Here is a 70664-nt window from a genome sequence, read left to right on the forward strand (position 1 = left end):
TGGTTGGAGAAAGTTCGTAAAACTGAGGACTTGGAGAACCCAAAAACAAAACAGTCAAAGCAAGGTATGAATTGATGGGGTCTTAATTTATTTCGCAAGCATGTTGGTCTATTTTTAAAGCATTAAAATGGACTATTAAGCTTATTTATCAAAAAGGGCAAAATGGTCATAAAATTGGCTGAAAGAACCAAATCTAAGCAAAATGAAAAGATAGAGGACTAAAATTAATATTATCAAATTTGAAAGACCAAAATGATTTTAAGATATAAATAGATGACTATTCGGATCTTTTTCCCGTGTGTATATAAAGAAAGAGGAGTTGTGAGAGTTTTTTTTTTGTGTGTGTGTTCGAGAAAGAGGGTTGTTGTGAGAGAGATGTGAAAGTGTGTATGTGTGTGTGTGTGTATAAACCAAAAAGAGTTGTGAGCATATTTGTGTATGTGTGTGAGAGAGAGAGAGAGTGTGTGTGTGTGTGTGAGTGAGGAAATGGTGGTTTCTTTTAGTTTTTTTGTTATTTTAATTTACGGGTTGAACTTATTAAAATTCTGATTAAACCCATTGTCAACCCATATCCAACTCATACAAAATATAATTTTATTTAACTTCAATCCATAAAAATTCATTTTAAAATATAAACAATCTAATCCAACCCAAAACTAGTTGAGTTGGGTTGAACTCATGAACCTTAATCCATTTTGCCCTTCCTAATCAAACCTATGAAGAATAATAAATCTTCAATGGTGTAAATTTTTAAAAAGAATAGTCTGTCTCTTAAACCTATATGTTGGTCTGAAAACAAAATTATTTGAGTCTTATTTTATGTTTTGAGTGGATTTATCAAGAGAGAAACACTTTTAGTTTTTCGAACATACAATTTGTAATAATTTGAATACCATCATTTTTTTTTAAATCTCGCAATCCTCTTTAATTGTGTTAAATTAAAGAATAAATAAGCAACTCCAGAAAAGAAATAACATAACATTTATTGGTACGGACATACTTTCACGTCTTAATACATGACATGAAATATTGACATCATTTATTACAAGGGACAAGTTTCTCGTCACACTTTAAGTGTCCCAAATTTGAAGCAACAAGAAACTTGCCGCACTATTTATTGACACACACATTACATAGAAACCACAATTAGTATCCACAAACAACTTATTAATTGGACCTTATTTTAACTTGGACCAATTTTTTTCGAATCCAAACTAATACGTGTGAAGTAGTGAGGATTCGATCATCCATTTGTTTTAACCAAGCCCAGGCACCGAGGTAACGATGCCTTTCTCATCCACGTAAACGATTACTCGTTCGCATCTGAGCGCACGATCTGGTATTCCCGGTGGAACAAGAAGAACAGTGACTAAAGAGTTCTCTTTCTCAATCGTCTTTGCTGCGATCTCTCCACACACCCCAACTAACTCAGGCCACGAGCTCTTACCTGCATGGACCAAAGAATTAGGATAAATACATTGAGTTAGACCCTGATTAGGTCTAATTATACAAATATTTCATGTCTTCGTAAAATTATAAATATACCTTTTAGAGTTGTAATTTTATTTATAGGTCTACTCCCCCATAAAGAGCATAATGTGATATGTACCCTAAAAAAAATTGTATAGAGGCAGTCGATGAAATTTACCAGGTATAATTGAGCTGCATGAAGTCATCTTTAGCTTTTGCTCCTTCTTTGCTCTTGTTGTAATCTTTGATTGAGTAAATGTCTGTGTGGTTTCTAAGAGTTCTGCAGAATGGGGTATTTATAGGAGAATTCTTGTAGTTGTGTTTGTGTTTTCATTCTCGAGGGTAATGAGATTGGTGGGTCAGGTGGGGTTAGGTTGTCTTTACTTTTTTCCTCCTATAAGTTTAACATCAAGAAACCATTTAATTTTAAAAATTTAATTAGCCCCATAATGTTATCTAACACAATTTTATTCCAAAAAACCAATCTTATGGGAAAATCACATTTTTATTTTCCTATATTATGATCTTTTTTAATTTTCTGTTATTATTAATTTTCTCACATTACATCTTATAAATTAAAAAATAATTCAAATTTGGTCCTCGCATGACTTTTTCATCCAATAATTAAAAAAAAAATCATGCTGGTAACAGGTTTGTTTTGGGGGAGAATCGAACATGTGAGGGGCTCTTTAAATTTATGTAAGTAAATAAAATAAATATATTTATATATTATATATAACAAAATAAAATAAATTAAAGAATATATAAAAACTACCATAGCATCACCATACTGAAAAAGCATTCAATTACAAACATAAACCTAACAATGATGGGCAAAAAATACTGCCCAACACCTATCATCTATCTAGCCGATAAAATAGATTATAATATCATATTGATTGAAAACATAGTCATTTCATGCACATAGAGGGAAATAAAACTAAACTATTAGACCAAAATTTACACAGTTAATAGTAATATATATTAATAATATTAAATTATCACTTATTTTTCTACCGTTATTTTTTTATAATGGATATATTACCCTTTTTTATTTTGAAATATCAAAAGTGTAAAAAACCTATTGATTTGTGGTCTAGATTTCATGAACATACCTGAAAAACTGGGTCCTCATTACTCTTATCTGTGTTGTACAATTATTGTGCAGAGAAGTCTTTTTCTTAGAGACAGACGTGTGAAAAATGTGTTGATTTTCCGAAAACAAATCCTGAAATTAGGGACCATATTCGTTTGTGTTTTTGCGAAAATGTGGACCCTTTTTTCTGATTCGCTAGGGTCAGCATTGAGTGATAGCTTTCAAGGACCACTCGGATTTAGAAACGTGCAATTTGAATTAATTGTCCAACACAAACTAGTAAACGAATTTGAGAGGGACTAGTTGAATTTTACCTCTAATGAAAATATCAGCAATATGCTTCTACATAAATAATATGTATAGGGACAGTCGTCGCTTCATTTGATCTGGTGACAGCTATCGTCCCCTTTAATCTAGCATCATCACAAGGGTGCCTATGATCTTCAAGCGGGTAGCCGAATCTCACTATTTCACAAGTATTAGTTTGCATAAATATAAATTTGGTGCAAAGTAAAATAATATCAAATTTATAAATTGTTTGTGGATTCTAATAATGTTTCTCTATTGTTGATCTTATTAACTTTTTAATGTTTAGAGGGTTTGCATTATTTTGTATTATTTTTGTTTGTTTCTTATTTAGGAGTTGTACGTGTAGAACTATATATTTAGAGGTGAATATATTTTTTACGTAGCTACGAAACATATTAAATTCATAATTTTACACATATTTCTATCATTGAACATTAGTATATACAATTATATTTTTAAAAGAAAAATGAAAGTAATTATTTTAAAATTATTTAATTCTATTATTTGCAATTCAAATAAAATTCTAATCCTTAAAACTGAAATTTTTCTGGAATTAAATCAAAAGTGTAAAAAAAACTATTTATTTGTGGTCTAGAATTCATGAAGGCCATACCTGAAAAACTGGGTCCTCAATCCTCATTACTCTTATCTATGTTGGTACAATTATTGTGCAGATAGAGACAGACGTGTGAAAAATGTGTTGATTTTCGGAGAAAAAATCTTGAAATTAGGGGCCATATTCATTAAATTCGCATGCAAAGAATTTTGTGTTTTTGCCAAAATGTGGACCCTTTTTCCGGATTTGTTAAGGTCAGGAACCACTCGGATTTATAACGTGCAATTTGAATTAATTGTGCAACACAACCTAGTACGGGCATTTAAGAGGAACTTGTTGAATTTTCCAACAAATGAGGAGTTATTTTGTGCGGGTTAGATGTGATCAATTAGAAATAACAATTGGATAATCTTACAAATGAAGGGTCACAATTTGAAATTTTTTAAAATTTATAAATATATAATAATGATAAAAGAAACAGAAAATAGATCAAAATATTTTAAAGATCAAAGGTCCATATTTTATAATCTTTTTTATCTTTATATTTATATAATATACAAAAAAAATATATAAATAATAAATATAATATATTCTACATAAATAATATGTACTCACCCAGAAGACTAGGGGCCGGCCATCGCCCCCTTTGACCTGGAGACGGCTATCGTCCCCTTTAGTCTAGCATCATCATAAGGGTGTCTATGATCTTCAAAGGTTAAAATAAACGAATAGTCGAATCTCACTACTTCACAAGTATTAGTTTGGATAAAAATAAATTTGGTGCAAATCAAAATAATGTCAAATTAATAAGTTGTTTGTGGATTCTAATAATTGTAATGTTTACTTTTCCATAATTGTAATATGGATTAAAGTTACTTTTCCATTAAAATGAAAATGTTCATGCCAATAATTGTCATGTTATTCCTTTTCTTTAGTTGTTTTAGTTATTCTAAATTTTATTTTTCTCGCTACACAATAAAAACATTTAGTGACAAATAAGTGATCATGTTTAAATATAGACTTAAATATATTTTTTATTCCGTAATTTCAACATTTCGATATTTTTTGCCCTTTAATTTTTTAGGGTTGTAAAATTAATAGTCCTATAATTTTTTTACATATTTGGTGATTTTGTCCTTCCGGTATCGGATTTTGTAAAAGTTATCGAATAAATCATGTGCACCTAGCGATTTTGACATTTTTATCCTTTACTATTCTAAGAATTGCAAAAAGATTCTGTAACTTTTGGAGATTTGCAATTTTAGTCTTTTCGATGCCCGATTTTGCAGAAATTGTAGGAACAAATGATGTGCCATATCATTTTTTTCATGTTTATAAATCGATGTGGTCCTTTAAAGCTATCACTCAAGTTTTGCCGACCATAACATATCAGAAAAAAGGGTCCACATTTTCGCAAAAACACAAAAATTCTTTGCATGCCAAGTTAGTGAATATGGTCCCTAATTTCAAGATTTGTTTGTCAAATAACACACATTTTTCATACCTCTGTCACTGAGAAAAAGATTTCTCATGCACAGTATTTTTCATAAGTTTGTTTTTCTTTTTGTTTTCTTCGTGTGTGCGTGAGAGGATGATGTTAGTTTGAAGCGCGGTCATCTTGGTTGTTTCACGCATTGTGTTGATAGCCTTTTGCAACAGTTTTCGCTAGCGTGACCAGTTAATGTCTGGCATCGGGTCGCATCCATGGATGCATCCTCTTGCCGATGTTGGACAGTACCTTTAGCCTGTCGTTGCTATGTTTATGTATACACTTGAATGCTTTTTTGGTGGAGTGTTGTCGTGGTGGCTGCTGTGTTTTTGTTTATATATTTTTTATTATAAAAAATAATTTAATAGCTATAAGAAAATTTGAAGTAAAATTAGTGTCAAGCTAATTATCAAGTTATTTAATATATATTTGAACAATTTGTTGATAAATTCGTTAGGAAGTAAATTTCTTGTTAATAATGTAGATTAACAGAAAGAATTTTATTTGTTAATTAGATCAGGCTCATTTTTTTCATCACTATTCATCCATTTTCTTGTAGTTGTTCATAATTTATTTACTTTATTTAGTAATATATAATATATAATTTTTACATAAATTATAAGAAACGGCCCTTACATGTAACATGTTGGATTCTCCCGCAAAACCAACCTGCTAGTGTTCAAGTGACTTCTTCATTAATTATTGGACGGAATAGTTAAGTGATGAGCAAATTAAAAAAAAAAAATAACTTATGAAATATATTGTTAGAAAGTCATAATAAATCGAACTAGATTTAAAAAAAAATAAATTGCATAAAACCCCCTCTAGATTTAAAAATTTAGTAAAAATTCTCTGTATTAAGAAAATAAGCAAAATAAACCCTGTATTTTTAAAAATTGTGCAAACTTTTCCCTTTCGTTAATTGTTTAACAACGTTAAATTTTCTACAAAATTACTCGTTATACCATTATAATGATAGCCTTTGATCTTACTAGTAAAAAAATTAAAGGTCCAAATCTGAAATAACTTAAAAATATACTATATATATACAATCATGCACAATATATATATATATATATATAATAGAGTCGGCAGCCGCGCATCACCACCCAAAGGCGTGCCCCTGTCTCCCTCTCATTTAGGTGGCCGCCGTTGCTCAGATCCAAGGCGACGATCGCCCAAATGAGAGGACGGCATTGCCCTCAGTTTGGGCGATGGCGGTCGTCCACTTCTTTGGGCCACCGCTGTCGCCCAAATTTAGGGCGATGGGAGCAGTGGCCGCCGGCAACGAGGACAGGGGTAAAAATTTATTTAATTTTTTAAAAATAAAATAGAATAAAATAATTAAAATATGTAAGTATATATTAAAATATATAATCTATATATAATTAAAATAATTAACTTATACTTATATAAATATTTAAAAAGTTGAAATAATTATTTAATATTTATATTTTATATAAAGGAGAGTCAGTTTTTTGCTGTATTCTAGATAACATGATTTTTTTTGTCTATAAATATCACACAGGGGCTAATTAAAAATTTTCAAAGTTAAACTTAAGAGTAGAAAAGTAAAGACAACCTAATCCCACCTGGCCCACCAATCTCATTACCCTCAAGAATGAAAACACAATCACAACTACAAGAATTCTCCTATAAATACCCCATTTTGCAGAACTCTTAGAAACCACACAGACATTTACTCAACAAAGATTACAACAAGAGCAAAGAAGGAGCAAAAGCTAAGGATGACTTCATGCAGCTCAATTATACCTGGTAAATTTCATTGACTGCCTCGATACAATTTCTTTTAGGGTACATATCAAATTTTGCTCTTTATGGGGGAGTAGACCTATAAATAAAATTATAATTTTAAAAGGTGTATTTGTGATTTTACGAATACATGAAATATTTGTATAATTAGACCCTATCGGGGTACTGAAATGAAAATGTTTTTGAGTTAATTGCAAACATGTTTCCACCTTGGTCTTTATTGAGGAGTATACTTATAAATAAAATTACAATTTTAACGTATGGTGTATTCATAATTTTACAAACGTACGAGCTATATGTATAATTAAACCTAATTTGGGTGTGATTCAATGTAGTTATCCTAATTCATTGGTATGTGCAGGTAAGAACTCGTGGCCTGAGTTAGTTGGGGTGTGTGGAGAAATCGCAGTAAAAACGATCGAAAAAGAGAACCCTTTAGTCACTGCTGTTCTTGTTCCACCAGCGGCTCCAACTTTTGATTTGAGATGTGAACGAGTATTTGTTTTCGTTGATAAAAAAGGCATCGTGATATGGGTGCCTACTCTCGGTTAAAACAAATAGATGGTCGAATCCTCACTATTTCACACATAATAGTTTGGATTCAAATAAATTTGGTGGAAATTAAAGTGATGTCCAATTATTACTAAGTTATTTGTGGATGCTAGTAATATTTTCTATGTAACATGTGTGTAATAAATAATGCTGCAAGTTTCATGTTTGTTCAAATTGGGACACCAAAAATATGATGAGAAACTTGTCGCTTGTAATAAATGGTGTCAACATTTCACCTCATGTATTAATGTTTAAAAGTATGCTATTATTAATAAGTGTCATGTTATTCCTTTTCTGTAGTTGTTTAGTTATTCTTAATTTTATTTTTGTTGCTACAAAGTTAAAGAGGTTAGCGATAAATAAAAAAAAAATGAGCATTAAAATTATTACTAATTGTGCATGTTAAGTAGCAAGAATTTTTATTTTGCAACAATAGTTATTTGCATTTTTGAAAAATGGTGACTTTTTTGGAAAAAAATATTACTAGAAATAATTAATGACAAAAAATTATACATAATATTATCACTTTACAAATTTTTTAAATTTAAAAAAATTAGAACACGATACAATTCTAACACAATTATACATAACATATATATATACACACACTATAATCAACCAATAACTAGAAAAATTAGCAAGGAGAGTAAATTTATTAGTGATTAGCAACGAATTTAGCAAGGGATAAGCATTTTAAAATTTTATAGTTTCAAATTAACGTTGGAGAAGAAATATTTTGTTGCCAATATTTGAAAGAAATTTTCTTGTTGCGATCATCACGATCATATGGCCGTTCCTATACACACGTTATTTGTAATATTTTTGTAACGGATTGACCGTGCTTACGTCATTGAGGGATAATAAAAAATACAATTATTTTGTAATGGCCATAACCGTTACAAAAGCCGTTATAAAATCTATGTGTGCCTAAAATTGTTATATTTTGTAGGCCGTTACTAATTTGCTATATTTTGTAATGGTTTTTTGGTGAAATAAGTAGCCATTACAAAGGCAGTGGCAAACATCGTTGGAAAACAAACAAAAAGACGCTGTCACAAAAATCGTAACATTAGAAACAATTTTTTTGTATTAACTGTACAAATTCTGTTACCAAATAACGGCCATCTTAGGAGTTCCAAAAAGAATTTATATATTCATTTCATTTTATTTGTTGTAGAAATTCTTATACTAACTACACACACTCTCAACACTCTGTTTTCGTGCATATAATTTGATTAGCTTGTAGATTTTGGACCATCAACTAGTGCTAATTATCACTGAAGTTGGTTGACCATGTAACAGAGACTAATTTAAACTTTATTGAGTTTAATTAAATTAATGTAGTTCACTTATTTTAGTTTTATAATTTTTTATTAATCTTATATCATATTAATTATATGTATTCTTCTAAATTGTGTAGTGTAAATAGGTCGTCAAATTAGAAAATTAATTAGATATGTATATTTATGTGTGAATACAGTGATATATGTATCATCATGTTATGAGAATTGAGGAGATAGATGTATAATAAGAACCTCCCAGGGGGGGCAGGTTTTACACCGGAGTTTGAGGATGCGCTTAAAACTTTCGTAGAATGGGCAAAGGATCAACGTGAACATATGGATGGAGACAAAATTAGGTGCCCTTGTAGAAAATACAAAACACAAAGTTCAGAACACCTGACGATGTCAGTTATCACTTGTGTATGCAAGGATTTATGCCAGAATCTTATAATTGTACTTTCTCATGGTGAGGATAGGGTGTAGGAGTACTTTGAGGCTGTGACTGTCGCTCCAGTGCCAGAGGAACAAACCCCAGTGCCCATGTCGAGGATAATTATTTACATTGGGTGATGAACAACATATGGATTGAGCGTAGAGGATGATTTTTTATGTAGTCGAGCAGAGTTATTTTCTTCTTCTCACAATGGTGCACCTAATGATGGTACGAAGTCCTGCTCTGTTGATGCCGATCCTAATTCATATTATTATAGCAGTGGCCCCTATGATTATGAGTCAGGGTTGGCAAACCGTTACAATGTAGTGCATGCTACCAACCAGCCATTGTAGAACGGTTGCACCAAATCTTAATTAACATCTGTTGCTGAGTTATTGGATGTCAAGGTGGACGGCCATATTTCTAAGCAATCATATGATCAAATATCTCAATGGACTAATAAAATATTGCCCCAGGGTCACATCCTGCTAAGAGATTACTGCAGCACGAAGAAATTGATAAAGGATTTGGGTTTACCCGTTGAGAAGATCGATGTATGTAAAAAGCTGCATGTTGTACTGGAGGGACGATGTTGATTTGGAATACTGCAAGTTTTTGTGAAGACGCTAGGTACAAGCCTTCGATTACTTTTTTTTATATTTGTATAAATACAATTAATAAATATTATTTATATTTTGTTCATTAAATTAAAATTATTTTCTTGTTATATTATATATTTTTTATATAATATTTCACATGTAACAAATTCAACTATATATTTATAACTAAAATTTTAGTAATTTATTATTACAAAAATAAATATTATAATAATATAAATAAAAATAAATAATATAAAAATTATTTTAAGTTTGTAAGGACTTTTGTAACGATTTTTGGAATAACAATTGCTACCATATAACCAAAAAAGCAGTTCCAAAGATATACCAAAGCGTGCTAGCACTTTTCAAACAACAAAAACAAGGAAAAAAAACCTAAACGAAGGCCGGTACAAAACTAAAATCCAACGTTCAAAACAGGAGCCTCAAAGACCGTTACAACAAGTACTGAAAGAATTATAACAAAGAGAGTAACAAAAACCATTACAACATAATGCAAGGTCGTTAATTCAAAAGACCATTCCAATATTAATGCACTTATAACTATATTTGTTAGAGTGGCCGTTCCAATATTAAATATATCAAATTCACTTTGACAGTTCCAAAAATAGCTCCAAACTCATTTTTTGCATTTGGTCAAGTGTTGTAACGGCTTAGACGTTTGTTACAGCGTTGGTTACAATCTTATATAGTGCATTTAAGGGTCTCAATGGCATGTTCTTTAGCAAAAGAGTGACAAGCAACAGCATATAATTACTATCATACTACCAAACTCCCTCACATAATAGGGCGGTTTATATGACAGTTATAACAGTTAACTTGAAGCAAAACCCTCATCTTCGCCCTTTCTCCCATCCCAACAACACATTCCATTTCTTGGAACTTTTCCCACATTACACGATTAATCTGCAATCCAAACTTTCAAGATCAACAGTTGATAATCTTGGAATATCTGCAAATGGGAAGGCCATTCTTGACGGAATTCGATCAGCCAAGCCCTGAATACCTGATGTGCAAGTCTTGCAAAACCCCTATTGCCTTACCAGAAGAATTCCACTGCTTTTACCCAGTAAATTAATGTCTCCTACCTCTGTCTCTTTTCCAATATTCAAGACTTCCACAATATTATTTCTGTTGCATGATCTTGAAACATTCAGCATCAGCTGTTCTTGAGGGATTTAATTCTTTGTCTTATTAATTATAGAATTCATGATTGATACTTTGTTTCTGAGGAATTTTAATTCTTGGTGTAGATGTGTGTTATGTTCTGCATGCAACTTAATAAAATGCTTCATTTTTATCGATGGGTTTCGCCTGCGCGCAGGGCCAGGCAGAGGGAGTTGAGGGCATTGTCTTCCAAGACCGTAAGATGTAAGATCTTGTTGCCGTATACGTATTATACATAAACCTGAAGTTGAGAACACGATGAAGCCTCAACGACTCAATACTTTTGCGCTTCAAGCAAACGTTTAACCATCTGATTCATGTACACATACAGCATCAACGTGCAAGTCGACAAAGCTGTTCATCATTGGCAGGTCGGTCCTCACACAGTTGCGGATACCAACTGCGTAGGATGTGGTGATAATTTGGGCTGGAAATATGTAAGATTCTAATTATTGTTGCCCCCCTCTTCAAGGCTTAGTCTCCATTGACTAGTTTTCATGTTTCGTTGTTGACGTGCTGTGTTTTGCAGATTGAAATTGGCGGTGAGACTCTGGTTCTCGAAAAAGGAATGGTGCACTTAAGGAGGTAATTAAGCCAAGAACTATGCGGACAGCAGATTGACTTAGCATGATCATGAGTGTCTCCTTGCAATTTTCTTCTGTTTTTTTGGAATTTATTGACAGGGAAAAGGTGCAGAGGCGACATGGCGATCAGATTATAAATGGAGATGCAAGAGAAGTTGTACAAATTCACACATAATTCAGGCTGCACAAAAATTCTTGATACACTTTTTACTTCAATGATAAACACTCATTTCGCGGTTGTGTCGTTTCATGACAATACAAGTGCTGTAGGCATATAGATCCTTCCTTCATTAGATCAGACTTCATTAGTTGCTCAATCACATGCAATTCTCTTGTTGTGCAAATTCTGTCAGGCCTATCTTGCTTTTCTGATCGTGGCTATGTATCGTGTTTCACCCTGCTTTTTTTCTTTTTCAGGATTTAAGAATTTGAAACTGGATTTATCACTTGGATCTTGTTGGGAATTTACTAGGATGTTCATAATATTGAGCCTGTAATCACGAATTAGACACTGTAATTTGTTGCGCCTTTGTCGAACGACTTGATTTCTGTTTTGAGCACTGTGAATATTCTTTAACTCGAGGAGCTCGTAGAAAATTCCTTATCTTAATTCTTCTTCTTCTCTGACTTTCTTCTTCAATCTCTTCTTTTGTGTGTGTTTTGAATGATCTCCAGAGACCCATTTATATAATTGTCAAAAAAAGTAGAATTGTGATATACTTAACACCTTTTTGGCATGACAAGATTAGTCAATTTGACATTATCTTTTTAATATTTGTATTTTCTCAAATTGCTTGTCTTGATTCGATTCGAACATATATGCAGTTGTTCCACGTGGTGCCGCTTAATTGGTTCATTTCTTTGACTGCAAAGCATTGATTTGATGACCTAGTATTTAGTAAAATATCAATTAATAAATTTGTGGTTGAATTTAATTGTAATTATCTCAAGTTATAACAATTGCAATAAACATGAGACCATATAATCACAAATTAACCCTAACTTTTGTCCATCTAAATATATACAAAAATTAAATTTATTACATCACACCCAATCCTCAATTTTATTGGCCATTACTCTAGTCCTAATCCTATGCCATAAAGTAAAAATGGTCTTGACACTTTGCATTTGATACCATTACATTATCTTTTTATAATGTCAATAGTACCATTCAATTGATCAAGTAGTTCTTTTACATGTCAAATTGTTAAAACAATGATAAACTTTAATTTACTGGAATAAATTACGAGCATAGATAAAATAATAATATTAACAAAAGGGATAAGCTGCACTCCCTTGAGTTTTGGTGTAATTATACATAAATCCCTTATGGTTTGAGAAATTATATTTAGCATCCATGAGGTTTGTTTCCGTCTAACAAATAAGTTCCTCCGTTAGTTAAAATTCACAAAAAAAAACGACTAACGAAGGGACTTATTTGTTAGACGAATATAAATTTCAAGTGTGTTAAATATAATTTTTCAAACTACAGATAATTTATATAATTACTCAAAATTTCAAGAAGGAGTGTAATTATTCTTTAAATAAAATTATGTGCCCAAGTATTGGATGCATGTATTTAGATCCTTGCCAATTATTCCCCCCTGCCATATTGTAGGATTTGTCTGCGTGGGGCTCTTTTTGGGATCACCAGAACGGATGCATTTGGTTCTGTCTGACGCATTGTGCAGGAGTCCCCTGGAGCTCACATTTTGATGGACTGTGCACCAGTTATGGCGGACGTCACCCGGGATCCACCGTGCTCTGTCAGGAAGTTTCCACCTTGTTGGCGCTGTTTTGCCTTCTTGCTTCTCGTTCTACTGCAACTGCCATTTCTCCATCGACATTCCTTTGACTTCGATTAATTTATACACTTATACAAGGTCAGCCTATGTATTTGATTAGAAAAACTATTGAGTCGTTTTCTTTCCCCATTTCCATGTCTTTGATTCCACCTTCTCTGAATGATTCTCCATTTCACTTTCAATTCTTCTCTTTGATAAGCAGAAGCCCTAAGGGAAAGAAACGTTCTTCTTCTTTTTTTCCTCAGTATCATTTGGTCTCGAAATAATTATCAGATAATTCTGGAAAAAATAATTAGTATGGAAACGTTTCTCAATATGCGCAGGGACAAGCTTCTCAATATCGAACCTCAGGAGCTCAAATTTCTCTGTAAGTTTCTATTAATCTCGATTGTTTATAGTTTTATGTTTTCTTTTATTGTGATTTACTTTATTTTTTCAATTTGTTCAGGTATCGATTTCGTCATGTTCTGTTTTTCTTTGGTTATTGGGCTTTTATGTATTTTACCTTTTCTCTGGTATATTTGATTTGAGTAGTTGAGCTGAGGAAAAAAGCATCATGTACAATTCGGTTGAATAATTACTCCAGAAATCCTGTTGCTTTTAAGGTAAATTTATCCTTTTGTTCTGTGTATTATGAAGACTGTCATTCATGTATGTACATACAGTAGTCAAATTCTTTGATTTCTGTTTAGGTTATGACCACAAATCCGCAGAAGTACTCTGCTCGACCCAATATTGGAATTGTTTTGCCCAGATCAAGTTGTGATGTTACAGGTACTCAAGAAATAAATTTGTTTGTGGGCTATACATTATCAATTTACTTTTGCAAAGTTGTGAAATATTATTAAGATATTCTATATTTTAATTCGAACATTTTGAATCCCCATGATTGGGATGGTGCACTAGTACTTCTAAATCAAAGAGTATTAGTACTAAACACTGCTCAATTATTATGGATCAAGTTCAAATACTAATACATATCCATAGTGGTCATATGCTAAGTATTCATCGAGTACTGTACCAAGTCAACCATATACATGTTCTTGGTTGATCATTTATCATGCTATTCCTTTTCAATGTTCTCCCAATCAATGGGTTGGTATGTTCTACAATTTTATAAAGATCAATTCTGGAGCTGAATATTTAATTGATAATTTGTATTCTCAATAAGAAAATGGCAGCAGTTGACAATAGATGTTTGGTCATGTAGACGCTCAATGTTATAGATGCTTTGTCTTCATTAAGTTTTTATGAGATCTAATCAGTACTTTTACGTTCAAATCATAGTCATCTTTATTATTTTTAGATTTACCTCAACAAATTTTGGCAATACCATTTACTAAAACTTATTATATCTACATGTTTTTCTCCCTTTTTTATTTGAAAAGATGCATAATTTTGTTAATAAATATCAAAGTTTCAATAATAATATTCAGTTATTTCTATAAATTTTCATAGTTTTATGAAATTAAAATTGAAATTTTTTTATGTAGGACAAGTAAACTAATTAACTAATTATGCTAAACTCTAAAGATTTTTAAAGGAAATATTCATTGAATGATTAAAGGTATTGAATGCTGAATTTTGCCCATGTATTTATATGCTTACAATCAAAGAGCCATAATCTAATAAAGCAATAAAATTTAACTTGAAAAGAGATCAAATATGTAAGAAATTCTAATCATTATAATTCCTACTTAATATTCGAACTACTATATTCTTCTGTAGCCTATTCTGGACCTGAATTTGTGCATACCACTAATATTCAGGGAAACAACATTTTTCTTGTTCATCAACTTTCTGAGGAGCATCAAGCCAATACTCAGTACCATTGCTTAGTCATTACCTTTTTTTCTGTTAATAACCTTGCCTTTTTCACCATACAATGTATTATGTCTGTTGTCAATACATTCTACAAGTTGGCCTCATTGCAGTTTCCTCAAAAAGTTGTGTATTTTCCACTAAGCTTCCCATTAACCTTCATACTTCTGTTTTCCTCCTGAACTATCAGCTAAAACCATTGGGTTCAACTTGTGTCTCTCAGTAACTATTCCTGCATCTTCCATTTCATTTAGAAAATATACATCTTCCTCTTGGTTTGTCATAATCACGGTGATTTTTTTCTTACAACAATGACCTCACAGTAATAGCAAAGGCCTCTTTTCTTGCCCTCATCTCTTGCAAACTATTAAGTGTTCCCTTGGGGGCAAATGGTGTAACAGTTGTAAAGTTTCTCGGTTACAGACTGGAACTTGGAGAAGAGTTACTTTATTTCCTTTTGGTGCTGATGTAGTTCCTCATTAAGGTTGGTGGCTTGTAGTAAAAGGTTAGCAGCCTGGGTCTTCTTGGTGGTGATATCCTCACCTCTTCATTAGCCAAATCTGTGTCTTGTTATATTTTGGGGCTTGAAGATGGATATAAATGACTTAATCTCCTCCTGAAACCACTAACAAGACTTGCTAAGACTGAATATAAGGATTAGTTCATTAATTCGTGTACATATAACTTTGGCTGTTTGATAAGTTCACCAATAATATTCTCCACTTGAAGTTCCTAAACCTTGAATATGTGCCTCACAGAATTGCTCCCAGGAATAATCCTTTCCCAGTTTCCCTAATACAAAGCTTGGACCCATGAGCCAGGCTTTTCCTTTGAAACGATTGCAATAAGTTTACTTTGTGCCAATAAGGTAATAGCACTGAGAATTTGAAAGTACTTACACTTACTACACTTCGATATCCATGCTCAAGGATAACATTAAATTTAGGGGCTCGACTTTAGGAAGTGGATGTACAGAAGTAAAGAAACTGCTGATCAAACTTGATATCGTGGTAGATGGATATGGAAGTGGTCGGGGGACCAAGAGCAACTGCTCTTTCTTCAAGTATGCACTCATTTCTATCATGGAAGCTCACTTGCTCATCTTTCCCTGTGAATTCCAGTATTAAGGCTTCTCTAGTGGTCTGTGAGTGACATACTTTGGACTGAAATCTATAATCTCCTTAAACATATGCTCCATAATTGTTCCCAACTGAAGCTCATCATGAAATGCCTTATTCATCTTCCAATTAGCCTCAGCCTCACTGTTCTCTGCATTGCTAGTACCAAAAGGTTTGGAATCATAGGAGCATTGGGCAGATTGGCACTAGAATTGCTTATTTTTACTTGAATAAGTTTCATATCTGATACTAATTGATTTGATGTTATGCTGTCTACCATTTCTATCTTGCTGCATCAGTGATTAAACTGTTTCTTATGAATTTTCATCTGCGTTTTTTTTCTTTTTTTCTTGTAGTAACTATGGGCGCTCCAAAGGAGATCCCTCCTAACATGGAATGTAAGGACAAGTTTGTGATTAAGAGTGTTGTTACGAGTCCTGGTGCCACTGTAGAAGCCACTCGGCGACTGGTAACTGTATAACTAAACTATTTTGCTTCATAACCATGTGTTAGCATGCTTCGAAGATGTTTATGCAAAATGTTCTCCTCTTTCACAACAATGTATGGATTTTGATAGGAATTTCTGGTGATTTTACCCCTCCATGTGATTGTGACCAATCCCTTCTGAATTATTTCACTTGAAATACACCAAAAAGTAGTTAAATACACTTGCACAATTACAATACCCCCTTCGAGTACCCAAAAGCAATCCACTTTGCCATTTGGTAAATTGATAACTTTTTTCGTAGTAAATGAAGCTAATAGTAATGACTGCAATGGCTATTCATGAAGTTGAACATTTGTTTTTTCTAGCATCACAACTGCAGTTGGAGCATAATACCCTTGTTGTACATAGGCCAATGAATGGGGAAACAATACACTATTCGTATCCAAAAATGACTTTATATCCATAACCATATCTACTCAATGGGTAAGACCCTACCCTATACCAAACTCTATGAAATTAAGGCAGTTGGAGAGTAAGGTCTAATACCGTAAAATACCTATTGGTGTCAGTATGTCTAAGGCCGTAAAATCTCTATTTACCCCCAATAACTTAAAATAATTGAACTTGTAAGTTTATAAGAAAACTACCAACTAGATTCATTTAATATCTAAACATTCTTGATTTTCTATAATTATTCTGGCATATATTTTATTTATATTTATTACATATTGATATTTTTACTAATTAGCCAAAGTTTTTCATCTTTGTTTCCCTAGTAACCCTAATTTAACTTTCTTATTCAATTAATTAAAACTTAACTTAATAGTTTACAAAATGAAAAGATACAAACAAAATTTAAATTAGTTGAACCCGATCAATATGTGGAACGATAAAATCTATTTGAATTTAAATTGTGAAAAATTCGTCAAATTAAAGTTGCATGCAAATTCAAATGGATAAGAATTTTAAGTGAAAATGAAATATATGTTTCGCAATTAATTAATATTGGCTCAGAATTTGGACAAAGTCAAGATCAATTATAGTCAATTTGCAAATGTTGTAAATTCGATTAATGATTTTTTTTTTAATCTCAACAACTCATGAAATGTTGTTAATTAGTTAATTAGTTGCATATTTTGAAATCAGTAAACACATGAGAATTGCTTCATTTGTTGTAAGAAATTATATTTTTTAAAACCTATTTAAGAAAAAAAGTATACAAAGGAGAAAACACAAAAAATAACGATTAAGATCCAAACCCTACCTGACCTTTTTGGATATAACTTGGTAAGACGGAATGAGTTTTTCTCATGTAGGATGAAGAGTATGGCATGAAGAAATTTTTTGTGAGTACTTATTGGTTATGGGCCTAGATAGGATAATACCCGTCCATTCACAAGTATAGTTCCAAGTGTTACATATAGAGTTTGTTATCATATTTGCTACTGCATTTTGTATGAATGATTAAGGATTAACATATTGAACAAAGTCTTTCTTTCTTGCAGTTCAATGAAAGAGGGCTTTTGGTTGAAGAATGCAAATTGAGAGTGCTCTACATTTCTCCATTGATCAGGCAATCATCAAATTTTGAGAGATCTGAAGCAGATTCTTTACGAAATGCAACTTGGCAAAGAGGAAACTCAAATGATTATGAGGTCTTTTACTTCTTTGAAACTTCTTTTCATTAATTTGCTCAATTATTTTTATGCAAAGGTATAGTATCTGTAGTTAAAAAATAATCACTAATTCCAAATCTTAGAAGTTGATATTCCTAGAAGAATTCTAAAAATTCGACGTCCAAGTCTCCAACTCGCTATTTGTATGAGTAGTACAATAGCTTGAGTTAGTTTTGTTGATGCCACTCTCCCATAAATAAAGATAAAGTTGAGCATGTCAATTCGAACATTCTTGAACTTTATTCTCTCTTGTTTAAAATTTACGGTTCTTATTTTCTCTTTGGGACTTCTTTATTTCTTAAAATGGAACTTCTTTTCCCATAAACACCTTATTACTTGAACTAATAATGTAAAAGTACTAACTCCACATTACTTTTGGGGCCTTTTTGTAAACATCCTTAAAAACCTTTATTTTGTCATCTTCCGTTAAAATGTTGTGCCCCTGTCAAGTTAGATGAAAAAATTTGGGATGAAAGGAGGATATTTATTTTAGGAATAGTGATGGATTTATTGGATGACTGACCCATACATAGTGGATAACATCCATATATATCCAAGGACTTTCCACTTATACAGTATTGCAATCCATATTCCATATAAAAATGTTCATACATGTATTGCCCTTGCGACGCCTGGATAAGGGAATAAAGTATCTTACATGTTAGTTGGGGATTGCATGTGGTCTGTCACTTGGAGGTAAAATCAATCATTTCATCAACATTTTTTGGCATTTGAAATTATATACCATAATTGATTTTTATGAAGCTCCTTGTTTGTATCTCTGGTGCTTTATTTACTTTGCTACCAAAAAAGAGTTGTATAGTTCTTTATTAAATGTTGTTTTTCATGCTTACATACAACACAAATTTACATTTGTAACCCTATGAGATGTAGGTAATACAGCGGCATGACAGAAAAGGTTTTCAATTTGGTGATTTGTTCATGAAAGGCATCACTGTAGTCTTAGTTGGCTCGATCCTTTGCTACCTGATGCTGCCACTCATATGGTATTCATCTATGACTACTGACGTTTTTATTTGTTTAACACTCCAAAGCTGCAAATCTTTTCGAATGAAATGCAATATACTTTCTTCAGTTTTACCATTTCCCTTTGTCATCCTACCATTTGTTTGAGCTAATTGGATGATGGTAATTGAGCGGCTCATAATATTCAACGTGATCAAGTCAAATCCTATAGCTCTTCATCATATGGCTTAACATTCTAATCAATTTCTCAGAGTTTGAAAGTGCTTTTTGACATGGAAAACATTGCAATTCAAATAAAAATGTCCTTCTATATGTTCAGCTTTGCACATTCACTTGATCATTTCCAAACTGACAAGAGGTTTTTTCTTGGTTTTGCTTTAGAAAGTCTTTTTTCCACAGCTCATTTTGCATAGGGTGGCTTATCATGCTCCAGCCATTGGTGACACATCACAAATCAAAATATTGCGCCCTAAAACATAATACAAAAATATTGCTATCAATTTGAGTTGTACTGACCATAAATGATATTGATAGTAGGATATTTGAAGCGTTGGGTCCTTCGAAATAATAATGTTACATGAGTTATGTTTGCCATTAGAATGCCCACCTACTTGAGTTAACAACTTATTCACCTTCACTTTTTCTCAATTGATTCATATGCTTCACCTCATATACACGGTTCGTAAAAATCACTTAGTAAGTTTCCTATTGATGTATACGCATTCATGCAGGAGTTTGATCTTTATGATCATCATGTTGGTAGTAAAGATGATAAATAAGCTGGTCTCAGAGTCGGTTGAAGATTGGATAGTGAAGACTCTTCTATACGTCTGTATTCATTTCTTTACAACCCTTTTCCGGCGCAAGGAGAGAGTACCTGAAAGTGAATCTTGACTTTAAATGTTGGATTATTGGATTGGCAATGAAGATCAGGTTAAATATGTTGATGTGCGATGCAACCTAGTTTTCTGTAATAATATGTCATGTTTCAGGGAACTGCAAATGGAATTTAGTGAGGTTTTCTGAATGTGTTAAATGCTTCTCATTCTGGCGATGTTTCCGTGTTTCTTATGCAGTATGCACTTTAGGGTGAGAAGGCACATAGCAATTGTGAAACGGTTACAATTCAAGTTGTTGCATATTTCTTCATTTGCACTAGCATTTTCTTAAAATATGACCTTTTGCTGACAATTATGCAATGATCCGGCCTCAGTTTCACTGCTGCAATGATAGCATGACTCGTTTGGGTGATAATCTTGAGTTCCAGCTTGCTTCTCTTAATTAATTCTGTTATGCAAAATTTTTCTCCATTTAACGCTCCATTTTTGTTATGTAGATTCTTAAACCACATTTCTGTGTAGAAGTGACTTTGCACTAAGGATGGAGGTAAAAGAAACAATCAAGTGGATCCTCTAATGGTTTTTAAGCCGTTGGATATGTGTATATCATAATTCTATGCAATTAAGCACTAATGTCACCATAAATAACTTAAAAGTTCACTGCTAATGAAGCCTAGCTCAGTTCGAACCCCGCTATAGGCTTGTTATGTTGTTCTACTACATAGTAGGTTTTATTTTGTTTAGATTTTATTTATCTAATATTGTTGATCAGGATATAATATTTGACATGAATGATTGTAATCGAATTATTTCAATGGAAAAAATGCAATTTATCCCCTTGTGATATGAGAAATGAGCAAAAAAATCCCTACGGAAAATACAATTGCAAATTAGCCCTTGTGTTTTGAAAAATGAAACAAATTACTCCCCCTATCTAAACTACTGATAAGGGAAAATTTGTTTCATTTTTTGAAATATAGGGGATAATTTGCTAATTCTTTTCTCACAGGAGTTTATTTATCACATGGGATAAAATTGCATTTAACATTTATTTCAATTAATAATAGTTTATTACTTCAATTTAAAAAAAAAAGAAAAAAGAAAAAAACCAACAACTTTAAAAGTTCACACTTCCAACTTAGATAGCAGTTGGATAGTATTCAAAGTGGGTAGCATCTCATGATCTATGCCTGCTAATACAAAATTGATAAACAATACAATCCCCTGAATGATGCCTTCCCTAAGCCTACCCTGGTCTCTGTCAATTGGGCAATTGTAAAAGTGAGCGGAACGAAAAAGGAAATTCTTTAAACCTGCATTTGGATTTGAGGCTTTAAACCACTGTGTATTAAAAGAGTTTGAATCTATTAATATTCAACAAAATATTGGATTTGAAGGATTTCAAATCCTCTAAAGTTATAATTATTCAAATAAATACAAGGAATTGTTATTAAGAATTTGAAATTTATCAATGCAAATGCACCCTAAGGTTGTTTCTCGACCACCTCTGAGCAGTTCTCAAGATTAAGCAACGCTATGTTGTGATCATCTACAGGCATGTGAGATTGAAGATGGTGTTGGGGTAAAGAAAGAAATTGTCGTGCATGTGCTCGCCAGCTCTTAACTTCTCTTCCTCTCATTTGACCGGCAACAACTGGTCCGTAGAAAGCCATATAGCCTACTGAAGAACTTGCATACAGCATTGACAATTGAAGAATCCTCTGTTTTCTGCTTGGGAACGTTGCTTCTTGCTGCTTTCGGGTTAAATCTTACGTCTCCTTTGATGATAACTTGTTTTATGCAGACATCAACCGCAAATCTCTTCGATCCTGCACAAGTAGCTAACAGCGTAAATAGTTCCCTTAATATAAAGGAATGACTCATTTGAATCTCTTGAGGTCTAAATATATCTCAGAAAAATCTTTAGTTTTGAAAACATACACTGTATCCTTACAATCATGTTTTATGCTACAAATTTCTCTGTTAAGATCAAATTATCGAAGAAAAATATGTAACGATATAACTATAAGGGTGTTTATACAATAATCTAAATTGAGACTTCATCTGGTAATATTCTAAATTTCAAGAATGTTTGTGTAATTATCTTTATAATCGTTACTGCCAGGCGCCAAACAATAAAGCAGGACATACCTGCCATCTTTGAAATAACTTGTGTTACCCTCTCTCGGCAGTGAGCACACCCCAAGTTTGCATCCACTGCAACGACCTGAAACTGTAGAAGATGAATATTGTAACAACTCCAGATACAAAGAAAAGCTTATATATTCATTAACATGAGCAAAAAAAGAGATGAAAGGAGCCCGGAGGCCTACTGCTGGAAGAGAAAGATTTGCAGCAAAAAGAAGAGCTTGCTTTCCTAAACTATCCATCTTCATCTCGAATGTCTCCCTCCTCTTTAACTTTGTTGATATTCAAAAGACTTAGCCGTATCCACTTCTGCTACTTATTCTTGATTTCTGATGATAAGTATTCACAAAAAGTAGTCTTAAGTTGTGAATTAAAAAAAAATAAGCACGCTTGCGAGCATTGTATGAAATAAACATTTAACTATGAGGTAAAGGGAGGGATTAAGCAGCGAAGATTTCGTCTCTTGTCGTTTGGCAGGATCGGCATGTTAGGGACACTATTAACGAACTCGTATAATTAATAACGTGATTTGGAGCATCATGGTTTAACTAATCATATTACTTAGCTGGTGGTTTATCTACTAACACTAGTTTTAATTGAGGATAAGATGGGAATCAAAGCAACTGATAAGAGAACAAAGAAGTGGTTTTAGAATAGAGGTATGGAAACTACGGTATTTTATTAGTTCATGGGGTGTAAAGTTGTTCTGAAGATGTGTATTGCTAGCTTTGCATCACTGAATTATCACCACTTAGAAATATTGTTTTACCCCCATGGTTGTGATAAGGATATGTTGTTTAGAAGTATAGAAAGTTTTTGTAACCGAAGATTTCGTTTTCAAAATAAGTAAACGTTAATGAGTAAAATTAACTAAACAAGAACATTAATATGAAACTTAAGACATATCAAAATAAATAAAATGTTAATGAGTAAAATTAACTAAACAATAACATTAATATGAAACTTAAGACTGAATTAGATCGACGAAGTTTAAGATAAGTTGCAGCCTTTACAAGGGGAAAAGAGTGCTAAAATTATAATCAATTCGGATAAAACCAATAGATTTGTAAGGCAAAAGACACGGTACAAAAAAAGTTCATGTGGGTTCATTTCGGTCACCACCACGGGTCACAAAATACCCCAAATTCAACTGTCGTTTATAAAAATAGTTATAAATTACCCATCAATATCATAATGTTTGTAGAAAATATCGTGCTTACAACCATGTGACTAGAAGTAGTTGATCTTTGCCAACCGAGACAAAAAGTATAGGTAGAAAAGTATATTTATCCTTCACTAATGTTGATATCCAGCATACAAGCAACCCTAAGTAATATCACATACATTGCTCATCAGCACAAAGATAAACACTTATATTCAAGCCGTTATTATGCCATAGGTCCTTGGATGCACACATTGCTGTGACAGCATTGATCTTATATCAAGCAAAGATATAGACTCACACGAAAACATGGTTCCAGAACATACTACTACGAGCAGTTACAAATTACAAAGAGAGGAGGCTGGAAATATTGAAATCATCTGAAGAACGCATAGGCAAATATTGAGTTTATTATTTAAAAGGAATATAACTGGAAAAGCCAGAACCCAGAAAAGCTTTCAACTTTGAGCCAAATGCCAGAAAGGCTGCCTTCGGAATAATGCAAATTATCAGAACCAAGTAACTTCCAATAGGAAAAGTCAGATCCAGTATGCACATCTAAGAGAAAAAGATGCATCTGGAGCAGAGGACCATCATCAGTTTTTACAAGTATGTTCCGCACCAGCATTTTACATTTATATAACAGATCGTATCTTCACTCAAACTTAAACAATTGTTTAAGCATAAATCCTTTGAAGCAGTTGAAACAGCAGCTACTAGGCTGTGAATATTCCAACCTTTATCCTCTAGTGAGGCCAATACCAAATAAGCTTCCAGTTCTCCTGTGCATAAACAGTGAACAAGCTGTAATGACTCGTTTACTTATCTCTTTTCTTTTCAGTATTAGAATGCCAAGCTTGCAGCAAACAACAGAATAATTCAGAGTAATGCAAGATGTGTTGCATTTATCCATAATTCCCAATAGCAAATCAAATAGACATCATATTCAAGACATGTTGAAATTTCCTCTGAATTAATGATCAGTTCAGCTATTCCTTTCATCCATTGCTTAAAATAATCTCAAGCATCCATGGATAGTACTTGTAGAAGCAATATAAGCACATTAAGCCTCAAATGCAGCAAGCAATATATTATACAAACAGATACAATTTAGAGATATGACTGAGCAATGTTCCCTCAGAAACATCACCCTTTCATCAGGGTTCACATCAGATTTAAGACTTCATGCCCCCTAAGGAGACCCGAATACAAGCTATTATCAAGAAAAGAAACCAACATTGCCGAATCAAATTCCAAAATACATCACTAGATTTGAATTGGAGAAATAAAAAAGAATATCTACAAAATCCATTGCTGTGCCAATCCTATACTAGCAAATTACCTCATCTCCTCCTGGAAGAAAAACCTCCTTCTTTCTTGGACTTCGCCATTAACAAAGCCCTTTCTCTCTCTTTCTCTGCCCTCTCTCTCTTCAATCTCTCTTCCCTCAACTCCTCTATAGTCTTCTTCCCACCACTCTTTCTCTTCTCCTTAAATTTCATATCATCATACTCCTCATCGACATTTTTCTCATCAGCCACTCTCTTCTCCATATACCAGGGCAACTTCGTTCCTTTCCCCGCAACCCCATACCCCAACCTATATTTCTCATCCTCAGGCCCCACAGTCCTAACCTCCTCCCTCTTCACCTTCTTATTCCTATTATTATCACTACCAAAGATCCCTTTCTTTTCATCTCCTTTCCCATCACCAGCTTTAATAGGGTCGAAGATCCTGATCCCTTCGAACAAATTTATGTGCTTGGAACCAGATTCCGATATCTCGGGTTCTTCGGGAACAGATTCAGCCTGTACAGAGGCAGACGCTGGCTTGTCATCTCCATGGACGACTGAGCCTCCGGTCGACAAGCCACGGGCTTGCCGGAGCTTCTCGAGCCGTAATTCCGCATCCCGCTTCCGGGCTTGCTCGCGCTTGAGCTGCTCTTCCTTGGCGGCAGCTTCCTCATCGCGCCGAACCTTTTCTCGATTCTCGTAGTTGTAAACATTCCACCGCTTTTGTGGGAGGATGTTCAACCCTCCATGACCTCCCATGATTCTTCGTAATTCAACTGATTCTTCGGAGAAAAACCCTAATTTGAACAAAAATTGGGGAAAGGGTGATCACAATGATGAAATTGAATTATTTTTATTTATTATAGAATTTTCCAAAAATTAAAAAACAAATTCATAGCTGTAATTCTAAAAGTGTGAAATTCTATGAGAGATTTTGGGCTGCAGCCGAAACCTGTTGGCCATATATAGCAGGCCCCCCTCTCATTGATTGAAAAGCCCAAACATTATGAACCCTAAAGTGGGTAAATGTCAATACTAAATAGAATTAGAGATCTAAGCATACTCGGTACACTGTATGTATACGAAATTATTTAAATCAAATAAAATAAAAAAATCAAAATTAATAAAATAAATTACTAAAATTATTATAGAATAAATTGTTACAAACATGATTGTTTGTGGAATATAGGGATATGGTGATTTGTCAAAAAAATTTTTAAGTAATGTATTCGAACCCCACCAATATTTGGATCCTAATTTTATTTTAATAGTAGGTATCAATTAGATATAGTCATATGATATTTATTAGTATATTATTATTATAGTTGTCAGTAATTATTAAATATAAATATTTAATATTAAATATTGTAATAAACTTATTCAAAAAAGAATAGTAGTTCATCGCTTTCATTTTAAAATAATAATAATAATAATTAGAAGAAGACAAGATAAAGTTGTCTTTGTTCCTGTATTTTTCATAGTGCTAAATGAAGGAATTACTTAATATTATGGGATAATTACATTTATACCTCTTGATTTATTGTATATTTACACAAATTACCTCTATTATTTAGATAATTACAAATATACCCACTAGAATATCATTATTACTTAGGCAAACTACCCCTTACTTTTTTTAAAAATCACACACATCCTAACAAAATTAGCATCATTACACAAAACATCTCTATTTTTTGTGTGTCAGGGGTAGTTTTATATAATTATACAAAAATAAAAGTAATTTATATAAATAGACCATAAGTTAAGAGGTGTAAAAGTAATTATTTATTGGGATATCTAGGAATGGTGGATGCTTGAATTTGAAATGTAGAGTTTGATAAGGATGGTTATGATTCCAAAAAGGATAAAATTGTATTTGCTAAAGATTTTTTAATTTACTAATTTTATGAATTTTGTGAACTTTGCTATACCCTAAAAATCATCTCACTCTATAAACATTTAATAAACCATTTTTATAGCTACAATATTATTTGTTTGCATAATGCATGTATTGAATAAAAATTAAATTTTTTAAATAAATTAATAATGATACTATTATAAAAAAAACTCATTGATCGTAATAATTCTTTATTGTCTCTTTTGACCCTTTCATGCATTTTATTCTTTTCAAAAAGAAAATTCGTAATAGTAATTTTAATTTTTATATTTTTTATAATTATAATTTTTTTTCCTCGCCCCACTACTTCATTTTTCTCACATGTTCTCTATATTTTTCACCCTCACAAAACTTAATTTTAATCAACCTTATTACATTAATTTTTTCTTCCAAACATTCTCCATACTCATTTTTCTTGCAGGATTTCATATTTTTAATATATCTACAATTATAATTTATTTTTTCTTTCTTACTTTATCCCATTAATCGTTTTTCCCACATACTTTTTTTTTTCTTCACATCACTATGTTTTGTATTTTTTTTTATAATTTTTTTCTCTTCATCTCAGAATATAATTTTTTATATACTCGCAAAAATCACGTACAATAACAACTAGTAATCGTAAATGTTATTTGGATCCAAAGTGAATTTTAGGGAGAAAAAGAAAAACCCAAAACCTCCCAAAGGATGAGTCTGAAAAAGTAACTTGTTTCGAAATCTGAACGTATCCCATTGGAGCTGAGTTCAAAGTTTACCTTTACTTCATCCCTATGGTTACTTAGAAGGTTTGGTACTAAGTGAGAAACATGTACTAAAGCATGCAACAAAACAATAACAAGAACAGGAATAAGAAAACCAAAGGGCTATTTAAATATAGTAACAACACAACCCAGTATTTCCCCCTTTTGCAGAAAACTCGTTATTTTCATATTTCTTCTGCTGGTATAAAACCAGGTTTAAAGCAGTGCTTCCCCAGTGGTCAGAAAAGTATTACAAGATCACACCGATTAACCTTCCGGACAAGATAGAGCAGAAATCAGGAAATGTTGCGGAAAATGGTCGGCAGCACTTCTTCGTATTAAAACAAGACTAGTTTTACCTAATCTCCATCAACTCGTAAATCCATTGCAGGAGCAGTTGCCTTGATACCTCTTCAAAAGATAAAGTCACTCAGCTGCACAAATTTCTTGTTCTGGGCTTGTTTATGTTTGAAAATATAGGCATTATCTTCTACATCTGCGCTCAAACAATTCATCCGGTGCCTGAGGCGACAAGCATGGTGATATTTATTGATCAGGATGGTGAAAACCACGGACGAAATATATTTGTGATATTAGTGGGCATTGACTAACCATTCAAAGTGATCTTCGCAGCAAATCGAATTCCAAATGATCGATAGTCCAGATGGTTTCCTACCACACAAATTGAATTTAATATAGAGAGGTGAGAAAGAGAAAAGCATGCATGAACAGCTCATCAGGAGCTTGAAAGTCGATAACATGATTTTACAAATTTCTTTAGAAGTTCAAAATGAAGCCTATGGTCGTAGAATGAAGTTATAGGAAAACATAAAATCAGACATTAGCTAGGCAACCCAAAGAAATACAATCCATTCCATGCAGAAAAATGGGAGAAAAAGGAACCGAGGAAGTAGGAATAGGCATCATTTACCAAGTTGCTGTGTACATATCATAGAACTTGTCAAATGCTTTACTGAAACAGTGATGACAGGCTAAGAGATCTTTGATCGCCGTGACCTTGCAAGTTGATTTACTGCATTTGACCTGTAATAAGTATTAGCGCTATTTTCAAGCAAAAAGACGATGAACAATGGCAAAGAAGTTAGCTTTTGACTTTTCTTTCTGGAACTAAATTGAGCACAATCAACCAAAAATTGGAACAAAAAGTTAAAAGAGCAAGCTCACACTTTTATCATTCCAAGGAAAATTAAAGTTAAACATCAAGATCAGGAGAACCATTCTCAACCATCTAAGGGATCATAAAAATTGCAAGGAAAGTGAAGTAACTGAAAGTAAATTTGGAGCAATATCTCGACTTGATTATAAAGCCGCGCTTAGCACCTAATATCGTAATGGGACTGGAAATTTAAGCAACTGGCTAGTGCCCATCTATATTAACAAGGTAAGAAGTCTGAATTGTCAATAAAGAAAGGGAAGGAAAGTAGTACTTTCCAAAACAACAGGTTCTATAATGCTATTTCTAGCAATATTCAACCTGAATCGACTAATAGAAGAAGATCACGACTATGTAATGTAGTTCAGAAGATACCCATCATATTGCTGAAATTACATGATTAATAGTCAGTTTCTTGTTTTTTGGCAACAATAACATGCAGTTGTAACTTGATGCTTCAGATAACGCATACAGGATAGGATCAAGCACATGCCAAACTCTGAGGCTTCGGATACAATGACTTTGTGATGTTGGTGTGGTTGTCGATAATGATACTATAATATGTGAATCACATAGCATGGTGTTGTAATCACACTTCACCATGTTATGTTTGCCACATCTTGGTTGTGACACCAATATCAACAAGCTCAATGGGTTTGCAGCTATATCTCCATTAAATTATTCTCTTATTAGAGATGCCTAATGTTGACCTCTAAAAGTCCCCACCTACATACTGTAGTGGAAGCAGCCTAGGGATGGTTAAGTGGCCTCCTGACCCTTTTGCTTTCCATGCCTTCATCCACTGTAGAAACATATAACATGCTAACTAATTATCCCCCTTGAGGCCCTTAGCATATCTCTCCATAAGAAGTTACAAGTATGAGGTATAATATGGTCAATACTCAATTCAACCGCAAGATGAAGCATTGGTTAATTGATAACACTCTGTCAATGATGATGTACTATTCTCATTTCAAGTCCTACTTCCTCACTTATCCTTTTCTCTAACCCATCTATTCTCAAATCTGAGTAAATGCAGCATTATCGCTTCAAATGATATTGCACCAGTTATTAGCTAAACAACGAGGGTGTTGGCCTACTTGTCAATCAGCGGGTATTGCCGAATCACACCACTGCTGCCATTACTTTTATTTGCATTTTTGTTGAGACAATAATCACATTAACTTACAAATGCAACCTGATATGGAGTAATCCATGCATAACGTATCGACCTTAAACTTTAATAATCAATTGGCATGTTGTGTAACTTATGCCTAATTCTCAAAGAAAAAAAGTTAAAAGTTGATTTCCCAGGCCTTACATAAATATTCTGCGTCTTTGTACAGACATGGTTCTCAATCAACTGAAAAGATAATTCCCACGGTGATCTCTCCTAACAGTAAGGCTGATCCGTGATATGGCAAAAGAAAATCAAAATTAAACCTTACTAGTCGTTTGAGTTTATATGAGTAATATTGTTGATGAGTTGGATGTCCTCTGATATGTTCGCTCAAATGACCTGCACTGGAAACACTCATGTCCTCAGTTAATCTATTACCTTGAAATAAAATTAAAGTCAATTTAAAATAGAAACTAGTCGAAAGCCACACTCGATGCAAATCATACAATGATTGGAACATGTCTAAAATTTTGGTCAAAGTATGTAATAACTAGAGTAATAATCAGATGTTTGAAAATTTTTGGAGGTAATTTTTGAGATAATGAAAGTTCCATTCCTGGGAAAAAGAAAAGATTGTTTGGATATATATAGCCTCAAACAAGGGGGAAGCTTTTACATGATTCTTAGTCCAGAAAATACAATCTTGACACACTTTCCAAACAGCTCCAATAGATGAAAACAAGCCGTAACTTAGTCAACCAATCATATTTAGATAGTATATGTGATTATCCAAAACCATGTTTACTATAATCTTCTGCATTCTTCAGACAATAAAGAACAAGTAAAAGGACCAGAATGTTCTTGATTCAACTAGGGGCAAATCAGCAAAGAGTAAGAGTACACTAATGCAAAGAATTGTTTAAATTATATAACTAGCTTACCAGTCACAAAAAGCATTATCACAGCTTAAACATGTGGCTAAAGTGCTTGACCCACGACATGAGTTGCATTTTGCATCCAGGAATCTCTTTCCAATATCATGGCATCTGCAGATCCAGAAAGACTGGAATAAGATACTGCCTGCCTATTCGATCTCTTGCAATGAAATAAAAATAGCAGTTATTGCATCTTGGTTCTTTTAAGTCACGCAAACAGAGGGTTCTAATATTTCTTCCTATTACTTCAAAGAAGATATGACTAAGAGGTAGAATTCTCAAGACACTCCTTTCTATTATTTACTAATTTGGTGGTCCTCCCTCCTAAGAAGGTATGAATTTTTTCATGTTAACGTGTACCCTAGAAGTTTGTCAAAGTAACCTGAAGTTTATATTCAGCATTCTAAGCAAGGGGTATAAATCTGCATCTGCAGAATTCAACCAGTAAAGAAAAATGTTCATGTAACAAGGTGAACTTGGAGAACAATGCACATAAAGTGCGTGGTACAGAAGGGAAACCTGAGGGGAATGTGAGCAACAATTTATGGAAGGCAAATATGAGTATACAGGTAAGAAGGAACCTTCTGTATAAATCTAGAAGATCTCTGGATATTGTGTTGGATTTATTTTGAACCGCCACCTGTAAAGAAGATACATGTTTATAATTATGGAGCTTAAAAGGTCTAATAGCAAAATTCCCATTTACATCATGAAAGAATACACGGTTGTATGCTTCGCCAGCAGGACTGCTTTCACAATGAGATGTCGAAACCAAACAGTCTTCAGAAAGGTGCCCAGGCTTCTGACATTTCCAACTGCAACACCAAATAACCTTTTGTTACGAGTATGTGACATAATAACAGAAGCCCAGCATTCCAACTTGTCAGGCTTGATGGGTAAACAGCTATTTTCTGCTTGAACCTCTTGATGCTCGTACAAATAGTAAAATGTACCATTCATAAGTGCAAAGCCCAGATCTCTTCTTGGACCAGCGATTCCGATCATAATCCCAAGTGTTCCCCCCAGATTCAGGCACTTCCAATGTAGATCTACGTGCAGAGAAGGGCTCAACAAGGAGTTGGCCACTTTGGGGCTTCTGGAAGAAGAGAGTTAATAGAATACAACAAAGGAAAAAATACGTTTATTATTGACTCAAGTAAAAGAAGAACCTGTTGGAATTTAATGCTCTGCAGAAGCTCAGCTTTGCATTCCATGCTGCATATATCATCATTGGTCTACAAAAATAATGCAGCAAACTGAAAAATGGGTACTCAAAGGAAACAGAGCATTAAGATCGGAAAGCAAAATACACGCATTAGATATCTCACCTCGTTGCATATGTACTCCCCATATTTCCCGCACACAACACATACAGGCTCTCCTGAAGCAGGATACCTCTGCTCAGTCCGGGTCTTAATTCGATCAGCTTCCTCTGTGCTGTCTAAGAAAGTCAATAAATCAATTAGCTATCTTATAAGAACATAATGATTTATAATGAGCAATCATACATCAAATTCGGTCACCGAAATAATTGTAGATGCAGAAGTTTTAAGCAAAATATGTTTTATCTTACATTAAGTCAAATCTAATGCAACAAACAGGCTTATTGCAGATGATATTCTGCAACTGTAGTTATCAATAAAAGAACTTCCATTCGTCAACTGCAAGCAATAGTAGATTCACTTAGCTATCAGTTTAAGTGCTTAGACTAGAGACTCCACAAGATTGGTAGAGAAATATTTCTGCTATTCAGTAGTTGCAGAAACTCGGGTTTCACCCAATCAACTCCCAAGTCTGCAGAGATGTAACATCCTTGCCCCTCAATCATTAGAACAAAACAAATGATGCTATTACCTTACCAACTTCTGCATATAAAACTAGCAGAAAACTTGGTGACCTTGTTTGGTCAACCACATAGATCAATAATGAACTCCAAACCCTCAGACACAGTAACAGAGAAAGCCCCTAAACCCATGCCAAGCGGGGAGAATGTGGTTAACACCTTAGCCAAGTAATAAAATGGCTATAAAATTACACTTTGACATCCTAAACAACTACTTCATACCAAATCAGGAAAACATAATTATGCACTTTTGGAGTAATCAACTTGATATTCACGTATTTTATCTTATTAAGATGCTTATATGTCAGTCATTAGTTTCCTAAATACATAGAAGAGTATGAGAGAGTAGCTTGCAAGGAGAGTTCTACTTCTACATACCAGCGTTTCTAATATAAACAACAAACACTGAATTCCTTTAAACTGTTATTCATCTGGTAATTGCTATCACAGTTTCCGATTTCAGCATCTATCAGAAAAGGATTACATATATCCTCTTCTGGAGTCTTTTATTTCTTAATCAGGTTTACCGTGTACCTCTACTTCATTGTTCTTGCAGCTGTTTAATTGCACTGGATACAGCAAGTCTCAGGTAGCAGATGTTACCAATTACTAAGAAGGCAATAATCAGGTGAAAGCATCCAGAAAACAAACCAGTGACCGGAAAGTACTGTATTCCATTGCTAGAGTTGAATTGTTCTTCAGAATCTCGTGGATCACCTCGGTCCTCTTCACATTCTGAAGAAGTACTTGTCTCACCTGCATGTTTTGGTTATTAGTCATGGTGAAAGAAGCACGACTAATCAAATATTTTAAGTTGGATGATGTATGAGCTAGTTATCTGCTCAGGAAATAACAAGAAAATGAAAAAGAACTACAACAAAATAACTGCAGAAAGGTTGGGCAGAAAGCAAGAAGTAAGTTGAAATATGTTACTATCTAATTCTTAGAACCATCCAATTCTACTTATCAGGCTGATAAACATACTGCCCACTGGAAGCAGGATACTGAGCATTCAAGAGAAAGAAAGAGTTTGTTCAAGATTAGGTAAAACTCTATATCAAATAGAAATGAAACACAAACATTGCACAAAACTGAAGTTCATAACATATGCAAGACTAATTTGCCAATGTATGCACAAAAGCTTGAAAAATCCATGCCGGGGTGGATATGACAACTAATTCCAATTTGATAACTCAATGCAGATCTCTTAAAGAGGATATTAAAGGAATCATCCGTGATCTATTTGCAATTTAAGTTATCTCTTGCTTACAAGGAAGGGCAGCATTGTCCCAAACACATCAGTGTGTTCACTTAGGCAGTGATCATTTGAGGCCAAATACAAACTAGCATATAACATCATCCGTGGATTTTCTACACCCAACCAAATGAGCACCAAATACCTCCAAACATCACTTATTTAAAACAAAGAAAAGACAATGCAACAGGAACTTACTTTCATACCCCACCAAATTTAAAGCTGAACTTGAACTTTCCTGTAAAGAGATGATCCCAGAAATCATTGCATGCCCTAATAGGAAACTAGAAGCAGAGGGAAGAAAAACATTCTTCAAGACTAGCATAAGTAAAGTAATAAGCAGAGAGTACCAGCATATCTGCAGTTAACTCTTGGTAAGGTTGAGAAAAGTCAGCTTCCTTCCTGTTCATGCAGAGTATGAACTGACTCAAAGGTGCAAGTCTCAACTTAATACATGACTATTTATCCAAATAAAGAGTTGTCATAGCTTCAGACATGAGAAAATGGAGATGGATGGAGGAGAGGACAAGAAAACAAATAAAAATGCCATCTTCACATATTAGCAACCTGCCCTCCGAACTTCTCAAGAAGAATACTGGAACTCTTGCAGCAGTGCATTTTACATTTCCTAAACAGTTTAGAACATAAGATTGCTGATACAAAGATCAGTCAGAAAAAGGACAAAATAAACAAACAAATATTGATTCCTCTGGATTTCAAAATCTTGTTAACATTAGTTAAAAATTTACCCCTCCCACACAATTCTACTTCAGATTGTATCACTTAAATCCTTTTCCATTCAGCTCTTGCCCCACAGCAAGCTTAAAGCACAACAACTCAGACTCGCCATTTAACAAGAAGTCTAGAGTCCAAGAACTCTCCTACCCATTGGTTTAATCCACTTTTATTATATCAGTTCTATTTTTTTCACTTTGAACGTTTCCCTTAATTTGAAATTATTGTTGATTTTATATCTGAGGTACTAAATGACGTGATTCATGGTTTCCATAAAAGAAAATGTGCTTTCCGATTCTTAGCAACCGAGAGTCATCCAAAATCCAAAACCCGAACTAAAATCTTTTTCCCAAAAATAAATCTCCGTGTTCAGGAAGGGAAAATAACTAAGCAAACGAATTTACTAGGAATTTGGTTCAACACACAAAACAGTGCTCGTATCGGAGCTCCACAGTTTATTCCAGCGACCAAATAAAACACTTACAACAACTGAATTTAAGAGGGGCTCAATAGTTTTGGAGAGCCAATAAGTTCCATCTAATGTTCAAAACAGAAGTAAGATATGAAATTTCACCTCCGCTTTTCAATATATTCCTGATGGGACATGGGCCCATCATTCTCTTTCACTTCATCCCGTCTATCAGGCCGCGGCTTTGGCTCGCGGCGGCGCTTCCGTTGCACCACGGGAGCTGGTTCGTCGGATGAAGCATTTCCGGTGGCGATGTTGTAAGCTGAGAATTGAAGAAAATGAACAGACTGAAACTGGGGGGAAAAAAAAAGAAAGAACAAAGAGAAAGAGGGAATTATGGAGCAATCACTTTTGAGATTTTGAAGGACGGAGTTGAGATTGAATTGCTTGTTATATGCATAAGAAGGATTCTTGTAGAAATTGGTTCTCGTCCCCATTCTTCGCTCAACAGAGAGATCTGTATGCTTTTTTATTTTGTATGGTCTCCTCAAGACAATCACATCAAGAGACAAGAGACTTTACATAAATGTGTTCTCATTCCTCATGGTACCAAAACAAAATGGATTTAGAATTATTGACTATGATAAAACAATCACTGAAATGTTCTCCATTCACTTAGAAATAGACCTCGACTTACCTACGTTTAATGATGGGGAAAATTGCATAAAACCCCATGTGAAATGGAAAATTTGCTAAAAACTTATTTGTGTGAATTAAATAGCAAAAAAAATTATAAAATCTGAAATAAAAAACCCTCGCGAAAAAGAAAAAAAAAAAAAAAGTGGAATAGTGGAAAGAAAGCATATTTATATATTGCAGGTGCAAGAGCTTTGATGTTTCAATCTAATTTCCAAGCATGTTTTGCACAGTGCCATACTCAAAGCCACATATCCTATAGACAGGCTCCCCACACGTGTGTTGAAGTGGAAAACACCTTACGAGATGTTATATAAAAGACCAGTCAAGTGTTCTCACTCAAGAATTTTTTGTTGTCTATACTTTACCACAGGAAAAAATCCGGAGACTCACTGCGAAGTTGGGTATGAAAATTATATTTTTGCCCTTCTCTCCCCCAATTTGAAGGCTTCATCCCTTTTTTCTATCACACTTTCTAACCCTTTTCTTGCATCTTTCTAACCCTTCCATCCCCCAATTTGACGCACCTTTCTCATTTTTTTTTTCTTTTTTGCAGATTTTGAAGCCATGTCTACACAATCAAGTCGACTGAAAAAAAATCGAGGATGCAAGGAAGTGTTCGATTTGAGATTTTCAGCTTCACCATTATGTGGATGCAATTTAAAGGTAGAAATTAGAGTAGTGGAATCTTTAAGAAAACCTTCTAGAGGTAAGTTGTATTATTATTGTAGATTTCAAGTTTATAATTTTTTTCGTTGGGTACAACCTGAAAGAGCTACATGAGCACCAAGCGGGTTTCCGGTAAGCTTTGATTGTGGAGCATACACCGGGTTGGGGGACAGTGCATTTGCAACAGATGAAGATGAACCAGATGGTTGTGTAGATGATGTGATATCGAAAGCATCGAATTCCAAAAAATCAAATATAAATGTCGAACACAATGAAAAAGTGGTTAGCAATGTTAATTTTTGGATTGGAGTTAGTGCAGTTTTATGTTTGATGGTTTTCATTCTGTTAACCAAGTAGAAATCAAGGGTTCTTGTAATTGTATTCTAATTTCTCAAATATGTAGTTTCTTTTTATTTATCAAAGATTGTTCTAATTGCATTGTAATAAAAAAATGTACAGTTTAATTTTGTTTTCAAATTATAAGATCATATTAAAATGTTGTCCAATACTTTAAAAAATACTACATAAGACACCTAAAAGTGCAAAACAATAAAATGCTTGATTTCATTAAGCACAATGTAAGCCAATTCATACTGTATCTGCCAATTAAACAATTTAACAACTTTCAACTATGCTGCCAAATTTCTCAAGATGTAAGCCTAAGCCAAAAGTATATCCAACCCCATTCAAAGACATTACTACCTCCAAAGGTGCTGCTAGTAATTTCTCTCCAAAAAATACCAAATAAATTAAACAAGTAGCACCATTTAAAGTAGCCAAAAAGTACATCCAACACATTAAAATGGTTAAGACAAAATTACAACTCTATTTTCATGGCCTTTTATTGGACCTCTCCTTGATTCTTTTTAGAACTTCGGAAATTGATGGCTTTTTGTTTCTATTTGTATTTATAGATCCTCTTGAGCTTGTTCTAATAGTGTCTCCCATCAAAACAGCATTTCTACGTCCTTGATAACCAATTTGTTGTTGATAATATAAAAAGAGTTTAAAAACAATTGCATGAAAATATAAAAATCAGGAAATCTATAATAACAAAACTTACAGTAGATGGATGAGTGCTTGTGGGGGGTGCTGTCGCAGATGACCCAACAATTGTTTGTTCATTCTACATTTCAAGAGGATTATATTTTAATTTCTCACTTGTACACAATCACAAGCATTAAGAGCCAATTTCTTGTTGTTATAGAAAAAACAAAAATAAAAGAAACTTACGGTGCTTACAATAGATGGAAGAGTGTTTGTCGAGTGTGTGGCTGCAAATGCTCCATCAGTTATTTGTTCAACCTGCATTTGAAAAAAGAATATGTAATATGTCAACAATATTATAGTAAACAATTGTAGCAAAAAGAACTATATTTTAATTACTATCAGAACTCATAGTGCTTACAGTATATGGAGGAATGCTTGTTTGTAGTGTCTTTGCACTTGTTCTTATTTTTTGTTTCTGAAATTCAAAATAATTTATTCATATTTGAGTAGTAGCTAATATTTACATTGGAAAAAATATATTAAGTAACTTACCTTGGTTGCTCTTGTAGCCTTAAACTGCAACTCATTCTTCTGGCTCGTTGGGGGAATTTGGGAGCCTTCGACAGGTATTTCCTCATGACTTATGCCCTGCAAATAAATATTTTTACTCAACATAATTGTCAAAAAAAAAAGAGAGACAGAATATTAAGTGAACAATTTCATATAACAAACCTTGTAAAACTTTGACTTTAGGTGTGTTGGATTCTTGCAAGTTCCCTTGCAAGTTCCATTGTTGTTCCCTTGTTGGGTTCTTATTCAAGAACATGTTATCATCACTTGACACTTCAAGGTCTTCTAAAACAAGACTTGGGGTTTCACTATCGCTTGAGTATATCTCAGGCTGATTATAGTCCTCATCAGAAGAATCATCAAATTTTGATGAGGACTGATTTTCAGCATAGTTTATTTTTCTTTTGCCTTTTTTATCTCTCAAATTATCAGTTTTAAACTCTTCTTCACCACCCTCACCATTACCACCATGCCCTTGTTCCCCTTGCCTCTCACTATTCAGCCTTTCTTCAACACCCTCACACACAGATCCTATCCCATCCCTACCCTGTCCCTACCCCTCACGATTCAGCCTTTCCCCAATACCCTCACACACAGAACCCGGCCCTTGATCATCCCCCCAGGAAAACTATCATCTAAATCATCTTCAAAATCAATCCCATCTAGCAAGTACCTAATTTCTTCCTCATGTTCATTGGAAACAACATTACCATCTTTATCTAGTACCTGAATGAGCTCACAATCACTGTCTTCTACATATATTTCTATAGGCAAGTCTATCCCTCTATATTGATTCTCCAAATCACATATTCAAATGTCAGAGCATTCATTGCTAATACGTCTTAAACCAAGTTCTAGTGGTAACCCTGGAACTTTATAGTGAAAGGTCATTGTGCCTTTCTTCCCACCACATCTGTCATACATTTCTCCTAATTCATACATTCCTAGAAAATCAATATCTATCCTTCAAAAATCTTTCTTGTACCCCCTACATATTTAGATCTGTTATCATCCACAAATTTACCACCATACCAGAAGTGAACATCATGCAAGTCATTACTCTGCACATGGAGGAAAAAAAAAAATACAACTTTTTAAAAGGAGGGAATTCTCAAACAAGGAGCACATTATAAAAGTAGATACACAAGTTTATCATAGGGAGTTTTCTGAATATTTATATCATCACTGGGGGGTCAATAAATAACTATCAATTTTCAAACAGGCCCACATTTTTTAAATATAACAGAATATAATAATACAATATAATAATTCTCAAACAGGGACCACATACTATCATAAAAAGTCTATAAAATATCATGAACATGGTAATAGCTGCAATATAATAATTCTCAAATGGGGACCACATACTATCATAAAAAGTCTAAAATAGATCATGAACATGGTAATAGCAGCAATATAATAACTCTCAAATAGGGACCACATACTATTATAAAAATTTTAAAATAGATCATGAACATGGTAATAGCTGCAATATAATAACTCTCAAATAGGAACCACATACAATATAATAAATTAACTGACAAAAAGAACTCAACAAACAGAAAATTTGGTGACTCCAGAAATTTATCATGCAATATCTGTTGTATCTTTTCTAGTTTCATTTATTAAATAAACGAAAAGTTATTCATGATGGCATAATAGATTAATGTCCTACTATTTAATTTTTTCAAACTAAATGTTTTAATTTGAAATTAAAATCCTCTTTGGTTGGGGATTGATGTTCTAAATTAATGTTATAGATGTTGATTGATAAACCATAGTTTTATATCTCTGTCTATACAATTAGATTCATAAAAATGTGGATTTTCTGTGCATCAGGAAAAGATCTTATTTTCAGCATTTTCACTTTCATAACTCCTCTATATGCTTTAACCATGGACGTGTATCAATTTTTGCAACATTTGAAACCTCAAGTAACTATTAGAAGTGAATATTACACAAGTGTCAAATAGGGACCACAAATATATAATAATACACATAAAACAAACATACCGTCATTTTCTTGCAGAGTTCACCAAGTCTTAATCTCCTTTTTCTTTTGTCTTTATATAAATCTACAATAAAATAACATAACTAAGAATCAATTCTTTAATCGAGATTTTTTAAAAAAATAAAAAATACATTAAAGTAATATGGAAAACTGACTTCATATACTGGTTGAGTCTCTTTTATTTCTCTCCATCAGAAACCACAAAAGAAAAAATCCTATATAGCGAAAAACCCTAGATCAGTTCTTGTAGCGAGAATTTATTTTTAAAAATCAGAAAAAATACCTTGAAGTAGTAGATCTGAAAACTAACCTGATATATTGCTGAAATCTCGTTCATTTCTCTTCAGCCGAAACAAAAAAAAGAACACCTAAATAGAAAAAATTCAAACTTTTATGTTTAGAAATTTAATAAAAAAAACTATAAAAATCCTAAATCATAACATAACTATAAAAATCGTAAACTATAAAACCCTAATGCAACATAAAACACCACAAAAAATGAAAAAAAAATAGCGAAAAGTAGACAACTCACCTTCTTTAACCTCTTTTTGTTGATTATGTAGAGTTTTCTTCGAATTTAACGGTCAGTTTTAGAGATTTTTTGCAAAGAAATCGAATAAGTTTTAACGAAGGGAAGGATTAGGGTTTTCTCTCAATCAGTCGACGAAGTGGGGATTTCTGGTCTGAACGGGTCAACAACTTTTTCATATATATGAAGGGGTATTTTAGTCTTTACCCCTAAAAAATTAGACTGTCATTGACCAGGGGGCAGTGTGATTTTTTTTTTTTTATAACAAAGGGGGTGAAATTAGTATTTGTTTTTTCATAGGGGTTTTTTTGATATTTTGGCATAACACAGAGGGCAAAATGAATTCAACCCTTTTACCACATAAATCTAAGAATTAAATGCAATTTTTGTCCTCTAACTATAGCCACATCCCATTTTAGTCCTTTATCTATCTAGGGTTTGATTTTGGTCCTTTATTTAATTAAATTGCTCAATTTTAGTCCTATTTTGGCCGAAAAATTACCCAAATCGCCGGAAAATTCCATGTGGAGTCTATGTGGACATTTAAATTAGGGCTGAGATATAATTGGTCAGTTTTAGCTGACTAGGCAATTTTTCGAATTTAAAAAAAAAATGACATGGCCACTTTTTCTCCCCTCTTCTCGCCGCATCTTCTCTCTAAATTTCCGACCAATTTTCGATGAATCACCGGATACCACCTATATCAGTCGACTCCCCATCATCAGGCGAACTTTTCCCCTCCATCAATTTGAAGTTTCATTGCGATTTGACGCTGGGCTCAAGAGGTGACCGACACGACTTTCCACCGTCAATACGCCGCCGTCCGAACGAATTACCATTTCGCACCACCACCGTTGGATTCCTCTCATCAAGGCGAGTCGAACGACACCTCTCCCAGCCATTTTCATCAACTGCTCGACGAGATCAGTTCTTTTAAAATTTTGCGACGCCGCCACCTTTGAACCGCCGTCCGAATGAATGACTGTTGCGCACCACCACCGTTGGATTCCTCTCATCAAGACGAGTCGAATGACACCTCTCCCATCCATTTTCATCAACTCCTCGACGAGATCAGTTCTTTTAAAGTTTCACGACGCCATCTTTGAACTGCCGAATCTCCGCCGTCCAAACGAATCACCGTCTCGGACCACCACCATTGGACTCCCCTCGCCAAGGCGTTTTCAACGAGACCTCACCCATCAATTTTCATCAGATTTTTTACGAGATCGGAGTCTTCGACCGCCGCCAGCACAACAAGAGCCTTCCCTTTTCCCTCTTTTTCCACATCTGCCATGTCATTAAAAAATTTGAAAAATTGTCAAATCATAAAAATATAAACCAATGAGGTTTCAACCCCAATTTAAATGTCCACATAGGCTCCACGTGGAATTTTCCGACGGTTTGGCTAATTTTTCGGTCAAAATAGGACTAAAATTGAGCAATTTAATTACAAAGAGGACCAAAATCAAACCCTAGATAGATAAAAGACTAAAACGGGATGTGCCTATAGTTAGAGGATGAAAAATGCATTTAATCCTAAATCTAAATTTGACACAAGAACTATAAAATGTGTTTACTTGGCCATGCACATGGCCAAAAGAGATATGAACTTTTGATCTACATAAACACAAAGTTATAATATCTATAGATGTGGTGTTTCATGAAAATACTTTTCATTCAGGAAACATGATATGATCCCATTGCTTGCCCCCTACTTGTATCTGATTGTAGTCAGGATATACTGTCCATATAGAAAATTAATTCAGATCATGCTGATTAATTAAATGCAGATCCCTCAGTTACTGAAGTTTTAAGTGCTCCTACAAACAACTTAAAGAGGAGCTCCAAAGTTGTCTGTTGTTACCAAACCTGCATGGATGCAAGATTTTATTTGCACTTTCTCATCCATAGAACATGCAATTCTAATGTTTACTTGCATATATAGATAATAAGTATAATCGTTTTTGATGTGGTTGTGATTTTAGTGAAAGGATAAAATGAAAATTTTACCTACACACAACTGCACACTAGGTAAAAATACGATTTACGAAAAGATTTTTTTACTATGTGTGGGGGATCAAATCAATGAATAGTCCCCCTTTTAAAAAATTATATTATTGGTATTTATAGTGGTGTTAGAATTTATGCAGTATGGTAGGGTGTATGTTTTTATTGTATGATTTATATATATAGAAATTATTTTTTTGCCCTTATAACTGAATGTGTATTAACAATATATACATCAATTTTGTAGCCTCCTCATCTAACATGCGGGAAGCAAGAAGAATGGAGGACGGTCGTGCTCACAAAGATTGATGGAGTTTATCTCTTTGCCCAACAACAAAGAAGCAATAGGGTGTAGGTGGATATATAAGTCGAGACTCGCTTATAATTCGAACAAGTCCTAATTAAATTTGAGAACACCCTATCTGCTTTGATCTCCATTTTTTAGATTTGGACCTACTTTATTAAGAACAAATCCTAGATGATTTTTCTCAGTTATGAATTTGATGTAGGTCGCGCGAAATTGGGATCGCGGAGTCGGATCGCTAAGTCGGGTTGTTGAATCCTTCTTTTAAACTACCTGTTAGTGATCCTGAGAACAAAATAAACGTGAGACTAGCCGAGTAGCCCTCGGCGATGGCCCTTCGGTGCTTAAGTTAGAAAGGCGGGGTCGAAAAGATAAAAATAAGATCGAATGAGATCACGAAATGGCGGTAAAATGATGAGATAAAACGTAATTTGAATAATCATAAATACCGTCGAGGAGAGCGCCACGTGTCCTCTTTGAGATGCTGCCACGTCATCATGATCCTATGGCCTTTATTTATTCCCTGATCAAAATTAGTCAAGATGATCAAAATAGTCAACTATGGGAATTTAAATACCTTTAAAATAACAGGAGTATTTAGGTAATTTAGTAAACTCCATCAAAATTCAATTGCCATTCCTAATAAAGATTACGCCGATTTATCCACCAATGCATACATCGAACAACGAGGACAGAGTTTTTGGAGCTCAGAGATAGCCGTCGGAGAGCATGACCTCTTTTGTTGTTGTTTTTTTTTTTTTTTGGTAAAAAAAGTAGATGAAAAATAAAATGGTCAAGTGATGAATTTGATGGTACAGAGGAGTGAAATTAGAATACATGATGGTAAAATGAACTTTCTCTAAATTAATATTTGCAGAAAAAGGAAAATGTTTATGTGACCAAAGTACTTTTTCTTATAATATTAGGAAAAAAGATCCATACACCATAAATCATCATGAATCAAAATAACGTTAAATCAATACTGACTATCAATGATAATACAAAATCGATACAAGAACTTAAATTTTAACCACGATCAACCAAAATTTGTCATGATTTTGTTTTATCTATGATAAAATATTTGTCATAATTTTTAGGATAAACTACACTTTGCCCTCCTAAACTATTAGTCATGTAATAATTACTCCCTTAAACTAACAAATGTAACACTTACCTCCCACAATTAAATTTTTAAACAATATTGTCCTTATATTATTCCTATATAATATTTAGTTGAATGATTTTTTTTTTGGTAATTTTTCACTTTAAGTTTAATTAAAATTTTCTTAATTGAAAAAATATCTTTTATTTATAATAAATTAAAATATAATTAGTGAGTTTGTGTTTTGTGTGGGTGTGTGAATTAGTATGTATTTCTAGTTTTCCAAATTATTTTCCTGTACTCTGAATGATTGATCTGATTTATGAATTGTGCAACACTGAAGTAAAATGACAAGAATGTACTGTACCAACTACCAAGAGGAGACAGAAAGGAAGGCCCACCCGTTTTAACTTTTCCTTTTATTTACGTTCTTGTCATTTTTCTTTCGCTCTTCTGCCACTAAGATGACTGATATTTTGAACAACGTTCAGTTAAAGGTAAGAACAGGGAATAGGACACGGGAGAAACAACACATAAGGGTTTTTCCTATGTGGAATTTCCAGGCTGCCCTGAAAAATGCTGTGGGTATCCTTATCCTATTCCTATGTTGTTCCTCTTGAATCATTACTGTGTCCTAACTCATGGTTAACAGATTAGAGTATATTAGTACATAAGTCTACATGCCTTGTTGAATAATGCAAAAAAAAAACCTACTCAAGGAAAAAGAAAGATGGGAGATTAAAATAACTGATCATGTACTTCTTTTTCGGGAAAAAAATATAAGCATCTCTTGTCATATTACAAATCAATAAATTAATTATTTTCTTCACGTTATTCAAGACTTTAAACCAATCATCCAGTCAACCCTCACAGTCAATATACATTATTGGACGAGTCCTCCAACATCCAACGCTGCTAATTTCCCTTCAAGATCACTAGCAGCAGATGTCTCTCAAATTGGAACCTGATTAGAGAATATGGTTGCCATAAGATTGGAGAAAATCCCTGGAATGCTGCTAGAACTGCAAGCAGATGCAACCAGGTGGTTCAAATACTACGTTGTTTGGAACAAGGCTGTTCCTTTCATCTCAGGTATGTATATGACCTACGCCATCTCTCTCTCTCTCAACAATTTAAACTTGTAGATGATGGGTTTTGTTTTTGGTCTGCAGGTTTGGTATTTGTTCATGCTTGGGTTGAGTATGCATTGATTGCGATCCTGATCACGCATCTGACCGACGAGTGGTTGCATTTGCCGAGAGCTGCTTCGATTGTGAATGTTCAAGATGGGGTAACAGCGGTTCTAGCGCTGGTTGTTGCTTATGTGTCCGATGCTTATGTGGGTCCGTTTCTAGCAGTAGTCTGCTCAACTGTTGCTTATATCATTGTGAGTGCTGCTAGCTTTTGTCTATGTCAAACTCAGATGATATATGCTACCTTTTGTTTAAACATGTCTTTGTGTGAATGTTTACACTTTGTTCAAGTATAAAGCTTTTCTCTGGCAGGCTTTCTAAACGTTTCTGTTCAAATCAATGTATATAGTAGCCAGCGATACGGTGGTTTTAATGGTTAAATCAGTAGTTTTTTACTAGCATATCACTGAGTTTGAATTTTACTAGAATCTAGAGCTCGTCACTCTACGTGGACTTATTAGAGGTTATAGGTAGTCGGTTGGTAATGTTGATTTTGATGGTGGACAAGCTTATTGTTTAGAATTCCCAAGAGAATTGAACTTGTCTTCTCATTTTCAGCTGGTCATAGTTCTTCAGCGGACTTACAGATGTGTTTTCAGAATGCAAACGAGTGGATCTTATACATAATTAAAGCATGTGAGTTTAGTTTCAAATGGTCCAGGTTTCAAGTCCATTTGAAATTTCTGTAGAAAGTTATGACTGTTTTAACGAGGGTTGGCAGAAACAGAGAATGATGTTTAGAATTTTGTTTTTGCATTTATTCTACGTCAGAATTCTATGCTTATCAGCTGATGTTTAGGCATGACCTGTAATCTGATGTTATCCAAGTGAATAGAAGGGCACAATTTAGAATACAATTGAACCCACCATATTCTAACACTTAGTTTCTAGTGCGTTGGTACTCGAGCAACGTTGACTAAGTTGGGCAATGTCGTCTTAAGTTTTGGCTGAAAAAGATACTTCGTAACAGATAAGTTCCAGAGTTGGAATAGATTGACGATAGAATTAACTCCATCCAACTTAATTTTGTACTTATCAAACATACATGAAAAATACTCAACTTAGGGATTATGTACCACAGTGCAGCCATGTTGCAGGTGTTGTTATTGCTATTATGATTTGATTCAACTGAGATGTTTCCTCTTACGACAGGGATTAACCCTATTGTTTTTCGCGGCTTGGCGTCTAATAAGTATTGAGCTACAATTACTGTACGTGGCATTGTTACTGGTAGCTTTAGGCCGAGCAGGCCGTGATATCCCACTCAAGGAGTTTCTTGCCTATCAATTTAGAGAAGAGGGGTCACATGTAGACGAGGAACAATTAGAGAGTCGTAGAAAGATATGGTGGCGTCCGCCTTATATTTTAGGTATCTGTGCATCTGTTTATGTGTTTGCAAATGCTACATGGATCGAGCTCTCAAGGATTGCGGCAATTGCTATGGGGGTAGGCTTTGTGTTGTTCTTAGGAGGCATAGCATTTAAGTATAAGTACAAGCCACCTGCCTCCCAAAGCAAGCTAAACAACATGCTGCAAATCCTGCGTGCAGCAATATCAAAGAGACGTCTTAGCAATAGTACTCCTTCCGGAAATGTCATTCCAATATTAAGGTAAACAGTTCTTTTTCCTCTTTTGTTTGATCAAGTTCATGTAGGATGTAACTAGAACTAATGATTTGAGCAGGTGGTTAGATAAAGCTTCAGTTGAGGAACCTTCACCTAGTCGGGCAGAACAAGTGAGGATAGGAAGACTTTGGAGTCCTGAAGATGTACAGGAAGTGAAGATTCTGCTCTCTATGGTCCCTCTGTGGACGACATTCCTCGCTTACGGTCTACTGCAGGCCACCGGAAACACTTTCTTTTATGAACAAGTCGGTTACATGGACAGTCGTCTGGGTCGAATTTCCAGAGTTCCCATAGTTATTTTTGTGATAGTGAAGAGTTCAACTAGCTTCATAGTCTCGCGTCTTTGTGATTCACTACTTCCGTCTTATTGGAGTCAGAAAGTTCCACGGCAAGTTATGCTTACAAGGATTGGAGCTGGAATGGCAATTTCACCGTTATGTTGCATAGTTGCTTGGAGGATCGAGAAGTACAGGCTGCACAAGTATGTGAACCACGACATTTCCATCAGTGCTTTCTGGCTAGTCCCACAGTTCTTCTTACTGGGATTCATGGAAGGGCTAGTGTTTGATGGGATGGAAGAAGTGTTTGATGGGCATGTTCCTGAATCATTCAGGAAATACGGGCCGTCTTTCACTCAATTCGCTCTCAACATCGGGAATTTCGTCAGCTTAGTTTTTATCTTAATCTTCCACGGCTTGTTCAACGACAACTTAGACACGAGTGGATTGGCGACGTATTATGCGTTGTTAGCTTACATATGCTTTGTGAATTTCCTGTTTTACTGCGGTGTTGCAACCTATTATGTGAAGGAATCCTATTATGAGAAAGACGAATCACCTGTTGAGCAAGAACTAGAGCAAATCCAGAATTTGGACAGCCATGAAGCTACTGATCATCAGCTGGCTGAATAAACTTGAAGGGCTATAAGGAGATTGCCTATTCCAATCCCAGCAATTTCTTTTCTGCTTGTCACTTGTACTCATCACATGATTGTATTCCTAATGGCTTTCTACTACATGCTTTATGAATTATGATTCTTTATAAGTTGATTTCAAATATGTTCAAGGCGACTCGTAAATAGTACGCTCCTTGTTCGTACCAAATTAATATAGTTTATAATAGAAAAAAATTAATAATAAAAATAGAAGGAAAAAAAAAAGTAAATGATGAGTGTTTATAGATCTTTGACAGTTTTAATTAATTAAAATTACAATCTTGTTATTTGAAAAATTATTAATTTTTTCTTGATATTTGATATGGTTATATAACACTTAAATGGGGATGAGGAAATATCATATAACTCTTATCCTCGTTTTTCAAAAGACTATTTTACCCTTGATCATATGGGAAGTATATGCAATATTTAAATATTATAAAGGGTGTTGATAATGTTAACGTTGTGATTGTTTTTTCTTTTACATCTTCAAATTACAAATTTTAGTTTATTTGTTTTTCTTTTAATTTATTTTCCACTTCTATTTAGTAGTACCAATACATTTAGGAAATGAATTACACATGAATGAATTAAGTTGTTCCCACATCAATTAAAAAATTACTAGCGATTCTTTTGAAATATAATTGTGTGCAATAATGATTTTCTTTTTTTTTTTTTGGAGTAAATTGGTTGAAATTATATTTTAAATCAATAATCAACAATCAATATTGATACCCTGTCAAATAATTTTTCTTAAGCTCAAAGCTAAAGTGGTAGACCACCAAACAGTCCAGCAAGGCTTAGTTCATCTATTTATACTAACTTGGTAGGTTCAAAAGCAAATCCAGTACAGCAAAATGACTAAGTTGATAATGGGGATGATACGTCATACGTACTTTTGCCACCGTGACACTAGGGGTGGCAGACGAGTCAAGCCATGGCAAACTCTCAGCTAAGACGATAATTTCTACTCCTCCAAATTCGCTTAAATCCCTGCTCACAATTGATTGTATAGGTCACGAGTCGACTCGATTTGGAGCTCGAGTGGAGCTCGAGCCCAAAATACTCTGTTCAGAAGCTCGCGACTTATTTTTATTTTTTTTAATATATTTAACTCAAATATTATAATTATTAAGTAATATCACATATTTTTAATTTAGCTAATGATAAAATATGATAGTTTTATTTATACATCTAGTCTTTCTACAAAATTAAGCTTAATCAACAAGTTAGTAAGTTCATAGTATATTTTATTTTATATTAATTATTGAGTTTTTAAGTTATCTAATAGTTGAAAATTAAGAATATATTTTTGTTAAAAATAGTTTGATTTTGTCACTTAATATAATAAATAAAATTCTAAAATAATTTCTATTTTAATGATAAAATTTTAAAATTAAAAAAAAAACTCGAACTCGAGCCAGAATTTTTTTGTCGAGCTCGACTCATTTACGCCCCTGTGTGGGACATATCATAATTTCCAACATATTCTTGTTATATTAATGGCAGCCAACTTGGCTGCAATGGATAAAACAGACTCCGCAAAACTCTGCTCGACTAATATGATTCTTTCAAACAGTCATAACCGAAGAAGATAAGTCCAAATCGCAATCTTTTTTTTCTTTTAGTTACTTAACTCATGCAATTAACCAACAGTGTTTCACAAGTTGCAACCACTTTCCGATTTTGCTCTCCATTGACCTATAAATAGAGGTTATTGTACAGTAATAAGACATCAAGTCTTATTCACTCACTTTCACTCTTTTTTCTCTATTTTCAGCAAGTTTCTTGCACTGTTTTGCACTCTACGCCATTATTTTCATTATATCTTGATACTTTTTTCGAGTCACTTCAATTATTTATCATTACTCTTGCATTGTCTCAATTTTTTGGATTATCCTTTTAGTAAATCTGTTAGTGATTTAAACATCAACGTACTAACCATTGTTTTGTGAGTTAGTTCTCCATTGATCTTATAATTTTTATGAAAATCCTTTGACGATTGTGGTGCTCACTAGATTTTGGTACACATAATTGACGTCGTCTTTGGGGAACTTGAGCTAGAGATGTGAGAGATTGTCAACTCAGAAAATAGAGGTGAAGGGCAACACTTCCCTACTGTAGCAGGTTCTATAGTTCCACCTCCAAAGGAGACACTAGGGGATCTCAATTACCCCATTCCCACTCTTGACTTGGCAATTCAATCTGTTGTTGCCAACATGATCTTTTGTGAGCAGCGTTTATTTTGGATACCATCAACTCAACCCTTAGAGGCTTTCTTATCAATGGAGCAGGATAATCATCCCAATAGGAGAAGCTCAACACTCAAGGAGATCAAGGAACTGGCGGGCCAACTCCCGTTGTATTCCAATAGGATGATCCTACATTAACTAATCTCACCAGCAATGAGGGGAGCAACTAGGAAACTTTGAGAATCTAGCGTTTTATCTTGAAAGAAGTGCTAGAACTCCGCTAGGCTCCACTACTGGAGCGTGTTATTCCCTTTAGTGTAGACACCATGGCAAAAAAACTCCTTACTCACTTCAGGGCGCCTTAACATCTACCTGCTTACAATAACACCAGGGTCCCGTTGAGCACATCCGTGAGTTTAAGAATGCAACCCTGTTGCACAAGTATACTGATGCTATTATATGTTGTTTATTTCTTAATGCACTAACTGAATCTGCCTTGTAGTACTTGGACCAGCTCCCAGCTGGATTAGTTCGTTCTCTTGCAGAGTTTAGCTTACTTTTTCTATGCCAGATCACTAGTCGCAAGAAATACCAAAATCAACTATCAATCTTTTCGGGGTAAGTAGGATGAAAATGAGACCTTGAGAGCATATGTCCGATACTTCAACAACGCCATCTCGAAAGTCTCAATTACCCACCAGGAGATGCTAATCAATGCTCTCACACAGGGACTTCGAGTCGAACCTCTCTTTAAATCATTTGCTAAGAAGCATGTTCCAAACTTCCAGGACCTGCTAGCATGGGTAGAGAAATACATGAACCTAAAAGATCAGTAGCTGGTAGAGAAGGGTGACAACCGCGATAAGAAAAGGGATTATGAAGCCACTTCTTGTCGTAGAAGCCGAGGGGAACTGAAAGGATGGTTTAATCCCCTCGACCCCAAAAACGAGCATTTTAGCTTGCTCATCACTAGCCCAGCACGGATGCTGGTGGCCATAAACAAGCACCTTGCTCTGCAGTAACCCAAAGTGTGGATGAAGGACCTGAACTTTTCAAATCTAAATATTTTTATAGGTGGCACAGAGAGTACATACATGATACTAATAGATGTTGCCAATTGACACAGGAGATAAAATAACTCATTCAAGTTGGTTACCTGAAGGACTCATCGATAAAGAACATAGACAATGATAAAATGAACGCTCTTGTCATCGAGATTCCCATATAAGTGAGAATTGATTTACTGAATCCTAAACAAACCTGTCAAAGGGGTTATTCACATGATAACAGGAGGACCAACAGATGGGGACTCCATGACAGCTGGATATGCACACGCTGTTGCTGCCAGAACAATCATGGAAATTGACCTTAAAATACCAGCAGGGGATCCGATGATCCACTTTGGACTTGCTGACACATGGAGAGTTCACTTACCCTATAATAATGCTCTTGTTCTTTCTGCTACCTTAGCTAATTATACTGTTGAGTGTATTTTTAGATTCTAGATCTCAGTCGATATCCTACTTTATGAGGTCTATCGGCAGATGGAGCTCAATGATACCTTGTTGGAGTTGATAAACACCTCATTGTATGGTTTTGCACGGAGGTAGTACATCCCTTGGGACAAATCTTGATCCCCTATCCTTGGGAATGGAGCCCAATAGAAAGGCCAAAATGATTATTTCCTTGTGGTGGACGTGCCCTCGACCTACAATGTCATCTTAGGACGACTTGATTTAAATACCTTCCAAGTTGTAGTTTGTACCTACCACATGTAGCTAAAATTTTCCACTGAAATATGAGTGAGAGAGGTTACATGCAATCATTACACAATGATGAAATGCTATGTAGGGTATATGAACAGAAGTAGCAGGAGAGACATGACGATAGACCCCCCCCCCCAACGCAATATGGAGAAAGGTAAGACACTTGTGCAATATGATGAGTTGGGAAAAGAGGTTCCTCTTGAATCATTACTGTATCCTAACTCATGGTTAACAGATTAGAGTATATTAGTACGTAAGTCTACATGCCTGTTGAATAATGCAAAAAAAGAACCTACTCAAGGAAAAAGAAAGATGGGAGATTGAAATAACTGATCATATAACTTCTTTTTCGGGAAAAATGCAAGCAACTCTCTTGTGATATTGTAAAATGAACAAACTACCATTTTATAAAAAAATAAATAGTAATTTATCTCCCTATATTTTTTAGAATACAAAATTTACCCCCCTATGATTTCTAAAATGAAGCAATTTACCTCATTATACAAGGAGGTAAATTGCTTCATTTTAAAAAGTACAGGAGAATAAATTGCTATATTTTTTTCATATAAAGATAATATACTCATTTTCAAAATCATAGGGGTTAAATTGCTATTGACCCCTTCTTTTTCAATAAAATAAGGCCTCATAGGTATTAGCATTTACTATAACTCCTATAGCATGGCTTGGAAAAAGGCTACAGGGTTTTAAGTTAACAATATTAAATATACATACAGATTATGCTGATAGCTACCCGAAGTGGACTGTCTCAACCATTCCAATTCACTTCTTCACTTTTGTTCCATTACTGGAAAATTAATGTGTAAAGCGGGGAAGGGTTAGGTGGTCGGTGGCACCACGTGCTGCTTCTCCCTCTTTCTTTATTATTTTGATTTTTTTAAACTTTTCAATAATTATTATTAGATTCTTCTTAATTTTTCAATTAATATAATTTTTTTCTGAATATTATAATAAACTCTAATTTAATATGTTCAAATTCTAATATATTTCATTTTCAACTTATAATTTATTTTAAATTTCTTAATAATTATCAATTAGTCTCTTGTAATCCATAAGTTCGTCACTAATCACTTTGGTACTCATGTTTCAATTTGATCAATTTTGATCCTCAAATTTTTTTAAAAATGATCAAAGTTTGTTCTGACCGTTAGTTGCCAAAAAAAAGTTCCTCCATTAGTTTAAATGGTCAGAACTAACTTATCATATAAAGAAAAAATGGAACTAAAATTGATATGATCAACTGGAAACCAAAAAAAAAAAAAAAGATTAGCTGGGTACAAAGTATAAAAAAAAATTCAGTGACTAATTCAAGGACAAAAGTAAAAGTATCCCATTATGTCTCAATTTTCGTACATTCCGCTCGAATTAATGTGACTAATTAAATATAAAATATAAAAAAATAATTTTTTTTGTACATAGCATGTAGTACAAGTTAAAACTTAATGCAAGTCCATTTTTATTGCAAGGAGACGAAATACAATTGAATTTTATGAAGAACAAACCAACAATATAATTATATAGTACTAAATTGTTCTAGTTATATTTGTAATTTTTGTAGAATTATTAATTTATAATATTGAAGGTATCATAAATTCATATAAGAGTTTTCTGAAAAATTGTTATCTTATAATTTATTAAAATTATAAATTTAGATCTTGGCGCTGCTAAATTAATTATTACTTAAGAGAAATTATTAATTTGTAAAAGTTGTACTCTATATAAACTTTAATTGAGTTTAATAATTAAAGAAAATGACTACCAATATTAAATATTTCATCTAAATATTCCAATTCTAATATGAACATAAAATTAAATATTCAAGTCTTATAACTAATCCACCATCATAAAAGTTCAACTTTCTTCATCCCGCCCAAGACTTTAAGCCAATCATCCACTCAATCCTCAAAGTCATATATTTTATTCGACGAGTACTCCAAAACCCACGCTGCTAATTTCCCTTAAAATAAGGTGTACGCAGGAAAGATCACTAGCAGCAGTTGTCACTCAAATTGGAACTTGATTGGAGAATACAGTTCCCATAAGATTGGAGAAAATCCCAGCAATGCTGCTAGAACTGCAAGCAGTTGCAACCAGGTGGTTGAAATACTACGTTGTTTGGAACAAGGCTGCTCCTTTCATCTCAGGTATGTATATGAGCTACGCCCTCTCTCTGTCTCTCTTAACAATGTAAACTTGTAGATGATGGGTTTTTGTTTTTGGTCTGCAGGTTTGGTATTTGTTCATGCTTGGGTTGAGTATGCATTGATTGCGATCCTGATCACGCATCTGACCGACGAGTGGTTGCATTTGCCGAAAGCTGCTTCGATTGTGAATGTTCAAGATGGGGTAACAGCGGTTCTAGCACTGGTTGTTGCTCATGTGTCCGATGCTCATCTGGGTCCGTTTGTAGCAGTAGTCTGCTCGACTGTTGCTTATATCATTGTGAATGCTGCTAGCTTTTGTCTATGTCAAACTCAGATGATATATGCTACCTTTTGCTTAAACATGTCTTTTTGTGAAGTTTACACTTTGTTCAAGTATAAAGCTTTTCTCTGGCAGCCTTGTCTAAACGTTTCTGTTCAAGTCAATGTATGTAGTAGCCAGTGATACGGTGGTTTTAATGGTTAAATAAGTAGCTTTTTACAAACATGTCACTGAGATTTTAGAGTCTAGTTTCAAATGGTCCAGGTTTCAAGTTCATTGGAAATTTCTGTAGAAAGTTATGACTGTTTTAACGAGGGTTGGCAGAAACGAGAATGATATTTAGAATTTTATTTTTGCATTTATTCTATGTCAGAAATTCTATGCTTATTAGCTGATGTTTTGGCAGGACTTGTATCTGATGTTATCCAAGTGAACAGAATGGCACAATTTAGAATACAAAAATTCTGAGATATACTCCCCTTCTCTTCCTTCAAAAGTATAATTATACAATTGAACCCAACATATTCTAACACTTAGTTTCTAGTGCGTTGGTACTCGAGCAACGTTGACTAAGTTGGGCAATGTCGTCTTAAGTTTTGGCTGAAAAAGATACTTCGTAACAGATAAGTTCCTTAGTTGGAATAGATTGACGATAGAATTAACTCCATCCAACTTAATTTTGTACTTATCAAACATACATGAAAAATAATCAACTTAGGGACTATGTACCACAAAGTGCAGCCATGTTGCAGGTGTTATTATTGCTATTATGATTTGATTCAACTGGGATATTACCTCTTTCTACAGGGATTAACACTGTTGTTTTACGCGGCTTGGTGTCTAACAAGTATTGAGCTACAATTACTGTACCTGGCATTGATACTGGTAGCTTTAGGCCGAGCAGGCCGCTATATCCCACTCAAAGAGTTTTTTGCCTATCAATTTAGAGAAGAGGGGTCATATGTAGACGAGGAACAATTAGAGAGTCATAGAAAGATATGGTGGCGTCCAGCTTATATTTTTGGTATCTGTGGATCTGTTTGTGTTTGTTAATGCTAAATGCATCGAGCTCTCAAAGATAGCGGCAATTGCTATGGGGGTAGGCTTTGTGTTTTTCTTAGGAGGCATAGCATTTAATTATAAGTACAAGCCACCTACTAAGGAAAGCAAGCTAAACAACCTGCTGCAAATCCTGCGTGCAGCGATATCAAAGAGACATCTTAGCGATAGTACTCCTTCCGGAAATGTCATTCCAATATTAAGGTAAACAGTTCTTTTTCCTCTTTTGTTTGATTAAGTTCATGTAGGATGTAACTAGAACTAATGATTTGAGCAGGTGGTTAGATAAAGCTTCGGTTGTGGAACCTTCACCTAGTCGGGCAGAACAAGTAAGGATAGGAAGACTTTGGAGTCCTGAAGATGTACAGGAAGTGAAGATTCTGCTCTCTATGGTTCCTCTGTGGACGACATTCCTTGCTTACGGCCTACTGCAGGCCACAGGAAACACTTTCTTTATTGAACAAGTCAGTTACATGGACAGTCATCTGGGTCGAATTTCCAGAGTTCCCGTAGTTATTTTTGTGATAGTGATAACTTCAACTAGCTTCATAGTCTCGCGTCTTTGTGATTCACTATTTCCGGCTTATTGGAGTCAGAAAGTTCCACGGAAAGTTATGCTTACAAGGATTGGAGCTAGAATGGCAAGTTCACCGTTATGTTGCATAGTTGCTTGGAGGATTGAGAAGTACAGGCTGCACAAGTATGTGAACCACGACGTTTCCATCAGTGTTTTCTGGCTAGTCCCACAGTTCTTCTTACTGGGGTTCATGGAAGGGCTAGTGTATGATGGGATGGAAGAAGTGTTTTATGTGCATGTTCCTGAATCATTCAAGAAATACGGGCCGTCTTTCACTCAATTCGCTCTCAACATTGGGAATTTCGTCAGCTTAGTTTTTATCTTAATCTTCCACGGTTTGTTCAACGACAACTTAGACACGAGTGGATTGGCGACGTATTATGCGTTGTTAGCTTACATATGCTTTGTGAATTTCCTGTTTTACTGCAGTGTTGCAACCTATTATGTGAAGCAATCCTATCATGAGAAAGACGAATCAGCAGTTGAGCAAGAACTAGAGCAAATCCAGAATTTGGACAGCCATGAAGCTACTGATCATCAGCTGGCTGTATAAACTTGAAGGGCTACAAGAAGATTGCCTATTGTAATCCCAGCAATTTCTTTTGTATTCCTAATGGCTTTACTACATGCTTTCTGAATTATGATTCATTATAAGTTGATTTCAAATATGTTTAGGCGACTGGTAAATATTACGCTCCTTCTTCGTACCAAAAATATATAGTTTATAATAGAAAAAATTAATAATAAAAATAGAAGGAAACAAAAAAAAGTAAATGATGAATATATATAGACTTTTGACAGTTTTAATTAATTAAAATTACAATCTTGTTATTTGAAAAATTATAAATTTTTTCTTGATATTTGATATAGTTATGTAACACTTAAATAGAGATGCGAAAATATCATATAACTCTTACTGTCGTTTTTCAAAAGACTATTTTACCATTGACCATATGGGAAGTATATGTAATATTTAAATATTATAAAGGGTGTTGATAACGTCAGTGTTGTGATTTTCTTTTTTTTACTTTTGCATCTTCAAATTACAAAATTTTAGTTTAATTTTTTTTTCTGTTAATTTATTTTCCACTTCTATTTAGTAGTATCAATAAATTTAGGAAATGAATTACAAATGAATGAATTAAGTTGTTCCCACATCAATTAAAAAATTACTACTTAAAAATAAAGAATATAAAAAAAAATAAAAAAACTCGCAAGCTTTCGAATAGAGTATTTTGGGCTCGAGCTCAAAAAATTTGAGTTTGACTCGAGTCCAAACCGAGCCGACTCGCGAGCTATACAATCAATTGTGAGCAAGGATTTATGCGATTCTGGAGGAGTAGAAATTATCGTCTTACCTTAGAGTTCTCCATGGCTCGACTCTTTTGTCATGCCTAGTCTCACGATGGCAAAAGTACGTATGATGTATTGTCCCCGTTATCTACTGAGTCGTCTTGCTGGATTGTGCTTTTGAGCCTGCCAAGTTGGTATAAATAGATGGATTAAACCTTGCTAGACTGTTTGGTGGTCTGCCACTTTAGCTGCGCTTGAGAAAAATTATTTATCAGGGTATCAATATTGATTGTTGATTAATGTAAAATATAATTTTAACCAATTTACTCCAAAAAAAAAATCATTATTACACAGAATTATATTTCAAAAAACTTGGCTTTACTCGCCCTGATGTATCCTTCGCTGCCCAGCAACTTAGCCAATTTGTCAATGATCCCAGGCAAGATCACATGGACGCAACTTTGCATTTGGTGCGCTACCTTAAAAGCCATTCAGACCAGGGCATTTTCTTCCCTGTTTCTTCCTCTTTTCAGCTCAAGGGGTACTGTGATGCTGATTGGGCGAATTGTGTCGACTCCATAAGCTCCTTAACAGGTTACTGCATCTTTCTGGGCCACTCTCTCATTTCATGGAAAATAAAAAAATATACCACCGTTGCTCGCTCCACAGCTGAGGCGGAGTATCTCAGTCTTGGGGCCACTGCCTGTGAACTTTGCTGGATTTCTTACATGCTCCAGGATTTTCATGTTCCTATTTCTACTCTAATTCCTCTTTATTGTGATAATCAAACTTTCCTTCACATTGTGGCTAATCCCGTCTTCCACGAGCGCACCTAACACCTTGAAATCGACTGTCACTTGATCCGTTATCACTTCAAATCTAGTTTCCTCCTCCCTTCTCCAATTTCCAGTCGCTCCCAACTAGCAGATATATTCACAAAGCTCCTCCCTGCCTTTGTCTTCTCTGGTTTGTTGTCCAAGATGGGTTTGAGCTATTTTCCCCAAGTCCATCTTGGGGTGGGGGGGGGATGTTAAGATAGACAGCTGCAGCCAGCAAGCACAAGCTCACAACAGCAGTAGATGAAGAAGGAGGTTGAAGAAGACACTTGGTGAGAGTAACGTTTTTCCTTTTTTGCTTATAATTACAGCAGCACACGTGGTAGGTGACTCAGCATGCTTGTAGTTAGAAGTGGTTAGCATGAGTTAGGTAGTTAAGTTCTTCTTCTTCATCGATTATTTAACATGAACAGAGCTCAATTGTACTGCTTGATTTTTCAGAATCTTTTTCACATAAATAAGATCGACCTTGCGCCTCTTTTTTCTTGGGTTGTGATGACGTTTTTAGATTTCTTCAACTACCCCTCTAGGTCGTGTTCGTGTCCATATTAAACGCTTAGGTTTATATCATGGATCACTTTTCGAGCTTGTGTCGGATATTTGTGATTTGAAATTTTATAACTATCATTCTACATATGTTCTCAATCATTTATTTTTCATACTATTTTTTGTAGACATTTTTTTAAGAAATTTGACATTAAAAAATATATATGTTTGAACAAAATATTTTTATTTGATATATGCACGAAAACCTTAATCTTACTCTTATATAAGCAAAATAGAAAACCTAGAAAACAACTATTTTTCTAAGGTAAATACTTTATAATATATTTAATTTACTTCCTTGTAATTATATGAGCTCATGTTTACATCCCTATAAATTTCAAAACATTATGAAGGGCAATATAGTCAATAAATGTACTGACCTTGGAGGATGAGGAATAAAATTAAATGTTTACTTAATTTTTTCTGACATCAACATCATCGGCCCAAACCTCTAGTCATAGGGAGATAATTATAGATAGAGTATTTCTTTTTTTTTTTATTAATAACGATAAATAAATTATAATAATTCATCTCGATATATCGAGCAACATATACCTCAATTCAACCAATACACTGAAATAAGTTTCTGCACATGCAATGAGACTCGAACTTATTCATGAGACCTCAATCATAGTCTTAACCATTGGGATAAGACATCATTAGTATAAATAGAATATTCAAAAAATGAAAATATAATTTTTATTTTATATTTTTTAAAAGGAATCGTTACACTTTCGTTTCCTAAAATTTAGTGTAATTATACATAAACCCTCGTAAAAAGAAAATGTAATTACCCCTTTGTAAAAATTATGATTTTCTATTTGTGGAGGAGGCGTAACAACAAATATAGCATTGGTGTAAAAGCTTCCTTGTTGGCTCACCTCATTTTAAAGCGTGAAACATATGAATGGTTTCTTTTTGTAGCACCTAAGAGAAGTATTGTCGTACTGACATACTTTAACTGTGGTCCTCTTACTTTACACATAATGTTAGAATAATTGTCAAGGAAGATATCAATGGTCCCTTTTGTAGAATATCGTTTTTTTAACTCACTCCCACACGTTGTTAATAAATTTTGAATTCAATATCTCTGCAATAAAATATTGAGCTAAGGTATCTCAAATATGTGTGTAAAGTTAAATTTAAAAATTAAATTATTTTAAAAATGTATATATTAATTAAAAAAATAGAAGAAAGTTATGAAAAATTGTTGGTAAAAGACAAAGATGTGAAAGTCGAGAAGAGAGAGAATTGAAAAGTTGAAAAGAGAGAGAAAATAAATAAAGAAAACGAACCCTTATGAAAATTGAAGATATTAAAATAATGCTCTTTAATAAATATATATATTTATATATTGTGTTGACATTATTTGACTTGAATTTTTAATACATGAGTAGGGATCCTTCGTAAAGGCGGGGGCTTTTAACAAAAAAATAATAATAATAAAGAATAAAAATGAGGATTTTGAACTTAATTTGGATTAAAAAAATTAAATATTAAAATCTATATACTATAAGAGTGACATAACGGTCGACCTAATTAATATTTTTATTGAAAAAATTAAAGTATATAATTACAGCTTAACTCCCTCAAGAATGAAAAATTATACTTTTGCTCAAGGAACTTTTATAATTCCAGTTACAGTCCTTCTAAACTTACTGCATTTGTTAATCAATTGAAGTTATGAAATCCTCATATTGTTACCTATAATGACTCGATAAATTTTAACGAGTTGTTTTAAAACCTCCCTAAAATTATAAATATTCTAAGAAATACCTCCCTACAATGGACAATCACGAGGGGTGATTATGAAAATATTTATAATTTCATAAAGGTTATTTATAATTTTTTTAAAATATGAGAAATATTTATAAATAAGATAAATTTTAGAAAAGTCTGCTGTAATTTATTCAATACTATATTAGGAAAATCTGTGTATGTACACTTGAAAAAAATTACTATTAGCTACAATATTAGTGGTTATGGCTAATAACCATGGTAAATGACTACTTTTAACTATAATTAAATAAAATCGATGCAAAAAATCAGCTTTTTCACCATAAAAACATTATTTACCTTGCTTAAGTATTTTGCCTTGACTTTTAGCCATTAAAAATGTTTTAGCCACCCTCGCAAAACCCACAACCAACAACTGTTGTCTGACCGTGGTCAATAATATTTGCTACGGCTCTTTGTTATCTGGTCATAGAAAGATTTATTTCATCTGCAATAAATCAGCAATAAGTCAATCAGAAAAAAATGAGTTTTTAACTAATTTTTTGTTAATATTACCAAATTCCGTGAATTTTGACTAACTATGGTACTTATTTGTTAGATAGAAGCAAATATCAGTGGTACTAAATATAATTTTCTAAACTACAATAAGTTTACATGCAATTACACTAAACTTTAGGGAAGGAAAGTGCAATTATCCCTAAAAACTTTAAAATAATGAGAGATAAAATCGAAAGTTCAGTTAATTTTTCACGGACACATGCCATCTAAAACTCTAACCAAAGGAGTATAATTGTAACCGAAGTATTTAAAAAAGGATGTAAATATAATTTTAAAAATATTTTTCTTAAAAAATATAATTTTATATGTTTTGAAGGGACTAATAACAAATATACCACTGTAAACGTCTCGTTTTTCATCACCTCACCTCATGGTAGTGTGAAGCCCAAGATTGACTGCTTTTTCTAGCACCAATTTGTCACCCTGGTGGATATCTAATCGGTGCCTTCCACTGCGATGCAGAATATGGTTCCCATGTGGTTTCAGCACATCCCTGCAAAACTTCTCGAGTCGAAAGCCACTGCGACCGAGTGGTTAAAATACTATGTCGCCTTCCGCAAGGCCGCTCCTTTCATCTCGGGTACTGTGATCATCGTCAGCCCAACGATGTCAAGGCTTGTCCTGATTAAACTTTTAGATGACGTGATCGTTTTTGTTGTACAGTTTTAATATTTGTTCATGGTTGGGTTGAGTACGCACTGATCGCGATCCTGATCACGCATCTGACCGACGACAACTGGTTGCATTTGCCGAAAGCTGCTTCTATTGTGAACGTGCAAGATGGGATAACGGCGTTTCTAGTACTGGTTGTTGCTTATGCATCCGACGCTTATTTGGGTCCATTTCTGGCAATAGTCTGCACGACTATGGCTTATATCACTGTGAGTGCAACTCTTGCTATGCGTCTAAGGAATATGCATGCTATATTTTGAGGTTAAATGCATTTGGTTCGGTAAATTATGTCATTTGGCGTTTTTGTACTTTAAGATTTTAAAATAATATTTTGATCGTGTATTTTTCTTTAATTTTCACGATTTCAACTTTTGTTTTCATCAGCATTCACCTTTACCGGTAAGGAGGATGAACTCCGATGAAAAAAAAAAGAACTGAAATTGTGAAATTAAAAAGATGCAGGCTAAAATATTACCTTAAAAAGTTACAAAACAAAAATACTGGCAAAAATGAGCCAATATGAATAATAGCCCTAATTTTCAAATGCACATGCATTTTTCTTGAGAAACAGGTAACTCCGGCAAAAGAAAAGACTGGAAATTAAAAAGTTGAAGAATAAAAAGTACTACTCTAAAAAATTAAAAGACAAAAATGTCAAATGAACTAAATTATTGGACAAAAAATACATGTAACCCTATCTTTTGCTTATAATGTTAAAGATTACACTGAGTTTATCATTTTCTCCACGTACTATAATAGTGGTGTAACACTTAAATCTTTGAGTAAATTATATTGACACCCCTTAAGGTTATGTCAAATTACACAAACACCTCCTGCGTTTTACAAAATTATCACTATACCTCCTGAAGGGTGTAAGTGTAATGTTTAGTAAGTTTTGCATTTGAATATGGGGTGTAGTTGTAATTCCAACTATTGCTTCAGAAGATATAGCTGTAATTTTATTAAAATATATATATATATATATATTTTTACTTAACTTTAAAAGATGTCATTGTAATTTCGAGCAACTCTTTACATAGTACTCCCTAATATTGAAAGTTCGGTGTAAATGAACGAAAGCAACTTTATGCATTAATAAAAGAATGAATCTATTTTTCTTATAGTTTACAAAATTATACATATCTAATAAAAAAATTAAGTAATGTTTAAGTTTTTGAGTTAAAAATAATTCTAAAAAAGTTAAATTTTAAAAACATTTGTTAAATGTGAATTTCGAACAAAAAGTTGATGGAATGTAATTTGAAATAGATTCTTTGATGAATTTCATGTGCATAATTTCATATAACTTTTTATAAAATTTAATGTCCAGAAACATACAAATTTTATTTTGTACAAATTATAACATCTATAATCACGTGTTATATATTTTCGTAATTTCAAACAAAAATTGTTAGTTCGCATCTAAGGATAAACAATTCTTTTCCTAGTATTTTCTACATTAAAAATATTTGTTGACTTGTCTATAAATTTACCACATCTTGTAATGAAGAATCCCATATGCAATTTATCAAAAATACTAGAAAAAATTAGATAATTTTATAAATTTAAGCAACTAAAAATAATTATATCAAATTTAACATATAAAAATATAACAAAGTTCTTTTTTCATCTAATATAAGGATTAATTTGATAGTTTTATAAAATTAAGGAACTAAAGTGAGAAAATAAAACTTAAATTGATCATTTTACCCTCTAAAAAATTATATTTTGCCCATACTTTTGCCCCAAAATTGATCAGAGGGAACAAACGGAGACAAAATTTAAAATTTAGGTATTATAAAGTTAATAAATATGAATTTAAGGAACTAAAGTGATTTTAATACAAACTTAACGGACCAACTATATTATTTACTCATCTATTTTATATAAATTTAAATAAATATATAATATCAATACCGTATTGTACTAATAAATATATACAATATTCATATGTATTAGAATAAAAATATAAAGAGTTTTTCAAAATAGGAAAGTTTATATAAAGAAACATATTTGGGAAAAAGAAAATTGTAGCGATTTACTTTATATTGTAAGTTTAAATCAATACAAAAAAGTGTAACATATTATATTCAGAAAATAGATATTACATATATTAAATAAAACATAAATAAAAGAAAACACTTTAATGTGAAGCCTTCATGAAGGAAAATACTCAAAAATAATTTTTTTTAAAGAAAAAAAAAGGACTTCATTAGTATAATAATAGTAACACTTAAATAAAATATTATTTAGTTGTTTATGTGTTGAAAATAATTTGATATTCAAATTGTTGATATTGTGATGTTAGAGGGGTCAATCTGATACAGACTATGGGATAATTTTACATTTGGTTCCCAAAATTAGTTATTGAATCACTTTCGAAACTCAATGTTCAGACTTCATCAATTTTAATTTCGAAGTTTTCTTAAAATAATTAAAATTAGTAATACGAGTATTATTGACCATTTAAACTAACGAAAGGGCTCAACTAACGGTCAGGACTAACTTTTAATCATGTTAAGAAAACTTGAGGACTCAAAATTGATGAGATCGACACATATGGTATCGAAAGTGAGTTAATGAACAATAACTTAGGGGAGCGAAAGTGAATTTCTCCGAAAGGCCAAAGGCAGAGGATCCCTTAACTACGATGTATCCTCTTTTTGTAGGGGTTGATGCTGTTGTTTTTTGCGGCTTGGCGTCTAACTAATGTTCAGCTGCAGTTACTGTATGTTTCAGTGGTACTGGTGGCTTTAGGCCGAGCAGGGCGAGAAGTTCCGCTGAAAGAATTTCTTGCTGATCAGTTTAGGACAGAGAGGTCATCTCAAGACGAGGATCAAGTACAGAGTCGTAGAAAAATATGGTGGCGTTCCGCTTATATTTTAGGTATATGTGCATCTGTTTATGTGTTTGCAAATACTTCATGGATCAAGCTCTCAAAGGTATCAACAATTGCTATGGTGGCCGCCTTTCTGTGGTTCTTAGCCGGCATAGCGTTTTATAAGCGTAGACCGCCTACTTATAAAAGCAGGCTAAATGATGCGTTTCAAGTCGTGTATGCAGCAATATCAAAGAGAAAACTCAGCCATACGCCTTCTGGAAATGTCATTCCGATATTGAGGTATAATCCTTGTTTCCCCTTCCTACCTTGTTAGTTTTCGACATGTGATTTGATTGATCCAGTTTATGTAAAAAGTAATGGAACACTAACGTTCAATGCAGATGCTTAGATAAAGCTTCTATCGTGGAACCATCGCCTAGTTGGGAAGAACAAATAAGGAAAGGTAGACTCTGGGAGGTTGAAGATGTGCAGGAAGTGAAGAGGTTGCTCTCTATGATCCCACTATGGATTACGTTCCTCGTTTACGGTCTATTACAGGCCACCGGAAACACTTTCTTCTATGAACAAGTGAACTACATGGACACACATCTTGGCCGAATTTCCAATGTGCCTGTAGTTATTTTTGTGATAGTTAAAAGTTCTACGAGCTTCGTAGTCTCACGTATTTGTGAATCACTGCTTCTGTACTATTGGGGTGAGAAAGTTCCTCGGGATGTTATTCTTAGAGTAATCGGTGCAGGAATGGCCGCTTCACCAATATGTTGTATAGTTGCTTGGAGGGTCGAGAATTATAGGCTGCAGAAGTATGTGAACCTCGACGTTTCCATCACCGTTTTCTGGCTAGTTCCTCAGTTCTTCTTGCTGGGGCTTATGGAAGGGTTAGTGTTTGGAGGGATGGAGGAAATGTTTTATGCAATAGTTCCTAAATCATTCAGTAATTATGGGCCATCATTCACTCAATTTTCACTCAACATTGGAAATTTCCTCAGCTTACTGGTGATCTTAGTTTTCGGTGGCTTGTTTAGCGATGATTTAGACACGAGTAGCTTGGGAACGTATTATGCGTTGTTAGGTTATGTATGCTTCGTCAACCTATTGTTTTACTGTGGTGTTGCAACCTATTACGTGAAGGAATCCGATCATGAGAAAGAGCCACCGCTTGTGCAGGAGATAAAGCAAAAACTAGAGCAAGAGATACCGCAAGCCGTAGAGCAAGCACAGAACTGGTAGACGATTATGACAGTATTGATCATCAGCTAGCTAACTAAAACTGGAAGGTGTAGAAGGTGAGTGTCTATCTCCCTTTGCAATCCCAGAATTTCACATTCTGTTTCTCTCACTTGTAATGCCAGAAGATAATCATTTCTATTGTCGTTTTAGTATAGGCTTTGTAATTATTTATATGTTGATTGCAAAGTCTTTGGTATAGATTTATAATTATTTGCAATTTGAATAGAGGGTATAGGTAGTATATTAAGAATATAATTTTCACAGAGTAATTCATCTATCTTTTTCGACAATGCGCTGCATTAACTTTATTGAACCACCACCTTCAGTCCTTTAAAAATAGGTATGGAAGAAAGAGAGTAGAAGTTATCAATGGACAAAAGTTTGTGACCTGAGGTAGCTTAATTTGATTTGACAAATCTTTCCACCACTTTGATACCAGAAATACATTACTTTAAGAATATTGGGAAATATAAATTTTAATTGTATATGATTGCCCTGTTTCTATCTGATGACAAATCTCCACCCTAAGATCCCACTGCCGGCAACCAACCATCTCGCGGCAGCACCACCACATCACCATCCTTATGCTTTACACCTCCCACCCCTATCTTGTTTCAGTTCTAGATAAGATAGTCCTTTTCCTACCAAATTCTAAGCTCACCAATCACTCAAGCAGAGGTCGTCTACAGACATCTTCAGATTCTGCACAAGATGCTGAGGACCCTAAAGAGGCAAACTGCACTTGCAATATGACTTTCAAAGGAACAGCAGCAGACAAACTTATACCTTTGTTACTACACTATAATAAAAATAGTTAAATAAAACTTGGATGGAGAATATATGATTCAATTACATCGTTGAGCTGTCAAAAGAAGCAGTTCGACATAAATCAGGAAATCCTGAACCAGCAAAATTATCATGATCACCAGGTGTATAGATGGATAAATAAATACAAGAATACACATGGTTCTTATTCCAATAAATATATCCTTTCCACCAGATAAGTTATGGTCTTCTGAAATAAAACAAGGAATGGAGCAAAGTCACACACTGTAATTGAACAAATCAAACTAACCTCCATTTCAAAAGATTATGTCCTCGTCTTTCTGTGTCGTGTGGGATAACATGTCATGAGCTGAACTGATGGAAATACCCCTCTTCAAAGCGATATCCTCAGCGAGCTGCTCTTCTGCATATGCCTTTGCAGCTTCACGCTGCTTCTCGACCTCTCTCCTCTTGTAACCTTGAATCTTTTTTAGTCTAAAGAAATCCTCTCTTTCCAACTCATCCAATTCTCCTTTGATGTAAGTTATTGTATTCTCTAGTCGTGGCTTCACAACATTCTCCAGGGCATTGACCCTGCGATTTGTCGTCTTGATTGCTTCATCAAGGGTCAAGAATGATGTCTGAAGAGTAGCAAGCTCAACAAGCAGCTCAATAGATTTCACATATGCCGCACGGCATGCTTGAATCTGCTGGCCTCCTCTTGCCAGTCCCGTCAAGTCATTCTTAGTCTCTCCATCAATGAAATATTCAAATTTGGGAAGCTTCACACCAGCAACATTTTCTTGATGTGATCGAACCTTGAGTGCCGCACTTTGGACATTTTCCTGTACAATGTGCTTGATGTTCTCACCGGCAACATATTTTGCTTCAGTAAGGGCAAAGGAGGAAGTTTTCATGATATCTCCCATTGATTCCTTTGTTGATACAATCTTCTTGAGAATCTGCCGAAACTGCACAGTCAGAGCATCACTCTTCTTCTTGAGCAATGCATGGCCTCTCGTAGCCCCAACAAGTCGGGCTTTCATTACTCCAAGCATTGTAACAGTAGGAACAACATTCAAGCGCTGGCTCTGTCCTGACATCTTGTCAAATTTTGTGGCTGGAAAAAAAAAGTTTATTTATGTTATACACTAATCAACTACCAGTACCCTTGTGTTACAATATTACTCAGAAGTAGACTGGTACTACTATCCACTCGGTTGTTAAACATACGAGTACCTCATTAAAAAGAATATGAGAAACAATTATAACTCACAAACAAATTACTGTGTCAACCTCTTGTCTTATTATTTGCTTATTCTTCTTTTACACATGAAACAAAAAATGCAAGCACGCAGCATTTATGGGCAACATTATAGCGCACAGCCCCATTATGAATCATCCTAATTAACATAAAATTGGATGAGTACCGTAAACCCACCTCATTTTATTTCATCTTTTTACTAGGTGGCCTATAAGAAAATTTACATGTTTCTTGGTCTAATTACTCAATGAAAATGAAAAAGAAAGAGCATGAAATAGAAAATTTGAAAGCAGTCAATGGCAAACTGATCATTTCCAGAACATAAACAATCTACAAGACTTCTATTCTCTGCATCTGCAAGTGTAGTGCTTTCAACCAAACAAAAATTCCTAAACTGAAGCACCTCAAGCTCAAAGAGCCAACTGAATTTCGACTATCCCAACATCAAAAAGAATTATAATGAACCAAAATAAGCCACTATGCACTTAATTTAAACATCACAATCCCAAAAAAGAAGTATGAAGTGGATCCAAATAGATCCAGTGCAAGGATGCACTCAGTAGTTAGCATTCATGGCTTACTAAAAGAATGGCTAAAAGGAGTATCCAAACTTTAATTATCATATCTCTTGTTAAGTGGAACCTTAGCCAATGCAGTAATTTCTTTTGAGACAGAAGTTCCTTCGGCACTATATTCAAATACTTTCTGTTATAAGATGTCAACATCAAGCTAACAATTTGACGACACTCCCTAAGAACACCCTTAAACAGTTCATCTTTGAAGGGTGTGCTAGCCACAAATACTTTGAAGATGCATAAAATGTCAGAGTACCATGATAAAGTTATGGCAAGACCAAAAATTAACAGGCAAAGTGTGCATATCATGAAGCCCAAAACAAATACTTGTCTATTAGTACTTCCAATTGCACCTTCACTTTGTAAGTTGTGAGATGAACAACTCACAATTTTCTTTCTAAGAATATTTCATAACAGAAGAATACATATTACATAATTCTCTGCTTGAATCTCAACAAGCATAGGTCCCATGAATTAACTACAAAAAATTAATGAGTTGCTTTTCATTGAAGTCTATCCATCCATCACTCACAGAAAATACTTTCTTTATGATCCCAGCCAGCCTTTCTAGGCCATAGTCGCCTTCCTCTATGAGCTTTTTCTTGTTAACATAATCCGGTTCTTAGTATTTTGTAAGAAGGATTTTGCCCTGAAAACTATAATCTTTTTTATTGTTTTCTCCTCTATGTAATACATTGAAAAAGTTTACCAGCATCTGAAGATGGCCCATCCAAATTCAACTTTTTCTATAGTAAGGAACTAGAATTAGACCACACCAACTAATTTTGTAGACACAACAGATCACCAGAATTTCTCCCAGAAAGGTAAGCATAATAAGAGAGAGCAAGACAGAAGGCGCAGACATAGAGAAGCAACACAGTGAAGAAATGTCAAAACAGCTTAATTCTGGAGTAACCCATGCATGCTTGTCCAAAAATTGCCAAAAGTCAGTAACAACTTAAATTATCACAGAAAACATCACAAATCATTCAGGTGCTTATGATGATTTAAATTTGAATCATATACGAATTTCCTGCAATATTTCTTCAAATATGAGAACAATAAAATTAAACCTTAAGGCCCCATTTACTTTGCTGTATGGGAAAAATGTGAGGTAGGATAACCCAACATTAGATGTAGGATAGGATTAGGTAAGAATTCTTAATCCATCTTTGACTCATTCGTATTGTCAAGATGATAACAATGTGGGATATAAATTTATAATGCAAAATTCCAAATAAATCCTTAATATGAGTTCCACACTCCACTCTCTTATTCAACAAGCAACTCTGTGCAATCTCTTGATTCGAGCTGTTACTATAATCCTTCATAAGCTTGCCCTCAATTTCTTGCATCTAACAAACTCCGGTACTCTTCTTTGTTCAAAAGTTCGTCGACTCTCTCGTCCACCATACCCAACGGCATCTCTTTCAAACTGCCTCCATTCTCATTTCCACTGCTTCCATTTTTTGCTGCATTTCACTGCCACAGATCTTCTTGAAGTCGAAAATGGAGCTACAGCCGTGAGTTTGAATGATGGGATTATGAGAAATCTTTCTGGGAAGAAAGTTTTGGGATTTGGAGGTGGAATTCATGAAGGGTTTATAGTAGTTTTCATGGTGGGAAAAGTTGGCCTGTTTGAGAGAGGAAATAGCTCGAAAGAATATAATTGCTTATCCATTTTTTTTCAAAAAAAAATAAATAGAATCAGATAAGTGCTTATCCACATTCCACATTTGATAGGTGTAAACTCTTCACACCTTTTTAATCATCAGAAACAAAATTCACTCTCTTTTAAGTGGTAACAAAAGACGATAGTCCAATTTTTCAAAATCAAATGGTACTCAAAACTGAGAAATGGTTGGATTGTTATATATATTTATATATATATATATATATATACATCTTAAAGTGTAAATTATATTTTATTAAATATACCAAGTCATCTAGAAAGTTTCATCTTCCAGACTATCTATGAATAATTCAAAGATGCTTCATCCAATGAGAATGTTATTAACTTCAAAAAGATGAGTGAAGTTCTTCAATTGTCTCCAATTCTATTCTTCACCCCTGAAGTTTTATTGATTTAGTTTCAAAATTTTGTTTAAGGGAAAAACAGTTAAGGTATATCAGGGGACCAAACCTCGCTTGCAACAAAACTAATCCCACTACCCTACATTCTATATTTCTCAATTTCATGATTTTCTTGACCAAAATAATCAAACAACACCACATAGACTACACTTGGAGAAGCCTGGCCGAAATCATAGTAAGTCTTCTCCTTGTTCTTTGGCAACTATGTTTAAAGTGAAAGTGTCATGAAGTGTCAGGCAATCAAGCAGCTAGGTAATTTCTACATATTGCATAATGACTTGTCATTATAATTAACTTATGCCTATGTGTAAGTTCTAAACAGAAATGCACAAACCTACATCTCCACCATGATCAACTAGAAATTTTGGTAACATTGTACAGTATGTAAAACTAATGATGCATTCTACTGCAAGCACTACCTTTTTGAAAGACTTAAGCATGGAAACCTGATGATGGTGTGACTTGCCTGCAGTGTTCGTACACAACAAAAGGAGAGGATTGAAAAAACCTCCCAAGGCCAGCTCATGGCTACCCTCACATCTAGTAGAGCTTTCCTTTTGCACTTTTTAGAATCAAAAACATAATTGAGGAGTAAGGAAGTTACCTATCACCAGTAACTAAGGTACCAAAGCAAAATGCAACTACCCACTCCCTGTATTCCCAATCTGTTTAATCGTTATGCATTTTTGTTATCTAAAAAGCCAAGCCAAAACCTCTTGCCTTCCTCGCAACATTAAACAAAAGAGCCATAAAGGACTCTACTATTGAAGACCTTCTACAGTTTTTACCATTCTATATAGATCCCTAATTTCCTCTTCCACCACCATAAACAATCACCCAGACCAGAACATAT

The 70664-nt window shown here is 34.0% G+C and overlaps 8 protein-coding genes and 1 long non-coding RNA gene across 16 annotated transcripts in view; 5 read left to right on the forward strand and 4 right to left on the reverse strand.

Annotated features, from left to right (window-relative positions):
- Positions 1-10881: 10881 nt before the first annotated feature.
- On the forward strand, positions 10882-20342 carry LOC105164440 (uncharacterized). Its single transcript, XM_020694491.2, has 12 exons — positions 10882-10949; positions 11077-11182; positions 11275-11330; positions 11429-11486; positions 13046-13212; positions 13458-13501; positions 13669-13739; positions 13827-13908; positions 16430-16542; positions 18027-18176; positions 19092-19204; positions 19916-20342. Exons 1-12 carry the CDS (start codon positions 10882-10884, stop codon positions 20076-20078), a joined length of 1191 nt encoding a protein of 396 aa, XP_020550150.2. The 3' UTR covers positions 20079-20342.
- A 1896-nt stretch (positions 20343-22238) lies between these two features.
- LOC105164317 (leukocyte receptor cluster-like protein) lies at positions 22239-25610 on the reverse strand. Of its 3 annotated transcripts, none has more exons than XM_088881876.1 (2): positions 24676-25610; positions 22239-22256 (listed from the first exon to the last, which is right to left on the reverse strand). In XM_088881876.1, exon 1 carries the CDS (start codon positions 25382-25384, stop codon positions 24677-24679), a length of 708 nt encoding a protein of 235 aa, XP_088738002.1. In that variant the 5' UTR covers positions 25385-25610; the 3' UTR covers positions 22239-22256; position 24676. The 3 variants fall into 3 exon arrangements, with proteins under 3 accessions (XP_088738002.1, XP_011081242.1, XP_011081241.1); XM_011082940.3 differs by lacking the exon at positions 22239-22256 and adding an exon at positions 22482-22500; XM_011082939.3 differs by lacking the exon at positions 22239-22256 and adding an exon at positions 23726-24115.
- Positions 25611-27369: 1759 nt separating this feature from the next.
- LOC105164316 (uncharacterized) lies at positions 27370-35373 on the reverse strand. 6 transcript variants are annotated; one of them, XM_020695130.2, is made up of 16 exons: positions 35143-35373; positions 34899-35055; positions 33940-33991; positions 33788-33827; positions 32986-33090; positions 31820-31932; positions 31661-31726; positions 31445-31584; positions 31198-31306; positions 31073-31131; positions 30498-30602; positions 29885-29960; positions 29758-29799; positions 28194-28306; positions 27875-27934; positions 27370-27784 (listed from the first exon to the last, which is right to left on the reverse strand). In XM_020695130.2, exons 1-16 carry the CDS (start codon positions 35228-35230, stop codon positions 27676-27678), a joined length of 1434 nt encoding a protein of 477 aa, XP_020550789.1. In that variant the 5' UTR covers positions 35231-35373; the 3' UTR covers positions 27370-27675. The 6 variants fall into 6 exon arrangements, 5 of the variants coding, with proteins under 5 accessions (XP_020550789.1, XP_020550790.1, XP_020550788.1 ...); XM_020695131.2 differs by having other exon boundaries at positions 31213-31306; positions 31445-31587; positions 35143-35371; XM_020695129.2 differs by having other exon boundaries at positions 31445-31587; positions 35143-35371.
- A 9064-nt stretch (positions 35374-44437) lies between these two features.
- Positions 44438-47507, forward strand: LOC105164315 (protein NRT1/ PTR FAMILY 5.7). The gene is made up of 4 exons (XM_011082935.3): positions 44438-44703; positions 44784-44998; positions 45957-46414; positions 46488-47507. The coding sequence occupies exons 1-4, from the start codon at positions 44589-44591 to the stop codon at positions 47338-47340; spliced, it is 1641 nt and encodes a 546-aa protein (XP_011081237.1). The 5' UTR covers positions 44438-44588; the 3' UTR covers positions 47341-47507.
- A 5782-nt stretch (positions 47508-53289) lies between these two features.
- On the forward strand, positions 53290-54311 carry LOC110012153 (uncharacterized). The gene is made up of 2 exons (XM_020694811.2): positions 53290-53483; positions 53567-54311. Exons 1-2 carry the CDS (start codon positions 53402-53404, stop codon positions 53944-53946), a joined length of 462 nt encoding a protein of 153 aa, XP_020550470.1. The 5' UTR covers positions 53290-53401; the 3' UTR covers positions 53947-54311.
- Positions 54312-54856: 545 nt separating this feature from the next.
- On the forward strand, positions 54857-55952 carry LOC105164438 (protein NRT1/ PTR FAMILY 5.6-like). The gene is made up of 2 exons (XM_020694190.1): positions 54857-55026; positions 55100-55952. The coding sequence occupies exons 1-2, from the start codon at positions 54857-54859 to the stop codon at positions 55950-55952; spliced, it is 1023 nt and encodes a 340-aa protein (XP_020549849.1).
- A 550-nt stretch (positions 55953-56502) lies between these two features.
- LOC110012183 (uncharacterized) lies at positions 56503-57823 on the reverse strand. The gene is made up of 2 exons (XR_002287346.2): positions 57043-57823; positions 56503-56940 (listed from the first exon to the last, which is right to left on the reverse strand). It is a non-coding gene; the product is annotated as an uncharacterized LOC110012183 (long non-coding RNA).
- A 2939-nt stretch (positions 57824-60762) lies between these two features.
- On the forward strand, positions 60763-65330 carry LOC105164437 (protein NRT1/ PTR FAMILY 5.6). The gene is made up of 4 exons (XM_011083088.3): positions 60763-60949; positions 61033-61250; positions 63711-64162; positions 64264-65330. Exons 1-4 carry the CDS (start codon positions 60826-60828, stop codon positions 65111-65113), a joined length of 1644 nt encoding a protein of 547 aa, XP_011081390.2. The 5' UTR covers positions 60763-60825; the 3' UTR covers positions 65114-65330.
- A 613-nt stretch (positions 65331-65943) lies between these two features.
- The window catches only part of LOC105164314 (V-type proton ATPase subunit D), a 5418-nt gene continuing 697 nt past the window's right edge, over positions 65944-70664 (reverse strand). The window contains exon 2 of the mRNA XM_011082934.3: positions 65944-66998. Within this exon, the coding sequence (XP_011081236.1) occupies positions 66196-66981 (786 nt within the window). The 5' untranslated portion in view covers positions 66982-66998 and the 3' untranslated portion in view covers positions 65944-66195. The remainder of the gene's footprint in view (positions 66999-70664) is intronic.

The sequence above is a fragment of the Sesamum indicum genome, linkage group LG6 (genome assembly GCF_026168435.1).
Source record: "Sesamum indicum cultivar Baizhima isolate 11 linkage group LG6, ASM2616843v1, whole genome shotgun sequence".
NCBI lineage: Eukaryota > Viridiplantae > Streptophyta > Magnoliopsida > Lamiales > Pedaliaceae > Sesamum > Sesamum indicum.

Bases quoted from the DNA above. Each gene is read 5' to 3' on its own strand.
- LOC105164315 (XM_011082935.3), top strand. From the start codon at position 44,589: ATGGTTGCCATAAGATTGGAGAAAATCCCTGGAATGCTGCTAGAACTG. The intron at 44,999-45,956 runs GTGAGTGCTGCT...CTCTTACGACAG, and splicing joins CAACTGTTGCTTATATCATT to GGATTAACCCTATTGTTTTT. The intron at 46,415-46,487 runs GTAAACAGTTCT...TGATTTGAGCAG, and splicing joins AATGTCATTCCAATATTAAG to GTGGTTAGATAAAGCTTCAG.
- LOC105164437 (XM_011083088.3), top strand. From the start codon at position 60,826: ATGCAGAATATGGTTCCCATGTGGTTTCAGCACATCCCTGCAAAACTT. The intron at 60,950-61,032 runs GTACTGTGATCA...TTTGTTGTACAG, and splicing joins GGCCGCTCCTTTCATCTCGG to TTTTAATATTTGTTCATGGT. The intron at 61,251-63,710 runs GTGAGTGCAACT...CTCTTTTTGTAG, and splicing joins CGACTATGGCTTATATCACT to GGGTTGATGCTGTTGTTTTT.
- LOC105164440 (XM_020694491.2), top strand. From the start codon at position 10,882: ATGGGTTTCGCCTGCGCGCAGGGCCAGGCAGAGGGAGTTGAGGGCATT. The intron at 11,487-13,045 runs GTACAAATTCAC...CTCACATTTTGA, and splicing joins ATGGAGATGCAAGAGAAGTT to TGGACTGTGCACCAGTTATG. The intron at 18,177-19,091 runs GTCTTTTACTTC...TATGAGATGTAG, and splicing joins GAAACTCAAATGATTATGAG to GTAATACAGCGGCATGACAG.
- LOC105164317 (XM_088881876.1), bottom strand. From the start codon at position 25,384: ATGGGAGGTCATGGAGGGTTGAACATCCTCCCACAAAAGCGGTGGAAT.
- LOC110012153 (XM_020694811.2), top strand. From the start codon at position 53,402: ATGCTGCTAGAACTGCAAGCAGTTGCAACCAGGTGGTTGAAATACTAC. The intron at 53,484-53,566 runs GTATGTATATGA...TTTGGTCTGCAG, and splicing joins GGCTGCTCCTTTCATCTCAG to GTTTGGTATTTGTTCATGCT.
- LOC105164438 (XM_020694190.1), top strand. From the start codon at position 54,857: ATGGGGGTAGGCTTTGTGTTTTTCTTAGGAGGCATAGCATTTAATTAT. The intron at 55,027-55,099 runs GTAAACAGTTCT...TGATTTGAGCAG, and splicing joins AATGTCATTCCAATATTAAG to GTGGTTAGATAAAGCTTCGG.
- LOC105164316 (XM_020695129.2), bottom strand. From the start codon at position 35,230: ATGGGGACGAGAACCAATTTCTACAAGAATCCTTCTTATGCATATAAC. The intron at 33,992-34,898 runs GTGAAATTTCAT...CTGCATGAACAG, and splicing joins GAATATATTGAAAAGCGGAG to GAAGGAAGCTGACTTTTCTC. The intron at 33,091-33,787 runs GTAAGTTCCTGT...CAAAACATGCAG, and splicing joins AAATTTGGTGGGGTATGAAA to GTGAGACAAGTACTTCTTCA.